The sequence below is a fragment of the Lepidothrix coronata genome, unplaced genomic scaffold (genome assembly GCF_001604755.1).
Source record: "Lepidothrix coronata isolate B3197 unplaced genomic scaffold, Lepidothrix_coronata-1.0 Scaffold123, whole genome shotgun sequence".
Lineage (NCBI taxonomy): Eukaryota > Metazoa > Chordata > Aves > Passeriformes > Pipridae > Lepidothrix > Lepidothrix coronata.
This window is the reverse complement of record NW_016690303.1, coordinates 1651481-1723569: the sequence shown is the minus strand read 5'-3', so window position 1 is coordinate 1723569 and position 72089 is coordinate 1651481. Positions and strand designations below refer to the sequence as shown.

General features: G+C 39.2%; 2 protein-coding genes across 2 annotated transcripts; one reads left to right on the top strand and one right to left on the bottom strand.

The window, feature by feature from the left end:
• Positions 1-224: 224 nt before the first annotated feature.
• On the bottom strand, positions 225-3810 carry LOC108502689 (gap junction epsilon-1 protein-like). Its single transcript, XM_017825849.1, has 3 exons — positions 3692-3810; positions 2923-3105; positions 225-2517 (listed from the first exon to the last, which is right to left on the bottom strand). Exons 1-3 carry the CDS (start codon positions 3728-3730, stop codon positions 2122-2124), a joined length of 618 nt encoding a protein of 205 aa, XP_017681338.1. The 5' UTR covers positions 3731-3810; the 3' UTR covers positions 225-2121.
• An 8424-nt stretch (positions 3811-12234) lies between these two features.
• On the top strand, positions 12235-31378 carry NMBR (neuromedin B receptor). The gene is made up of 3 exons (XM_017825856.1): positions 12235-12650; positions 26801-27149; positions 29505-31378. The coding sequence occupies exons 1-3, from the start codon at positions 12235-12237 to the stop codon at positions 29904-29906; spliced, it is 1167 nt and encodes a 388-aa protein (XP_017681345.1). The 3' UTR covers positions 29907-31378.
• The last annotated feature ends 40711 nt before the right edge of the window (positions 31379-72089 follow it).

The following is a 72089-nucleotide window of genomic DNA, read 5'->3' as shown; positions in this document are numbered from 1 at the left end:
CTAAGGGAAAGGGCATAGTGCTGGGTAATCCAGCTCCTAAAGCTCCCCTGGGGGTCCTCAGGCAGTCCCATGCTAGTACTTGTTCTTCAAGGCTCTTGGTGGTTAACAAGAACATCCCCTGAGGGCTTGGGGGTTTGGCACTCCTCTGACCTCTCTGAAGTGTTTGGAAATCTACACTACAGAAGAAGAACAGCAAGCAATGGAAATATTAAGCACCAGGGAAAATACTGACAAGGTCGTGATTAAGTTATTTTATTACTATACAAATATCTGATTGTGATTTGCATACCATTGATCACAACTGTACCTAGCACATGAAAGTAAATTCTTCTTTTTAGTAGTTCTATCTATTGTATTCCTTTATAAATAAAAAAAGGTTTTTTTACCTGAGATTACAAGTTTCAGTTGCAAAGAATAATTCCAGATGGATACTGACATATACAGTGAAAAATTAAACATGTATCAACTAAAGCATATGGCACATTATGCAAACAAGAAATTAGCACAGTGATTTTTATTCCATTTGTAATGGTTGCAAATATCAAATAACTTACAAGTAAGTTTAATATTGAACAATTCTGATGGTGTTGACTGGACATTTGCTTTAATATAGTGAATGCACTTAAATTTATCATCTTGTTTTTGATCAGCATATTAAAAAAATCACACATCTAATTGTCACCCACTTTGTTTTAAATGGCCCAGATTCAATCAAATCCAAGACACCTAAATCATGCAATTCCATTTAAGTAACGAGGACTACTATTGTGAGTAAGGATTACAACCTTGTTTGGGACTGCATAAGTAGCAGCTGGTGCTAAAACATTTGGTAATAATTTTTCCAGAATTTTCCAAATATTCCTGAAAGGATCCAAATGTCACTGGGACCTCAAGTTTTTCTGTTTGAAAAACAAACAGAAAATAGCTAATTGTTATGATTGCTATTCTTACATATTTTATACAGGAAACTACCTCCTCCTTTCTTTCCCGTTTTAAAATCTGTTTTATTCCCATTATCTCACTTCAGCAGAAGGAAACCACTTGTAAATTTGATATGTTTATTAGTCCCTAAGAAGAAACTGTTGCACACAAAAATATCTGATACCTGTATAAAGTTTGAAACCTAACCTAACCACATGCACTTATTGCATAGAACAATTTTAGTATGCAGACTTCTTTTTTAGCTGTTATTCTAGCAACTTTAGTCAGAGCAGGAAGTTAGGTGTGACACATACAGGAAAAAATTCTGTGGGCCCAATTCTGTAGTCATACACAAGCAAAACTCTCACTGAAATCAAGTCATTATTGGGTCTAGAGAAGGCTTATCTTCGATATTTTATTTTGACACTTTTAAGCCTCTTATGCAAAATTAAGTCTTCTTTCAAAACGGGATCATACTAAATTATTAAAAATCTTCTACATCTTAAGCCAAAACATAAGGAGGGTAAGGCATTCCAGTCAGCACAAAGAATACCATGTGACTCTCTCACTTATAAAAGGAGATTCCCAGCCAGCACGTGAAACTAGCTGGACCACTACAAAGCAAGCTAGTATTGATGGATATGTTGTCCCCACAGTCCTAACCAGGAGTCTCTGCCCTAGGGAGCTGAGATGCAGGTTGTAACAGTGGCACTGATTTGGAAGATGCTCAAATGCTTTCTGGTACTCAGAGATTATCCACCATTACCGCTTAATTCTCAAGCCATAAGAACATGTAAGAAATTTGGAATAGTTCTTCTTGGAAGGCCAATAACCTTATTAGCCCCCATCGCATGCATTCAGAAAACCTGTGAATGACAGAACATTTATAAATTACCTCCTCTTCACATACAGACATTCCTCTGGAGGCAAAACTATTGTTTGTGGCAGGTCATGAAAATATGTTACTCTTGTAAATCTTATTGTCTTTAGTCTTGACATGGAAACAAAGATTATTCACATAATGTGGTAGTTTTTAGATAAGGAGTAAATGTCAGATGACTATTCTGCAGCAGTAATCGTGAGTGTGGTTCTCTTCTGCAACACTACATAGAGGACAACAGATGTTTTTTGTTATGGCTTGAAATAATTTTGATAAAACTACAGGTGGACACGGTGGTAAATGAGTAGGAGTTGTTGACCTCACTGAGTTTTTAAGAAACCTAGCCTTCTACATGAGATCTCAAAAATTTCAGCAACACACAAGATCATTGTAATCACAGTAAATGTATACATTGCAATAAGAAAAATTGTCTTTTCAAAGTGCTCTGGCACCATGCACCGGGTAACGTTAAACTTTTTTTCAAGTGCTCCCACATCGCACATGTAGACTGCGTTCACTTTGAAACCAAAGAGCTGAATCTGAAGCCAAAAAGCAACAACTTCAAGGACAATCCTTAAGAAAACAGAGAAGATATAAAACCCCGTGTAGGATGACTTTTGGAGAATATCTTCCTGTTTGATGTTCTTACATGCAGCATAAAGGTGAAAAAAGGCTCCAGGTACGAGTACAATCACCAGCTGTAAAGCCCAGAATACCTAAAATGTAGCAGAAAGATAGCTGTCAGATCATTTACAACTGCATAGGGACAGTTAAAATGCACACATATTGGAACATTTTGCAAGTCTGTTTTTAACATGTATTAAATGTTTAAACACTTAGATGACAATAAAGGTAAAAATCACTGTTACGTTTTGATTTGAAATTTCAGTTGGTTTCTGAAACATTAGGATTGTTGTTATGAAGGACAGAAAGCACAAATACATATTTAGTCACAGATAAAGGGTTATTAAAAGGAATATACTAATGAAAAAAAGATAGGGATAATTAGTCCAGTCAGTTACTACTTCTTATATGGAACACTCATGTTTAAATTTTGCAGTTTATTTTCTTCATATTAGATTTTTGCAATTAAAAACAAACAAACAAACAAAGATAATTACCTGAGGAGTTATAGGCCTGAACTGGTTGTAACAGAAAAGATTAACCTCTCTCTTGTCTGGGTCACAGCTGAAATGCAAGGCCTCATTTCCATAAACAGCAAAGCCCAAAACGCCAAGGAAAAACATTCGAATTGAGCCAAAAAAAAGAGTGTGGAATTGGCCAATTACCGTTGGTGGCCTGAGCTGCAAATCACAGGGTTATTCACCATAAAAACAAAAATGAACACTGTTATTGTTGGAGGTCTACTTGCTCTTTCTCATTATCCAAAATATTTATTTTATTCTACTTGTTTTAAAAGGAGTTTGCCTATGAAGGCTGCAGTAGCTTTCTAACAAAATAACGGCTTACAACACTTCTATTGTTCCTACTAATTTTATATAAACGTTCATTTGTCTAGCAGTTGTCAGTTCATTTGTTTCACTGCCTTTATCTGTATTCCGCTGCTGCAGAACGCGCCAGACGGAGCTGAGCGCTTCGACCCAAAGTCTATTCGTTTTGCTGTTGACATGATGTCAGGTGATGGCAAAGCACGGACCGCCGTTCCACCATCAAACCCGACCATACTTATAACCATACTTATTCCTGCAAATTAAAGTTCAGGTCCCCACAGGGCCATTTACAGCCCCCCTCAAGCCGCCTTCAGCGTCCCGCCCGGGCAGCACCGCTGCCCTGTGCTCGGGGGCGGCGGGCGCGGCGCGGCCCCCGCGCGGTTTGGGGCCAGACCCCGGCTCCGGGCAGTGCCGTGGGGAGCCGCCCCCGGGTACTCACACATCCCTCCGAGAAGCTCCGGATGTAGTTGGGGGACATGTCTGGGAAAGGTACTCTGCGTGGGCGGCGGCGACCGGAGCCGGAGCCCTCCCTGGCCCCGGCCCCGGCCCCGGCCCCGGCTCGCTCCGCCCTTTGCCCCCGGGCGGGCCCCCGCGGTCGGGCCGGCAGGGGCGCATCAAAAGCGGGGTCAGTTGGCGCCGTACGATAATCCCGGGCCAGCACCGTCAGCAGCGCTGGCCGCCACCGCCGCCCCCCTGCCGGCTGCGCACCTGCCCCTGCCCCGCTGCCTTACGCCGGCCTTTCACCGCCGCTGTACCGAGCATCACCCCGGCCCGTCCCCGGTCCCGGTTAAGAACCCGGCGCATCGCTATCGGGGCTGCCGTCGGCTGGAGGACCCGGCACCCAGCGAGCCGGAACATCCAGAGTTTAATAGCTGCTTTTTAACTAAGTCCAATAAAAAAGAAAGGACACAACAAGACTTGGAATCCGTTGGTCCACGATTCTGAATTCAAAGAACTAGCAATTGAATTAAATATTATTAACCACTCTAAAATTGCTATTAATAACTTAATGGCTATATCTGCAATTGATAATTTGCCAGCTTACTCAGTATGTGCAGTTGAAAGATCTCTAGAAGAGCTAGGCATGTGAGCCCATATGGACGCTAGACACTCCTGCTGGTAAATAGCCTCAAGGATGTACCTCAACTCAGTGGTCTGAACCCAGTGGGAGTTTTCGAGAAGATGGAGAGAGGAAGAAGACAGGAAACCAGTAAGGGGCAAATGCTAACTTGTCAGTCACTGGAGTGCAATAGTTTATTTGGTATTTTGGGCACACAAGAAAGTGAAATCCAGATGACAAATCCAAAGAGGGGCATTTATTCTTTTCCCTCTATCATGAGAGAACCTCCCTTGTAACTGGTTGCAGTGTGACTTCAGGCTGATGTAACAAAAGGCATTGTTCCCTCTGTGATGAATGCTCAGAGGCATGGAAGCCTAGGCAGAAGGAGGGAAGAGATGGGAATCACGGTTCGTTTTATGTATGGATTTAGCTGTTGTGTGTGTACAAAGTACCTCGATGTGACTGCATTAATGACATCATTAAAATAACTGTAGTAAGACATCAGAACATCTTTTGTAAGGGGAATCTGCCCTGTGTCTGCTGAAGTAGCTCAATTGCAAAGAAGTTGAAAAATGCTTCAATAAGTACATGTTATTTACTACAATTTCTAGTTCAGGCAGTTAATGAAATGTCTGTTTATCTCACGGAGTACTGTAAAAGGTGCTGTATCAGTAACACCGAGACTGGGTTTCCAAACTTCTAATAATGCAATCTGCTGCTCTGCTCTGCTGCATAGAGTGAATGCTGAGGTTTGCGTATGTGGAATGAACTAAAAGCAATAATGCCTCATAGTGGTATGTAATCTACAATAAAGTACTGTGGTTCTCAGACTGTGTGACTAACCTTCACCAAAATGAAGTAATTGTGATTACAGTGAATTGTTTTTCAATACATAATATATCTGGAGCTTAATTATCATCCAAAAGTAATTTGAATGTTCCCACTATAGTATGCAATGACTAAATTAGCTCAGCACACTGTGCAGATGTTTAATGTCAGTAATATTTCAATAATTTCATTATTTAAAATGTGAATTGCTATTGAAAACCTGCTGCTGAATATACTTCAAAAAATACTTGTTTTAGTATTTATTATGATCTCTTTAAGCAGAAATGTTTATAAACGCAATAACAGGAAAACTGAAAATTTCCTAGTTTCTAAATGAAGATAGATCTTTCAATGCTTTTCATTATGCTTGGTATAGTAGTAATTATTTGCACGTTAATTGATGCACGTGAACACACAATAGTCATGAAGTTTGGTCAGCATTTGATTCCACTATAGACAGAAACAATATTTAAGAACACATTTTAGGTAAAAAAGCTGCACTATACAAATGCTACTTTGTATCTTGTTATTTTTAGGTGAGGATCATGTAATTACTTACCTGACTAGATCATCTAATCTAAGACAATCAAATCATTCTCTGTAGAACTTCAGAAACAGCATTATGGAAACTTGAATTTCTGTCCTGTGATAAAGATGCTAAAAGAAGAGTTATCTGGCAATGCCCTGATTTAGTTCTGAAAACACATAAGGAATACAGCTGCACTGAACTAAAAAAAAAAAAAATTCTGGAGAGGTCGTCAAATAAACCCAGTACAAACCCCTTGAGCGTCGGCACTGAAACCCCCCTGAGTGTGATAAATGTGCCCACAATAAAATTGTCACTTTCTTTGAAGTGGCTCAATACCTGCCATGTGAGATCAAGCACAGGAATCCCATTATCTTCACACTAGGAGAACCTAATAGCATTGTTTTTCTTTTGTCATGTGTGTTCAATAATGTGCTTTGCAACACCACATTAGGAGGATAACTTGAGATGGAAGTAGAGTAAGTTGGCATTGTGCAGTCCTTTTGAATGCAGTCTGCTGACAAAACTCAAGCCATTCCATGGGACTTTGTTGACAGAAAATCAGTATTTGTTTTGAATCTATAGAAGCAGCTGTCTGTTAATTGTCTATTACAAACAAATGGGATGGAAGATGTTGATATCACACTTGTTTCCAAGTCAGTCCTAAGCCTGTCTTTCAACTCAAGTTGGCAACTCAGCTATGTGCTCTTTAGCCTTTTAATGAGTTGGAGTCCTACTGAATAATCACAGTAAAACAAATGGAATCTAAATGCATGCATAAAGCTGCAGTTGTGCTTGGAGGGATGAGCTGTGTGTTTAACATTAAGCACCCAATTCATTGCTTTATAAATATATATCATGGCTAGGCTTCGCGAATGAAGATTTGGGAAGGCTCTATCCACATTTGTTACAGGCACGCTGGTGGCTTATGAGGCCAATACGAGACAGACATATCTGATTGCAAAAGGCACAGCAGAAAGACTCCTTAGATGGTATATTCTGCAAGACACGGTTCTTTCTGCGTTGTCTTTTCTCCTCAAGAGTGATCCTGCATGTGTTCTCAAAGGAGACAGCTGCGTTATAGATGGCGTGTCTCCAGGCCTCCCGATTTGAGGCCAGAGTAGACCAGTTAAGATGATCAATATGGCCAAGGCTGAGATGTTGTTTCAGGGAGTCCTTGTATCTTTTCTTCGGGGCTCCTCTCTTGCGGCAGCCAGAGGCAAGTTCACCATAAAGCAAGATCTTAGGGAGGCGGTGGTCCTTCATCCTGGAGACGAGCCCTGCCCATCGCAGCTGCGTTCTCAGTAACATGGCCTCTATACTTGTGATTGCTGCTTGTTCTAGAACAGATGTATTGGTCACAAAATCTGACCAGTGGATGTTTAGGATTTTGTACGGAGGCAGCGTTGATGGAAGCGTTCTAGGAGTCGCAGGTGGTGGCGGTAGATGACCCATGATTCGGAACCATACAATAGAGTAGACAGCACTATGGCTCTGTAAACACTGATTTTGGTACTTTTCTTCAAGTGTTTATTACGCCATACTCTTTTGTGGAGTTTTCCAAAAGCACTATATGCCTTTGCTAACCTGTTGTCTATCTCTCCGTCAATCCGTCAGCCTTACCATCCGACATTACTTTAATAGAATGGTTAAATGCAGTGGCCCCTTTTACCCTTGTACCATGAAAAAAACAGCACCGTGAAAATGGCACAAAAAATTGAATTGGTATCAATAAAATAAGTTTTTTTCTGCAAAAAGAGAGGTAGCATGTTAAATATTGGAGAACAGCTGCTTCTGACAGCTTTCTAGCTTTATCTAATGTTGGAAGCACCTGAATTTCCATTTTGCTTTGCAGAGTTCCCTGTGTTGAAGCTTAGGTCCAGTGGAGGCCTCTATCAGTTGCGGACTGGTGCCTGCACTTCAATTTGGACCTGAGATGGAGGTTGCTTCACCTTCTGCTAGTCCGGGAGTCTTAGGAGTCAGGTGACTCCCTCAGGTCCTCCTCACTGCCGATTTATGTGTGGCTCAAAAAATAGGAGGCAGGATGTACAGTCTGAGAGCTGAGAGGGGTGGACTAATGTCTAGGTTTATTGGACAGGGATATGGCTCAGCCATGCCACGCAATATGGGAAGATGTGTCATAAATACAGCTTCTTCTCCACTTTTTTTTTAAATTAATTCAAAGTCAATTTAATCTAAAAAAATTAAAAAATACACATGATGAATCACTAGTATTCTTTTCTACACATGGTTTGCCCAGCCATACAGACTTAACAGGAAGAATTTCTATATTGGTGTTTGTTGGAGCTTTCCAGGCTTGGGAGGCCACAAACTTCTGCTTGTAGCCCAGTGCTCCAGGGATATAGTACTGGTGTTAGACAGAGCCCAGCATTAACCACAGAATGTAGGTATTTCTTCTGTTCCCTGGAGTCTTGAAGAGGAAAGGACTACATGGCACATATCAGACTTATGTTAGTTAGCTTATCCCTGAGCAGCCATAGTTGAACTTAGTGTTTCTCTTTTAAACATATTTAGTTTTCTAGCTTATGCTATTTGTGACATTCTCCACACAAATCCACAATAATTCTTATCTTTAGAATAATTCTTCTCATATCAGCTTCTCCCAGGGAGTGCACTGGCAATGCCTATGAGATGTTTAACTTCCAGTGCTATTTTACTAGTAAAAGAATTGTAGAGGCTTGACGTTTGAATGTCTAACCTTAGAGTTTGAGGTCTGGCCTTAGAGATATGATCTTAGAAACTGAACAGTTGTCCTCCTTGACTCCAAACATGGAGTATTTCATACCAAGCTAGAGAGACCTTGTCTCTTTCCCTGCCTTTCTTCGACTCTGCCTACTCTTCCCAGCTGCTTCTTGGACCCACTTGTAGCTACCCACATAGGAACAGTTGCAAACCCTGTTATGTATTCTGAAACCTGGGGAAATGATCTATTTCAGTAGCCTCTTGTCCTTTAAATAGAGCCCCTAACTCAAGAAGCTGAAATGAAAATCTCTGCCAAAAAAACCCTCCATCAAAATAAGAAAGCCTCTATTGAGAAGTACCAAGAAAGAAAACAGGAGTTACTTAAGGTTATTGTACATTTGACTGTCTGGAAGAAGTCACTCTCTGTTACAATGCATGCCCACTTTTTCCAGCTGTGTCTGCTGGTCTAATGTGTGATACTACAAAATTTATTGAAAGGCTTGGTTCCCAATGCTCAGTGTTTAAAATCAAATACTATTTCTTCCTTGGTTGTTGCCATGTTTCTTTTTAATGTGTGACTGATGATCAGGCTTTCAAACGATCACTTCCAGGGCTGCATTTGAACCCAGTTTTCATTTAATGTGCAAGCACATATACTGAATAAAGTCTTCTTACTGCAGGTAGTTTTGGTGGCAGATATGCTTGAATTTTCATGGGACTACACAAAGCTTGTTGTGATGTGCAAAGCTGGAATTAGCCCTGGAATTATCAAGTGCCTTGAGCTGCACAAACGTGGGAAAGAAGTGTTTTTCTCTGTCAGAACAACTTCTCGGTAGAGGGCGTTTGTGAGGTGTGTGGAGTTCCTCATTCCTACATGAACTGATTATGAATCCCTACGTTTGGGAATTACTGATGAAGAGTATTTACCTCTCACATTTGTGGTTCCTGCCCTATGGTGTTGCATTCCCAGATACACTACATCTGTGCTGGCTGATTGTGCCTGTGCAGTTTCTTTCTCACTAAGGACACTTACCTGTGGCACTCTCTCCCTTGCTCTTGTGCCAAGTACTGTGTCACAGCTGCATGATGAGATTGTCTCAAGGCTGTAATCTGAAATAAGATCCAAAGATGCGGGTGTACTAATTTTGTTTGAAAAGAGAATGAAGAACAGTTTATGTGGAGATCTGAATTCCAACTGGTTTATGTCAGGGTCTGTGGATCTTCCCCTCAATAACTTTTTGCCTCTGTGGGAAATTATATTCATACTGTTTGAGTGTATTCCCTTGTCTTTACACAGACATCTGTTGAACAACACTAGAAGCATAATCTAAATTTTTGTTTTCTCTGAGCTGGAGTCACTCACTCTCTCCAAAGCTTATTTCCTTGCTGTTCAGAGTTCTGAAAAACATAGAGTAGATAAAATCAAGTACTGATAAAAATAAAGAACATAAATTCACACTGAAAATGTTTCTAATTCCTTAACCTTAGGAATTACTGTGGACTAAAGGACAGAAAAAATTTATTAGGATAGAAGAAATTCTCCTGGAAGGCAGCACTAGGAGTGGTAATATTGTGCAACAAAAAGCAAGGAGTCTCACTTCTCTCCACTCAAACTGCAATAAGCTTCTGCCAGTAGAAGCTTTTAAAGTGTTCTTCTGATGATATTCATGCGATAAGACTCAACTTCCTCTTGTCCCAAATAAATTAATATTAAATATATGTTGAATTTAAACTGTTCTCCCAATGGGAAGCATATTGATTGTTCATATATAAACCCATTTTCAAATAAATTAGCAAAAGGATCATACTCTCAGCATTAAAATTTAGCTCACAGTGTTAAAGACATATATTAGATCCCGCAATGGGAACCAAAAAGACTGATTCAGAGTGTTAGCAGAGACCTGAATATTGATGATCTTAGAAAATTTCATGTATGCTCAGCAAAGGAGAGGGTCACAGCAATTTAGATAAATATCTAAGCCATCAGTAAGGCTGCCTCGGAGGAACTGTAGATGCATTTAACACTGTGTGGAGGAAACTTGATCAGTAATAAGAATCACTTCCAGAGGAGCTCTGTGACAATTCCAATGAGCCGCCTAGTGGTAAAGGTGAAGTCTCTAGCCTGATCTTTTCTGAGGCGAAGCACTGGCTGGGTCTCTAACAAATTATTCAGCATTATATGAATCACTAATTTACACAACTTTAACACATTTATATCTTCAGGGATGTGAGAAGAATCACAGCGATCAATCAATTGATACAGAGAGGTGTAACTTTTAAGAAACATTAATGCTTTTTGTTTGATAATCTTAGTAAAAATTTATTTAAGAGAAATCTCTGATTTAATTCCTACACTAGATAGCATGCCATGGACAGACTATGTATCACTGCACATGGGACATGCTTTGCTTCTGATATTTGAGTGGACAGACTCTCCATACACATGTCATAAACTCACAGAGCTTCAAGAGAACTCTTAATAACATGAATAAGCAAGTTTGCTACAAGCTCATACATCCTCCTTTTGAGAAAAAGAAATAAATGAAAAAGTCTGCAGAGCATGTTAATGGCTAATGCTGTTATTCCTCTGTGTTAGTACTTTGTCTTGAAAACTTCAGTTCAGTAGGTCTGCCCGTCTTCCAGCATATGTACACGGCTATGTACATTCATGGCTTCTGCTGGAAACAGATGGAACTGTTTGGAAAGCCTACACACGTGCAGACACTAGGAAGTAAAAGACATTACCTCACTGAAAAGCGAGAAACACTAGGGACAAATGCTACTCTTCAAAGAGGCAAACATTCATTCTCCACTGTGTTATACCATTTGCATAGTAAGTCACGGATAAAAGACAACACCTGTCTCCCTTTCCATGTCGAGACCACTATGAAATGCAACTTCGCGAATCAAACCCTAGCACTTTAAACACAGCTGATGCCTTTGAGTAAAATCTATGCAGAACCCACAGCTGGATGTCAGGAATAAAATCGCTTTATTTCCAAGTCCCTCGCTCCCCGTCACCCTGCGTTTCAAAGTGCCGTGGTTTCACCTGGGTAAAATGCTGGAAGACTGGTTTCCGGAGGCGATCCCGCGTTCTGCCCGACGTGGCGGACAGTCCTCCAGTTTGTCGGAGAGCACCTCTCGGGGACTGCTTGCGGAGGGCAGCGGCGCGGGGTGAGGCTCCCCTCGCCCCTCCCGCTCCTCCCGTCGTCTCCATCGCGCTCAGGGGCTGGGACCCCGCGGGACGGCGTCGGCTCCGGGATCCGCCTCTCCCTTTCGCGCAAGATCCACCTCGGCAGCACGGGGCTGGGGGAGAGGGCACAGGCGCCTGCAGGAGGAGAGGCGGGGCGGCCCCTCCCGGTACCAGGTATAAACCGGGGCTGCGGAGTAAGGAGGGAGCTTGCTCTGCGCCTCGCCCCCGCCTCCGGCGCCGCCGCCCGCAGCTGCGGGCCGAGCAGCGCCGGCGCCGCTGGACAGCGCTGGCGGCCCCGGGGCCGCTGCGGGCGCGGGGAGGTGGCTGGACCGAGCATCCGAGGGCTCTCCCGGGGACGAGGGCAGGCAGCCGCTGTCCTGACGGCGTTCGCTGCCCGCAAGGCGCAGGATCTCTTGCCCACCTGCCCACTGGGACAGGCTTGTGCGAAAAGCTGAGGGGCAGAACATGGGAATTTTTATTCCCCTCCCCCGCCACTGCACCGTTGGACATTCTTCTGCATTTCTGAAGGGAAAAAACTCGTCAAAGAAGGGGAAGGAAGAAAGGCAGTAGGGAAGGGGGGAGAAAGTTGGTTGACTTGCAGAAAAGTAAAGCTTTCCAGTGGCTCCCACTGCACTTTGCGCTAGAGACCCTCAGTCCACCCGAAGCTGGAGGATGGAGCCAGAGCTCTCGCCCGAGCTCACAACAATGCCCCTTGGGGAGAATGGGAGTGCCCACCTGGTGCCCGACACAGCCCTGCTGCCCCCAGAGAAGGGCATGGCCATGTTCATCATCCGTTGTGTGATCCCATCGCTTTACCTCCTCATCATCACTGTCGGCTTGCTGGGCAACATCACACTTATGAAGATCTTCATTTCCAACAGTGCCATGAGAAGTGTGCCCAACATCTTCATCTCCAGCCTTGCAGCTGGTGATCTGCTGCTGCTAGTGACCTGTGTCCCCGTGGACGCCTCCCGGTATTTCTCTGAGGAGTGGCTCTTTGGGGAGCTGGGCTGCAAGCTCATCCCTGTCATACAGCTCACCTCCGTTGGTGTCTCCGTCTTCACTCTCACTGCCCTCAGTGCTGACAGGTAGGAAAGCTGAGCTGCCAGTTCTCAGCTCTCTGCAGCTTGGGCAAAGGCTGGCCGGAGCTAGCATGAAAGGTGAAGTGCCCCTCTGGATAAGGTGTCCCTGGTTTGCAGTCCCCTCATTCCAGCTTGTGAGGTGCCCGTGCTGCTTCCCTCACTGACGATGGCAAGTCTGGTATTAACTGGAGTTAAAAGGTATCTGGAAATGGGTGTGCCTGGGCCTTCAGCTTCCAGGGTGTCAGCTGCAAAAACTGGGTTTAGCCCTGTCTTCTGCACCTCTGGGATGGGCCTGTAACAGGCCATATACTGAAATCTTATTCTTTTGAGGAAGGTTTTAGATGCCAGATATGACCCTTGCCAAGTTACAGTGTTATGCTAACAGCCAGTGAGCAACTTAAACCAAGTCAAGCACAGAGGTACTTTTAATCAATTTGTTTCTTTCTGCTGAGAAAGTGTATGTACGTGTATCTGTGCCTTAGTAGAAGAGCAGGTTACCAGAGGTGACTGCCAGAACTAGCTTGGTTTCTGGGAATTCAGAGGATCCAAACTGTTCTGTTGTAATTGTCAGTCTTAAACTTTTGTTCAAACTATTCTTTTTGTCTTCTGAACTTTTAGAAAAGTGGAAAAAAAAGAAAATACCCCAAAACAAATAGAAAGTAACACTTTCATCTTCAGTACTTGTCAAATTAGGAAGAAACAAAGAGCTGGATCCCCAATTTTTCCTTCCAGTTACTGTGAATGGGTACTTAAGGAATTTATAACAACTGAGTGCCTGTTGGACTGTGCTTCAGGCTCTGAAAGACAAAATCTTGCAGTGTAATTGCAACCTTGAATTAAATGAAATTATCTTTCTTCTGTTATCTAAGCAGGGTTTTTTTAAGTCAGAAGTGAAAATATTTAAGTCCTTCTCCATAGAAATTATCCCATTTTATTTTGTTGGGTTTTAAACCGAGGCACTGCATTATATTGGTGCATAATGTGAAATCTTGAGTTTAGTGATATATCTTCACAATTACAGTAATGTTTCTTTAAATCTTTTAATCCTTTTTTAAATAGATTCTTGTAATTTTGGGGGTTTTTTTTGCTAATTCAGTAAATTGTTTGATTACACCTGAGGATAGTCTTCAGCAGACATAAATTTCAATTGTATTCGAATCAGGATTGAACACACTTGTCTATAAAGACTTCGTAACTTATGAAAATTGGTTATATTTTTTTAATAATAGCTTGCAAAACATACCTTAAAGTGAACACCTGTAACACTCTGATTAACTCAGTTAAAGACTATGTCAAAATCCATCCTTAAAAGCCAAGGAAACCCTGCAGTGCTCTTTCTGCTCTATTTCCACTGTTTAAAATTATGATTGTGGTATCTTATTTGAAAAGGGAAGAAGTTGCTTGTAGTGGAGGTCGTCTCCCAGTGAAATGTAATGTGAGAGAATGCCAGTGATTTAAGCATTCATTCATTTGCTTTTTATATGGATTTGGAGCACTCATTGTTTGATCCTTCCTTTAATATCAGTAAAGACTGAAGAAGTAATAATGCTGAATCTGTTTACACTGAAAGCATTTAGGATTGCACATACCAGAAAACAGCTTCAGTTTGTGTGCTGAGATCATATAAGCTCATAATAAATACATTCCTCTAGCATTTTGGAGTCTGCAGTATATACCAATGTCAGAAATTGTTTTTATTAGGAATTAAACAACTTTGTTTCTTTAAACTCTGCAATTTTATTTTTGGTTGCTGTGAAAAAAAGCATTTATTTTCCAGTCAGAAGATAAGCCACTGACTTCGGAGACCAGTCTCCTAGGGGCCCAAGATATCACTGAGTGAAGCTGGCTAAACTGTCGGTGGAGTTTGAGTTGGAATCACATCTACTTTTTTTTGTATGACACTTGTGTTGAACTAGAGGGTCCACTGGTGTGGAGGGGTTTGCGTCACACTAATTTGTAGCCTGATCCTAACATGTGTCGTCTTGACTAGGTCAGTTATGGGTAATTATGCAGGCAGATCAGGAGTGGTGGCAGCATCCTGCACCCAAGAGGTGCTGAGGAGGTGAGGCCTGACTGGGTGCAGTGTTTTCTCCAGATAAGTGAATCTAGCACAGAATGTTTGTAGTGATGTCACTACATGGGCTCCATTATAATCCAGTACATATTTGGTCTGATACACAATGTCTTCTCTGTCTCTTTCACAGATAATGCTCAAAGTACATTTTAATATATGATAATTAAAGCCTTTCCTGCTTTTTATTCCCTGTTGCCATGGGACTGTATGGAATGCCAGACATTGATTCCACTAAGGAACAGATTTAGGAATATTTAGAATTCTTTGCAACATGCCTGCGTGAATTAGGATAAGGAAGGTTGTCTTGGTTTCCACAGTGTAATTAGCACTTATTGCTTATATGGAAATTCTTCATGATGGTTTACATGTATGTTGATACATTTAACAAAAGCAGCTACAGAAGCTATAAACTCTGAATGACTGTTACCAACAAACTGAAGATTTAAGGAAGAAAAAATAGTACTAATTGCATATATATATATTTTCTAAAGTTGCTTTATTTCGTATGGATTTTTGTCACAGAAGTCCCTTTCAGCATCAGTAATGCTTTCTGTCTGACAAACATGCACCTTTTAACTGAAAGCTTCATTATCTTGTACTGAGATGGTTTGAGTTTTGTCTTGGGTTTGGGTTTTTTTTGTGTATGTGTACAAACACGATATGTAATTTTTAACAATTCTTCTCAGACTTCCCTAGAGCACACTTGGAAACTGAAATTAGCAGCACACAGCATAGGTTGCTGCCTACCCCCATCACAGGAATAGAAGCTGGTTCTTCCCATCCCTGAACTCCTGGTGGCCTGACTGACCAGGGAGTGGTGCCCAGATGCAGCCCCACACATGTTGGGGCAGAGAGGGATGGGAGGTCAGCAGCAGTGGTAGGGATGATGGTGGTAGAGATGATGCACTGGTGGTGCAGGGTGTTGGTGTGAGAGCAGGTTGCGATCTCCCTCTGCTATGGTGTGGGGAAGGCAGCATAGGAGCTGTGCTGCTGAGCCAGACATCCCTTCTCACTGCCATGCAGGAGATGTGTAGGGATAGCACCCGTGCCCCCCATGGCCACTTTTCTCTATTGTGGAGAAACCAGATCACATCTGGAAATGTTAATATTTCTCTGTTTTATAAAACCAAGGAAAAAAGAGAAGGTGGATTACAGAAAGAGAAAACCTAGTAATTACAGTGGATGACAAATGAAAGAAAAAAGAAGGGGACTGAAGGACAAAAATATACAAAATAACAAAATAAAAAGAACTAAGGGCACCATAGGGCAGAACACCCCCAATAGCACTCAACACACCCTGAAAGTGCCCACAGGGCTGATGTATGAAGGCCAGGGATGCACTTCCTAAAGATGTGATGGGACAAGGAATTAAAAGTGGGGTCTCTGATGAGCTTGTTTCTCCAGGGTTCATGGACTGCAGTTTTGACCAGATCTAAAGGATGTTACTGAGAAAGTCCTAGGACTTGGTGTGGTCTTTGATAAGGAGGATAAAAATAAGGAGTGAGAAGTGTTGCCAGAGGGACTGCATCATGACACACATGAAGAAAATGTGTGCCAGTATCTCCTCACTGCAAAAAAGGGTGGAAGCCACAGATGAATCTGACTTGGACCATCCCATGAACTTGTTCACTACTCCAAGGAGTGTCTTTCCAATTTATGTCCATGGTGGACCATGCAGTTAGCTCAGAATGCAAACTGGGCCCATGAGGTTCCTCACTCTCTTCTCAGAGTAAGGGGTCTTGCTGCTTTGTTCCTGGGAAGGAGTCTAGGTAGGGCAAGGACCTGTTCCTGATAAGGAATCCAGGTAGGGTAAAGACATAGACGGCAAGAACAGAAAGGTGTTTCTAAGGTGCTTTTCAGAGCTAGAGGTCTGAATGACACATAAACCTTGGTGTGGAGAGGTGGCTGGAAAAGCTCAGGAGGCAGTGAATTAAGAATGAGTAACAATGTGTGCCTTTGGCCATTACTGCATTATTGTGTGGTGCCCACAAAATGCCAAGACACTGGAGTAAACTTTGAAGGAATATATGTCAGTGTCTTCAAACAGCTCTAGATTTGTCCCACATAGTCTTTCCTTTTCTCCTTGGCTGTGGTTTATGCCTCATTTTTAATGTAATCTGTAACAATAGGATTAAATTTAATTCTGCTACTTTTCCTACATTGAATTTTCTTTCTAATGAAGGATTTAAATGTGTTAGCTCAAATGCAGTCCTGCTACACTCTAATGGAGACAGCAAAGCTGAACTCACCCTGCTGCAGTTAAAATAGCATCTTCTTTGCTTTCTTTCTAAAAAGTGTGACGTAAGGACACCTTTGATGAGACAAATACTTGATTAACCAGGTAAGAGTTTGAAAATTTAAAGTCATACTTAAATAACTAAAAACAGTACCTGAGATGTTTAAAATATATTCTATAGATTTGCATAGCTAAACTATTTGATACTTCTTTTGTTGGTTTTATTTCTTTGTTTATTTGCTTTAAATGTGTAAGATATTAATCTGTATTTTTAAAACTGTCAAAAAGGCTAAAAAATGGTTTTTGCAAGTTTACTATTTATGTGATGACTTCTGATGACAGTTGGTAGCAAAATCCATTTTGGCTCAGTTTGCATGTCTATTGTCTCCCTTTTTTGGGGGAACTAAGGAAGTGTTTTGAAGACACTCAGAAGTGTAAAAAGCTGCACTAATAACTCCTTTAGGTTTTTCATTAGTAATAGCACCTTAATAAAAATTTCTTTTTACTCTTTTCAGAACTTACTTACAGTTTCTTCTTTTGTTATGGAAGATGCTGATTCAGGCTGAAATACTGTGATTGGAGAAATGTGAAAACCTCATTTCTTATTACATGTGGTGGAGCAGGTGAAGCAGGAAAGTGGACATGATTTCCTTTTGAGCTCTAATAGCTGATATTCAGGGATTAAAGAGCCTTTACAAGGAAAGTAGTATTAAATGACATCTTGAAAATTAACTGAAGAATAAAGAAAAAAATCAAAGGTAAAATGAAAGATTAGCTGTATAAGAGAAAAACTGTATATAGTAGATGGGAAAAAAATTATATGGACCAAGTAGAAGTATAAATCTTCTTAGAAACACATACACTTGAGGTAAATGTATTGAATGAATGAGTCACTGAAGAACATTAAAATAAATCACAATCCAGATGTTTCTCTCACTGTAGGCTGTAGCAATACGGTTATAATTGCGCAATAACAGGCAAAGCAAAAGAAAAATAAGAGTAATTTGGCAAGCTTTGTCTGTCACATTTTTCAACTCGTATTTTAGTTTATGTGTGCCAACTTGATTTGCAAAATAAACCTTGCTAAAACACCTTTGTCAAGTTAAACAGTGAAGCCTGTTCTCACCTATCTCCACTCTAAAATGTTCTTATTGATTTATATTCATTTTATACAGATTGAAAGAATATGATGGCAAATATTTCAGAAGAAACAAAAGAGATGTCAGAAAACTCCCACAGAACACTGCAGAAAGAATTTTATGTCTGGAGTAGGTTAAAGAATTAACTATTCTAGGGTAATATTGTCCAAGCCAGGCAAGTCAAATCAGCCATTGGAGAAATTCCACTTGTGTCCGTCTTTACACAGCTGAAAATGATTCTTCAGTAAATAACATTTTCCTCCCAAGTTAGGCAACTGTTTCTCAAAATTCATGCAGACACCTACATCTGTTAAACTCCTGCCTTTGTGCCTGTGTCCTGTGTGTGCTCTTCAACTCATACAGAAGCGGCTTAGATAGAGGATGGCAAAGTGAGAAATGGCTGTGATGTTTATCCTGGTCAGTGATCAATGCAGTGGCTGTGTTGTGCTGGCAACAGCCAGCTTTGCTTTGACTAATGCAAATGCCAGTGTCCAGTAGCCTTTCACAGGCCACAACCTAAACCCTGAGAGGCAGTTTCAAAAGCATCCCTCTTGTTTCCTGCTTCTTTGATCAATTCAGTAAAAGCCTGTGCCGGGGACAGACGAAATAGCTGCTAAACGGCAAATCCAGCCCAATTCTTACCAAGCATGTAAATCTCCATTCATTTATTTTATCTGTTTGGTTCTTGCCATGACATGGTACACAACTACCTTGTATATTACATTGCAATGGGTTAATACAAATCGAACTGTTGGAATCCTCAAGTCTGCGTTTGTCATGTCCTTAGAAATTATGTCAAAGATCAAGTGTGCTTTCTTTAGGGAAAAGCTTTTACATGTTTACTGTGATGATAAATTTGTTAGAGAAAAAATAATAGATCTCTTTTCTATGTGTGCAGAGTGATGGAACTCTGAAATATTCTCCGGAAAAGGGATAGTTTAATTGAGTCCTCATTTTGAATAGTTTAATTATAGAAGAACTTCTGTATTTATTATATGAGTTTTGCTGCAGAACCATTCTTCCAGACTATATGTTCCTGGTGCTAAATTATTTTTATGTGTTTTTATATGTATTAATGAAACAATGTATATGCAGTCACAATCCCTAGGTCTAGACATGTATCTCCACTACGAAATTCTAAATCTATGCTGAGATTCAGCCAAGTTTGATAGTGTAATTACAAATGGCAAGTAAGTTATTACTAGTTCATGAAATTTGTGGAATGTATGAGGAAACCTCCTTTGGTGTCCATTACAGAGAAGTGTGTTTTGGCATTAACTTCACACAACTTGTCAGATATCAGAGAAAATAACCAGAGACAAACAACCCACATGAAGCTTGGTGTAATTACATCTGCTGCATACAGGTTTGTATATTTCCAGCTTTGTGTGAGCATATATACAAATAAAATTGTGGTGTGTGTACAAACATGAAAGAAATGGATTATTCAATATGTTGTCATTGTATCTTGTATGATTTTGTTTTTTCCCTCACATGACTATCCCAAATATGGTTTCATTTTTTTCCAACTGATTTTCACAGTATTTTTTTAAAAATAGTGTCATGTTTGTGTTTTGGCTCCATGTTTGTCTGATTGTTTGTATTTTAAGGATTGCTATATTAACTTTTTCCTCTGATTTTTTTAATCTTCCCTTTTTTCCATGGTATTTACTTGTTTTTTCCATCTACAGTGATTTCAGGGTAGACTAAGAATAGAAGTTGCAAATGAAACTGAACTGGAAACTTTTTTAAAAGTGGCAGAGTGGAGCCTTCTAGATGATAATACTGGAGCAAATAAATGAAGTTGCTGCTTTTTGAATTTAGAAATTAGAGATTTGGGGTCTAAATTCTCAAATAGTAAAATCTAAGTCTGTTCTAGATATATTAATAGAGATTTGGTTATTTAATTCTTCCTGGCTTGTAACATTTCTAAAAATCATCTGACCATGTGGTGTTCTCTGCAATAGTATGCTATCTGCCATGGCATGGACTATAACTGAGTTCCTCAAGGAAACGGGAGGAAATGTTTTGTAACAGCAGAACTTTTATAAAGGTAAACTGGCACTGAACATAGTTTACACTCAGGATTTCTGCTTCCAGGCACTTTAGTGTCTGTGACTGATAATTTTATTGACCTTCTGCTCCATCAGTGATGATTTTGTGAGATCTTCTTCATTCAAATATGTATAGATATTGTTGCTGGGAGACGTAGTAAGCATGCCGTGAATATGCAGATAAGCATGCATCTCTGTCTCATCAGTTGAAAGGTAGCAGTATCAATGGAATTTGGATCAAGCTCATTTGGAGATACGGGTTTCTCTTTTCTCAAAGTCCTTTGACCCTTGAAGTTTCAGAACATAAACTCTGGAAGGATAAAACAAGATTAGTTATTGTTTTCCAGGTGTTTTTTTTTTTAAATGGAGAGCAGAGAACGAGTGAACAAAGCCCATAGTAGGTAAGGTGTCCTAGCTCCACATTACAGTGCCTAGTGTCTAGCCTAGGTGCTGACTTTCCCCTCCGCCTCTCCACCCCTCCAGAGCAGAATCCAAAATCCAGAATCCCAAATTAGTGTTGGAATGAGGTAAATGCTCCAGAAAGGCAATAAAAGCCAAGAGAATACACATGCTAAACTGCCTTGTACTTTAAGAATAGGGTTCTCTCCTCACAAGTGAAATGTTAATTTTGAGCCACTGTCTAGCAGGCGTGATCAGTGACTCTCAGACACCCTGGCTGAATGAATGGCTCCATTTTGTTCTTGGAGAGGCAGGTACCAGAGCTGCCTTTGCCATGGCAGTTTTGTGAAGGTTAATGATTTTGGTGTGCTCCAGTCATTATTTAAACACAACTTTGAGATCAGGCTCCTCAGCTTTTCTGTGCTTAGCTACAGGATCCTAATGAAGCTCAGATGCCAACTAAGTAGGTACAATCCTGGCATGCACAGCAGAGGAAATACAACTGCTTGCTTAGTTTAGAAGTTAAGAAAGAATGTGCACAGCAGGTTGGAACGGGCCAACCATTGTGCGAGGCTTCTGGATAATGTTTTTGGGACCAGGCACCTGAAAGTGTGTGGGGTTTTTGCCATACACATAAATATGTTTGCATATATTTATGTTTTATATATATATATATATATATATATATATATACTTATATATATATATATATATACTCACAAACCCATATTCAACAGTACCAAAGCATAGGCCTGAGTGCTGGAAGTCAGCCATTTGTCAAACAGTTGTTAGAGCAGTTCATGGTGTGGTTTTCACCCGGGTCAATCAATATTCTCCTAAACAATTTCTAGGCATGATCCAGTATTAAACACAAGCTCAGAGGCCATTACCAATAGAAGTGTAAACTGCCTAATTTTGTTGGAAGTGGTGGTCTCATATTGGGATATTAAAGAATTGAACTAGTCATGGATGTCCAGCCAATGCCACTTGTCCTCCAGGCCTAAGAATAGACTCTAGCACTATTTAGTTTGCTCATATAAATGTAGCATAAGTCTTTATTAGATTACATTCATGTTTGCTTGTCTTATCTCGTCTCTCCTCTCTTATCTCTAAGTAGAAACTTAGAGAAACTGCAACTCTAATGAACACCTATTTGTCTAAGATATGTGAACATATGTTGATGAGTGACTTGGAATTATCAAACTTAAATATAAATTTACTGGGAATACTGAAATATATGAACTTTTCTGAATAATAGCCACTGAAACAATTTACTAATTTTTCTTTCTGGAGGAGAATTGAAGAAATTACTGATGGTACTTTTAACTATTGCAGTTATAAATAAATGGCTTTAGAGAATTAGAACTAAAAATCCAGATTGTGGGCAATGAGTTAGCATTGCAAGATTTGTACGAGCTTGTAAGAAGCATAGTTAGCTAATGTGAGGTGAATAGCAAGAGGAAGAAGTAGCAAGACAAGAAAAATGAAAGAAAACCAAAATTTCTTCTCTGATACACTGAGTGGACAGGACAGGTAATATATTTCATGAAGAAACACCCATCATCCTGGGAAACTTCTGTTTTGATTGTTTTTAGGGTGGAGAAATCATCAACCAAAAGTTTAAATCAGACTTTTTTGTTGAAGCATTATTGATAGCTTTTTGGTTCAACAAAGCATATTTCTGTAGTAGAAAACTTTTTTGCCTTGGGAAAATCTTGGGATTTTCCCCTTAAGAAACATGGAACACATGTCATTGACATTCACTTTAAGTGTGTTTACACATGGTCTGCTGGTCTTCATTTCAAATACTGTTCATTATATCGAGGGGTGCTCATTCCTGAGTGAATGCAATTCTCTGCCTTTAAGAGATAAGCACAGAATAAAAATATTGGGACTATCTGTGGAAAAAAACACATTAAGATATCTTTTTTGCATTGCAAGAATTTGTAAGAATAAAATAGAATAAATGCAAATTTCAGACAGTTTGTCTGTTGTGAAAGAAGTTCCCACAACACGAATGTGGGGCATCAAATGATCCCATATTGTTCTCGGCTAGATAAATTGTTCTCCTCTTAATTATTCAACTGGAGTTGAGTCAAATGAACTGCCATACAAGGAAAAGGACTTTGGTCCTATCCAAAATTTCATTCTACTGTAGTGGAATGGACACGGTATTTGTATTTTCAACAAATACTGACCATACAGCTGTATTTTCTATTCAGATATGTTTTATGTTGTTAGGTTTTTTGTGTTTGAAATCACCATGCAGTGACACAATAAAAGATTATCACATGAATGGTTTTGGTAAATGACTCTAGTTTTCAGGAATTGCACTACTATGGCACAGCAACATCACTTAAAAAACTTATTTATGAGAAGGCAAATTATACCAACCCCTCCAGCTTGAGGATTGAAATGAAAATTAAAGCCAGATAATATGGATTTGCCCTCCCTGAATTGTGTCTCTCCTTGCTTTATGACACTTCATTATTATATTTATTTTCATTGTGATGGCATGTAGAAAACTAGATTATAAATTAGAGTCCTATTTGTGATAGGTGCTATAAAAACAGGAACAAGAAGAAAGTCCTTGATCTGAAGGGTTTTTAAGAAATGACAACAGACAATCCAGAATCAAAAGGGCAAGGAGATATTGTGGCAATTCTGGTTGGAATTGTTGGCTGTTATATTAGTCCAGTTGCTGCCTAAGTGTTGTCTAGATGCTTCGTGTTGTTTTTTTTTTTTTTTTGTTTGTTTGTTTTTAAGGTCATCACAACTAAGTACTCTAGAAAAGGAAGCAGCAATGTAGTGGAAAGACAGCTTAGCTCTAACCATGAAGCAGCTTCTTTTAAAGTCAAGTGTGTGGGAGGGGAATAGCATTGTGGAAGCAGCAGAGACAGGAATAGAGCTTTCCATTCTAGTTTGAAGCTGATAAATACCTTTACAAATGGCTTTGAAAACAAAGGTTAGGAGAATAAGATAGATTGGTGTTTATAAGGTAGCAACATGTTATAATGCTGGAGGAAGATGATAGTCTTTTCATCAATTTTTTAGGGTTGTGTAGAAGGGAGGAGATTGCTTTCTATTGAAAAAACACTATACAAACAAAACCAATCTGCAGAATGGGCAAGTTTGTGCTTGTGTCTGTTGGCAGAAACCACAGCTCCAAAGAAAGGAAGTGTTTCCTAAGTTGGAGTTTCTTTGTCAGCAGTCATAATGATAAAGGATATAGGAAGACAGAATTTACATGAAGGTTTCTAATTAAAACCAAATGCGTATTTATGAATATTTCCTGAACTTCACATAAATCTATAATTTGCTTTTTTTCCATCAGTGAAGTAAAGGAAAAGATGGATTTATTTATTAATTTGACTGATTTGCACCTTTGCAAACACTTGAGAGTGTGATTTAACTGGTGTTTTTTAATTGATGGAAAATATGCTTTTTTAATTTGAATGGTTGGTGGTATGCTTTAACCTTACATTGGCTTTATACAAAGGAAGAGTTTGTGTATTCACTTTGGGAACACTTCTCATTTCATTCAGTTTACATTTGATTTTACCTGTAACCTGTCTCTTTCTACTCTATATCTTTGCAAAGATATGAACAAGATGATAAATTTTGTACAGCACTTAGTGTCTTTTTCTTCTTGTTGACACTGAGTACTGTGAAGAGCTGAGCCCTGGGAGGAAGAAGAAGGACACTTGTAGTCAGTAAAGTAGCAAGTAGAATAAAAGAAATTTTTTTGTACTAAACTCAGCTGTTTTGTGAAAAGGGGCACTTTGCTCCAATGCCTTCCATCTGGAGTCAGTCATAGCTCAAGGAAAAGCATGATATTTTGCTGAAACAGCCAAAGTAGAAATATATGCCACGTCTTTTTCTAATGTGAAGACTTCTGAAAAGGTCTTCCATTTAGAGATTAACGAATGCTAAAACAATTATTTGTGATACGGTCATTGTCTTGGGTCATAGGGCTGTGGTCAAAATAGTTTGAAGCAATGCAATGGGAAAGAAAAGCTAAAAGTAATCTGTAGTACAATATATTATTTTTGTCCAATGCCCTCCCCATGCCCCAAAGACCCCAAACCAGCTCTTCCCCAAGAATGTAAAGTTTTTTTAAAAATGAGCAGATGTAAGGACTTGACGTCACCTCAATTGAATGAAATGAAATAGAGGGTCTGTCTCTATGTAATGAAATCAAGGCGGACAGCAATAGGAAGCAGTTATTGAATAATAAGGTCACAGTTTGTGTTGGGTAGTATTCATGCGTTGTGAAGAAGCTTCTGTCCTTCTTATGGCAGTATAAAGGATTTCTTTACACCTTGGTGTCCAGGGAGTTTCTCATTGTGCGTTAGCAGAAATGGTAAACATAAATTAACAAAGGCAGTTTGCTGAGTTTCATTTTTTACTGCATGATATGGGTGAAGATACAGTAAAAATCTTTCTGAATTCAGAGAAGATATGCACATAAATAGCCATTATTTTCAATTATTTAGTGATAAAAAAATTATCACAATTCTGAGACAGAGGACTCCAGGGTACATTTTGACTCAAATATTCTCAGAAGAAAAGATACCAAGACAGTGCTCTGCTCCAGACATTTTCATGGCATAGCCAGCTGCAGTGCTGATTGCCAGCAAACTCAAAGTTGCTGCGTGGCGGTACAGCTTTAATCCAAAATTCATCAAATATCTGCTCATGGTGTTGAGAAGCTATGAACTACCTGTCAGGACCTGCAAATTAGCCATAAAGGATATCTGGGATCACAACTCCATTTCCCAGCAGTCCCTTCAGCAACTATGTTATATTTGGGTATAAACTAACCCTTGGTATGTATTTAGACCCCTGCTCATAGCCATACATATTTAAATGTCTATATGCATGTATGTGTATCTAGATGCTTGGATATGGAGTTTTATCACAAAGTGATGGGCATCTAAGTTAGAGTTCTCAGTCTAATCTCACTGTATAGCTAACAGAGAAAAATAAACACCTGAGAGTGTGATTTAATGCACCAGAAATCTGAATCACTCTTTGAAAGTATATCTCCACTGACTAGAAAGACCTGAAGATGGATGAAGTTATGTACCTGAAGTATGAATCTCTCCTGACTCCTTTCTTCTTATCAAATGTTCCTTTAGATATTAAAGAATATTTTTTCCAATTCTCAAAACTTTTGCTGTTTCAGAAAAAAACCCCAGCCATTTCAAATCACATTGAAAATAAAAAGAAAAGAATTGAGAAGGCTAAAAGAACTTATGAGACAAAGCAACCTTCCAAATTACCGCCCCTTAGACCAACTGAAATGTTCTGTTTAAGGTTTAGTTTTTAATAAAAACATTAAAGCATAACTTACTTACCAAAAAAAAATTAAAAAATCTAAGGAAAACATTAAGATATCCCCCATAAATTTTTTTCAAAGTATACTTGCCCTTTTAGCATGTACATTTTCTTGTGGAAAATTTCAATTTTTCTCCCTTCCTGCAATGATGTTGTTTAATAAAATAATTCCTGACCAGAGTCTACCTCTGTTTGTTTACTTTACTTTGCTGTAGAGTGATATTTCCATTCTCTGCAATTCTTCCTGTTTTCATTGTAAGGGCTATGAAATTATCAGTTCCACAAAGGTTTATATGTAATCATATATTATGAGACAGTTTTCCAAAATGCAGTGTAGAGCAGCAGCTTCCAACTATGGATGTGAAAATGTTTACTTTATGTAAGAATTTAATCGTTGCAGGCTGTTGGGAGTAATTTCTGCCTGACTTTATGGAGATGCATATATTCCTCTGAGGAGGACTGGGGCTATCCTAGAGTAGGAAAGCTATGGTGGCAGACAGGAAGGAGCCCTGGGCTTCAGGAGCTGAGGAAGGAAGGAAATGCTAAGTGTGCGTGTGCTGGTACAAGAGGGAGGTGGAAATACAGAGGTAGGATGCACATTTGGAGATTTGCTGGGGGGTATTTGGAGAAAGAAAGTACATAGTCATGGCTGATTCTGGGCTTTCACCACACTGGCTTGGAACGGGCACCTACAGCCACAGGTTATGGTGCCTCCATCTGCCACCTCTGATGAATATGTATACAAATAAAGGTAGAGATTTAGAGAACGCAAATTTAAGAAAGATTACAAGCCTCTTGACATTTCAAATAAGAGCAAAACACATTATTTTAATCAAAAGCATGAAGTGATCTTGTGCATCACATGTTGAATTTGAATACCTTTTAATTTGCATCTGCATTTTGATCAATTTCAGGTACAAAGCAATTGTAAATCCCATGGACATCCAGACCTCCAGTGCAGTGCTATGGACCTGTCTTAAAGCCGCTGCCATCTGGGTAATCTCCATGCTCCTAGCAGTTCCTGAAGCAGTGTTCTCCGAACTGGCTCACATCAATGACACAGATAATGCCACTTTCACAGCGTGCATACCATACCCCATGACAGATGACATGCACCCAAAGATCCATTCTGTGCTGCTTTTCCTTGTATATTTCCTTGTGCCTCTTGTGATTATTAGTATCTACTACTATCATATTGCAAAGAGTTTAATAAAAAGCGCTCACAACATCCCTGGAGAATACAGTGAGCATTCCAAAAGACAGGTAAGCAATTTGCTTTTTACATCCTGTTGAAAGATTTGTGTTTTGTATACACTTATAAATGAAAGTAAAGGAATTATAACACCCAAATAGTTTGGATTTTACAGAAGATGAGTTCAGTTTCCACATGAACTAAGACAAGGATTATCTGAAAAATCTCCTAGTTTTCACGATTACTCAGTATTAAGCCCAGTATGTAAATTAATATGAGCAAGGAAAAATATAAATTCAATGCCATCAATCCACATTCTTAATAGTAAATGACATTGGTACATGTGCTTGTATATGCTGTTAATTTAACCATTACTTGTGTTCTTACTAAAGAATGATGTTTTTTGTAGTTACTGTAGACAGGCTTCACCTGTCTCTATAGGCAGCCATTTTGGGAAAGAAATCTTTGAGAATTGTCCCTCTTTTATTTGTGCTTGGAAATGAGAAAACTGACATAAGCAGGGAAAATTTATGTAGGAAATTTAAGGTCTTCTCAGACCAAGGAGTGCTGAAAAGATGAACACAGAGCATTAACTGATTATTTTTTGACTTTCTTAGTAGATCTTCCTTGGATATAATCCTGAACTCTCACTTTTCTAATATCCTTTCTGTTATAGATGCTATAACACTCTTGGTATAGATTCTGTATACCTTTGAGACAAAGCTTTTTAAAATGCTAGACAAAGCCATCTTCCCTGTAAGGCACAGGAAGCAGTAAGATAGCAACATTAGCAGGAACACTTACGTGTACAAACACCAGTTTTGCAGTGAAAGTGCCTTGACCACTTTGCAAAAGCATTAGTAGTGATAGAGAAAAATACTTATGCCTATTAAAACAACTTTGAATGATTTTCTCTTCCAGTATTTTATAAAACTACTTCCATACTAACTGAAATCTCCTTGCATATATAGTATGTGCATATTCATTTAAAGGAAAGACTACATTCCCTCATGTCCTTTTTGAGCAGCATTTCATTTCTGCTCTGGTCTGTTTCTTGTCAAAAGTGCGTACATATTAGCACTTCAGGTATTATTTTATTTTCTTGTGAAATATAGAGAGCCTTTTGGCTGAACTCTCTAGATGGAAAAAAAATGTTTAATTTATATCACACTTCTGAACTCACATGTATTTTCAAAGTAAGAACATATTTTTTCATTCTACTTACTTTTTTTTTCTTTTTGTAATCTATGAGGCTCAGACGAATAGAAAATTCTGGTATACTTACATGTCTTCCAGGAAGAGGAAATAAATTCAGACTATTGCTATCAAATCATGTTTCTTTAGACCAAGTGTAAAATTCACTCTCTGCCTCTGCACCTTTTAGTTTGCTCTTGCAATATGAGTGCAAATGCTACCAAATTGAAATGTTAGAGTTTTCCCATCTTTTGGGAATTCCCCACTGGTTTTTTTTTTAGATAGAGACAAGAAAACTACTTAAAGATTAATTTCACAAATTTTGAAACCCTGTTAGAATAAATTTGCTTCATTTTTTTTTCCAGAAAATTGAGCAGAGCTAGAAAACTTTCCTGCATTTGCAAAATTTTCATACCTCATATACATAATAAATCTTTTAGGAAGAATATGAAGAAACTTTCTGCCTCTCTTTGGTGCCTTCTATCTGTCCAGTCTCTCTCTCACTTTGGATTCACTGTGTATGCTCATATCTTGCCAAATTTTCAGCCATTCTCGTAGCGTCACTGTAATCCATTATAACTTAGTGCTGAAATTAAGGTACATTTCATGTCATTATTGAAGATTTAATGGAACCTTTCACTTTACCCTGGAATTAAGATGCTTTATACTGTGTAATGCAGTTTTGGTGGTTTCTCTAGGAGAGAGGGGCAAGCTGAGGCACTTCAGGAAAAACAATGGGATATAAATATATATGTATATATATATAGAATGGCTAACACCCTAGTAATGTCTCTACATTTCATTCACAATGTCTCTAGATTTTAAAACCAACAGTTTCTAAATAACTTTCTAACTAAAACTTAAGTTTCAAGCCAAGCACTGAGATCTCATCAGAAAAGATTACGGTTCATGACATCCTTTGGAGCTTACTTTTAGGCTAAAAGCCAATATTTCCTTGGGTCATGAATCAGTCTTGCTGTGTATATTATATAGAAAGAGCAACCTTGCTGCAAACAGCTAGGATCTGTCAGTGAAAGTAAACTGAAAGTGGGAAAGGAAAGTAAATGAGACGGAACAAGTAATTCAACCCCTGAAGGAAGCAGTTTTACTGGCCTTACTTATGATAGTTGTTGAAGCTAATATAAAGCAAAATACTACATGTTTTAATTAAGTCTGTTATGTGGAGTAGTTCTATTCATTGTTGTTCATTTGGGTTCTCTTCGTCTTTTTAGATGGAAACTCGGAAACGTCTGGCAAAAATTGTTCTAGTTTTTGTTGGCTTCTTTGCTATCTGCTGGTTTCCTAACCATGTGCTATACATGTACCGATCTTTTCATTACAATAAGATTGATCCATCAACAGGACATATGGTTGTTACCTTAGTGGCCCGAGTGCTAAGCTTCTGCAATTCTTGTGTCAACCCATTTGCATTGTATTTTCTCAGTGAGAGTTTCAGAAGGCATTTCAACAACCAGCTTTGCTGCAGGAAGAAAGCTCAGCAAGAGAGATCTGCCAGCTACTTGCGCAACTCTTCTGCCATTCAAATGACTTCCCTGAAAAGCAATACCAGGAACACAGCAACTACCATGACACAACTGAATGGGCACAACTTGAAACAAGAAATGTCATTATGATTTAACATGTGTAATTTTTGACTGTGAAACAAATTTGAACATTTTATTTGAAGTTTGTAACTCACTTTTGGCTCTCGTGATTAGACTGTCTAAGTACTCAAAATAGAGGTTCTCTCAAAGCCTGACCAGTATCAGATTATCTCACACCTAGTCTGACTCTTAGATAGAAATGAGCAGTACATTTTATTGAGAAACCAAAACTGACTGGTGTTACACTGTACTTTAAAGGACATGCTAGTATGTGTTTAACATGAAGGAAAGCAGCAAATATAATATTGCTTTAAAAAGTTTAGATTTTCTGATTTGAAAAAATATGTATTTTCAACTGAATATTGATCCACGTTTATGTTTTACTCTAGTAGATTTTGCATTATTTTAGCTGTGTGGTATCTACAAACATTGCTCATTAAGACTGTTAGGCATTTTGGACTCAATTAAAGGGCCATTGCAACACATAAATTCTAGTTTCAGACAAAAAAGTATTCAAGTATCGAGTGCCAGATTTTTACCTCATTGAAATCCACCTTGTTTGTTCACTTTGGTAGACATACATGATGAGATTTTACTCTTTGAAGCTTCTGTTTGCTGCTGAGGTCAGAAGTTTATCTGCTAAAATTTCATTCTTTTCATGGTTAACATATCAAAAGAAAAATGTGTGCAACATGCAGGTTTTCTAGAACTCAGTGTCTGAAAGTTCATTTCTCTGACTGTTAAGACTGTGGCACCATTGGTTTAGAGTTTCTACATGCTATATATTTGCTGCTAACTGATGTTGTTGATATCAGTACACAGCTAAGAAGGATGCTAAGTGTACTGGGAGGGTTGAACATTCAAGAAGGTAAAATTCTGAGTGGCTGCTTCACAGGGATTCTGTGGCAAGTCTTCATACAGCTCAGCAAGATCTCAGAGTGCAGAACCCAGATTAATACCAGACAAAACCAATCTGAAGGATGCCATGCAGGAGCGCACTCAACATACTCTGATCGCTAAGGATCATCCAGACCATGAGCCAGACAAGTCCTAGTCTGAAACAACTCCCAACTAATGACACATGGGTGGCTGGCATGAGTAGCTGGCATTGGTTGCTCAGTACCAGCTGTTTGCTTTCTGTGTTTTAAGCACATGTCTTATGAGGAATTGCTGAATGAGCGGGAGTTATGTAGTCTGGAGAAAAGGAGGCTCTGGGGGACCTTATCAGTCTCTAAAACTCTGTGGAAGGAGGTTGAAGCCAGGTGGGGGTGAGTCTCTTCTTCCAAGTAATAACTGACAGGCCGAGAGGAAATAGCTTCAAGCTGTGTCAGGGAATGTTTAGATTAGATTTTAGGAAAAATGTTTTCACTCAAAGGGTGATCAGGCATATTAGAATAGGCTACCTAGGTAAGTGCTGGAGTCACCATCCCTGGAAATGTTCAAAAAGAGTGTGTATATATCAGTTGGGGATATGGTTTAGTGGTGAACATGGTGGTGCTAGGCTAATGGTTGAATGCGATGGTCTTAGAGGTCCTTTCCAATTTTAACTATCTTGTGATTCTATTCTATCTTCTAGATCTACTCCTAATGCACACACTGTTTACCAGTCTCAACAAGGCTCCAGTACTGTTGAAAATCTGACACTTTTGCTTTTCCTGAAGGCTCATGTACATAAATAGTCAATGCATTTCTGAAAATCCTGTCTGAGCTGCCTAAAAAAATGATTTTCTAATGTTTTTGTTAATCATTCCAGTGCCATGAGCAGCATACATCTTTGTCATTATTCCTATGAGGAGATTTTCAAGGTACATGGTCATTACAGACCTGGGATTAAAACAACTGGGAATGCTGTGTGAGGCTCTAGTACCAATTACCATCATGTCCAGAACAAATTTGCTAGGAGGATCTACTCCTCTTTTTTTCAGTTACAGATCTCTGCTAGGGATACCACATACAAAGCTTGCAAAACTGCCCTTCAGATCTCAAGAAAGCAAGAAGTTCAGCCCTAAAATAATATATTTTTTAAAAAATTTTTTAATCAGTTCACATGCCAACACAGGTAGTCAACTAGGCACAAAGACGGAAACATGTTTCTGCTGCTCGGGCAAGGCTGTTCATCTAAAAGCTTCTGGGGGGAGTCAGAGCTGATTCCCCCCTTACACAGCTGCACGGTGTCAGATGAATAATTATTCCCAAGCCAGGTGAGAGGCTAGCTGGGGCAGGGTTTGTTTTGTGTCTGAGCTTCAGAGAGAAAATGCTCACAGTGTCCTTCTTAGGAGAAGGGGCAGTAATGGCAGATAAGGGCACCTTGTGAAATTATTTTGTTATGGCCAGTTCATGAGCCAAATGTAATTTTAAATACCTTTTTCTTTGAAATTGGATGGAACTGCGCTAGCACAGATCTCTCTGTCACAACATTGTATCCTTGACTTCTGCAGTGACTTGTCTAAGGTGAATACTAGAAAGTACACCAGAAATTTAAATTGGATTTCAGAATTAGTTTCCAGCCTTATAATTTCAAAAGCTGAAGTGCTAATGCAGTGTAGCAACTCACTATTCCTTTTGTCCTTATTTATGCACTTGCATTTATTTAGTTCTGTTCGTAACTGTGGAACCATCGGAAGTTCAAAATTTCTTTCTCAATTCCCCTGTCTTCAAGACTAGTCATACCCCTACCCCAATTTTTAAAGCAGCAAGAAGTTAAACTGATGTAATGTGCATATGATTTAGCTAATTATCTGAGAAAAAATCCCCAGTTTTTACCACTCAACAGGGAAAGTAACAGACTGAAGTTCTTAATGTCAACCAGCATGGTCCAGTTGGATGTACCTATAGGGTGATGTAATGTAGTTAAAGTTGTGTGCAGCATTCAAATGAGAAAACTTATGAAGTTCAGTGTAGTTCAGCTCCAAACTACCTGCCCTAGCTGATTGCTGTTGCCCTGTGGCTTCAGTGGCTCCTTGCAAGGCTTTACACAAAGGAGCCAATTGATTCGAACTTGTAAATCTATGTGTAATGGTTTAGGAAATTGTCACCTGTCGTGGTGGTTTAGGAATGGTATTCCACAGTCTAGTGTTCTAAAGTTTTGGATTCTGCACTTCTGATCAGTCTCGAATCCTTTTTACTCACAAATATTTCACACCTGCAAAACGCAAAAGCTTAATCTTCCTTTGTCAATTCTTAGTGCTGATCATTGACTGCAATCAAGTTTCCCATTCATTTGTGCTGTTTTTATTCTGGTTCCCAGCTCCTGATTTTGTTTAGCAACTTTCTACACTGCATAGCATTTCGCAGGACTTCTAAATCCATTGTGTTCTTTATTTCCTAAATGCATTTGTCTGATGGGGACATTGCCAGATGATACAGGTGCCCTACCGGAAAAACAATAATCTAATTTGTAGTAGATTTGATGCTTGTGTTTGATTCATACTCTTCACTCAGCATGTTAAAGTGCTGTGTGTGTTATGGACAGCATGAGCCAGCTTTCTGGCAGAACTGCAAGCTACATTTCTTTTCGTTGCGAGGGGAAGGTGTTCTAGGCTATAACTCCTTCTTGTCAGGAAATCAGCACAATTTCGGTTCATTATTTCCCAGGCCTTATACTTCAAGTCTGTTTTGAGTCAGTAACCTTAACTATATATAGCTCCTCTCAAACTCTTGTAGCATGGCGTGCCGGAATTAGTTAATCTTTCTGGAGCTTTACTGGGTGTATTGCTAGCCCAATATGCACATTTTGGAAGTGTCTGTTACTGTGTTTCTGTACATATTGTATACAAGTACAGCTGTATGTATAAAGCTATTTTCAGAGAACACTGCTTGCTAACAATTAAATGATTGTAGAACACATTTTATGAAGTATTTTCTTCTAACTGTAATCAAAGAAACAAAGGAAATCCATAAATGAGATCACCTTTTCATATACTACATTTAGATCTATGCTAAAACAGTTAAAATACCACCTGATTATTTCTTTCTGTTATGAAAACTTTCTCATTTCAGAAACATCAGTTCTTTTCTGTCTTCCTCTCCTGAGACAGTGTCTTTCAAACATATTTTTGCAACAATTGAGGAAACTACCATCCCTTCTCAGTGTTTGAAAAATGAGGGAATAGAGGTAATTACTGTTTCCTCAGTGTAAGACTTCTCTTTTTTTCTCTAGACTAGAGCTAGTACAGAATAAGTCTGATAGCATCTCGTCACTCCACCCTGTCAGTCATAAAAACATTATATACACTGGTGAATTCTGAAATGTCAGTATGGTTAAATTCTTAACTGACCTGAGACACCACATTTAGTATTACACTGTGACATGATAATTATCTTCAACAAAACCACTTCAGTTACAATATGGAACAAATCTTTGCAACACATCTGCCCCATAAATATTTTTCTTAGCTCAGTCAGATAGGTTTACAGAAATTATGTCCCAGGAGTTAGTCAGGCTGTGAAGTCTATGCTCGAAGGGGGAAGGTGATAAGACCAGTGTCATAGTTTGAGACCCTTAAAATCCAATTCTCGAGTCCAAGCCCCCCTCCCACATCTCACCCCAGTGAGATGGGTTTTCCAGACACTACACAAGACTCAATATGGGGGGAAAGGGAATTATATTACAATCACTGTACAAATAAATATTACAATACATCATATACATAATCTTAACTATCTCTCCTATGATAAATCAGTATTTACAATAGATCAATTTCTTCTCCCTCCAATAAAAGTTCAGAAGGGAAGAAGGAAGAGATCCTTTCTACTCTCAGAACAACAGTGTCTCTCCTCTTCCATACAGCAGCTGTAGCTGGACTGTTGCAGCTGGATCTCCTTCCATTACACACAAGAGGGGTCTCCTCTCACCCCCTCTCTCTCCTGTGGACTGCAATATCAGGGACAAGCTCGCGTCACCACGTCATATCATGAAGCGCAGGGGGTCTTCGTGATGGTCCCTTTCCTCAGGGGATTCACCCCTGAGTCAGAACGTCTCGGGCAGCTTTCAGTTGAAAGCCTTTGCCTCAAGAGTTCTATCAGAGCTCCTGTGTTCTGTTTCAGCTGCTGCCAGCTTGGCAGCATTCCGTCTGGCCATCCCAGTCCAGCTCTGGGATGTCTTGAGCTTCTTAGATCCTCTCTCCGGTGCATGCTGCACTCCAAGACTCCTCTCAAATAGGAGTCCATCTCCTCCTCCTCTCTAGGAGGTCTCAGAGGGGTTTGGGGGGTTTGTTTCAGTTCTTACCCCAAACTCTCTCTCTCTGTAGAGCCCTGCTCTGTCTCTCTCCGTTAGAGATCTCTGTGTCTTCCTGCTTGGCTGCAAGCCATCTCTGCTGCATCCCATCTCTTTCTGTCTCTCTGCCACGTTTTTCTGTCCACTGCTGCTCTGCTGCCGCTTTTAGTGTCTCCTGCTGCCCACTCACAGTGGAGAAAGACTCTCAGCTTCTCAGTCACAGACTCTGGTCCAGTTTAATACTGTTTCTGAGTTTCTATGACTCCAGCTGGGGGCTGGGGGGTCGTGGCTCCCCAGAGGGGCTCTTGCCCCTTCTCCTCATGGCTTTACAACATGGCCACTTCCCAAAAACTACAACATCCTTCTTTTCCGGTCTGGTTGTGAAATGTTTATATTTTGCAGGAGCGCTGATTGGTTCAACCCCAAGGGACACCACCCCCTTGGGGGTTACCATTTTTTTAACTCCAGGGGGAAAACTTTTTTTCCCCCACCACACCCAGGCTCACTAAAGATGAGCCTAGGGGTGGCATACCTGGGATGGAGGCAAAACCATCAGCCCATTTGAAGTGCATCTACACCAATGCACTCAGTATGGCCAGCAAGCAGGAGGAGCTAGAAGCCACTGTACAGCAGGAAAGTTATGATGTAGTCACTATCACAGAAACATGGTGGGATGACTCTCACAACTAGAGTGCTACAATGGATAGCTATAAGCTCTTTAAATATTGTACAAGTGGCTGGCAAGAGTCTCATGCTTTCTGACCCTTGTACTCATGGGTGACTTCAACTTGCCAGTTGTCTGCTGGAAATACAGTGCAGCAGAGAGGAAGCAGTCTAGGAGGTTTCCAGAGTGTGGAAGAGAAACTCCTAAAAAAACTGGTAAATAAACTTTCCAGAGGAGGTGCTCTAGTAGACCTGTTTTTTCTGAACAATGAAAGACTGGTGGGTGATGTGGTGGTTGGTGGCCGTCTTGGACATAGTGACCAGGAAATGGTAGAGTTTTCAGTCCTGGGTGAAGTAAGGAAGAGAGCACCAGCAGAACTTCCACCTTGAACCTCCAGCAAGCAGACTTTGGCCTACTTAGGACATTGATTGACAAATTCCCTTGAGAGTCAGGGGACTTTCCTGAAGGGCAAACGACTCCAAGAGTGATGGGTGTGCTTTAAAAAGGAATTGTTAAATATTCAGGAGTAAGCTGTCCCCACGTGTGTAGAAAGACAAGTCATCAGGAAAAAAAGACTGGCCTGATTAAACAGAGAACTGTGCTGGAATTTGGGGAAAAAAAAGAGAATCTATCATCTCTGGAAGGAGGGTCAGGTAACTTGCGAGGACTACAAGGATGATGCAAGGTCATGTAGGGAGAAGATGAGAAGGGCCAAAGCCCAACTAGAACTTGATTTTGCTGCTACAGTTAAAGACAACAAAAAAAGTTTCTATAAATACATTGGCAGCAAAAGTAGGGTCAAATGCAGAGAGTAGTGCAGTGTCAGGGAATGGGGAAAAGGTAGAGGTACTTATTGCCTTCTTTGCCTCAATCTTCAATATTGAGACCAGTTTCCTCAGGATACCCAGCTCCTAGAGCTAGAAGTTGGTGATGGGGAGATGAGTGAAGCCCCCATAACCCAGGAGGAGATGGTTACTGACCTGCTATGCTAATTAGACACTCCCAAGTCTAAGGGCCCTTATGGTATCCACCCCGAGTAATGAGAAAACTGGTGAAAGAACTTGCCAAACCAGTATTTGACTGGAAATTAGCAAAGGTAATGCCCATCTACAAGAAAGGTCAGAAGGATGATCTGGGGAACTACAGGCCTGTTAGCCTAACCTTGGTTCTGGGAAAGGTTACAGAAGAGTTCATCCTGAGTGCCATTACACAGCACATGCAGGACAACCAGGGGATCAAGCCCAGCCCACATGGATTTATGAAAGGCAAGTCCTGTTTGACCAACTTTGTCCTTCTATGACAAAGTGACCCTCTTAGTAGATGAGGAAAAGACTGTGGATGTCATCTATCTAGACTTCAGTAAAGTGTTTGACACTGTCTCCAACAGTATCCTCCTAGAAAAACTGGCTGCTCATGGCTTGGATGGGTGGACTCTCCAATGGCTAAAAAACTGAGCCCAGAGAATTATGGTGAAAGGAGCTAAATCTAGTTGGCAGCCGGTTGCTAACGGTGTTCCCCAAAGCTCAGTTTTGGGGCTGGTTCTGTTTAACATTTTTATTGATGACGTAGACATGGGAATTGATTGCACCCTAAGTAAATTTGCAGATGACACTAAGTTGGGTGGGAGTGTTGATCTGCTTGATTGTTGGAAGGCTCTGCAGAAAGACTTGGACAGACTCTATTAAGGGCTTAGCACAACTGCATGAGGCGTAATAAGGCGAAGTGCTGGGTCCTGTAGTTGGGTTGCAGCAATCCCATGCAGCACTACAGGTGCTACAGTCACTGTAGGAGTGACCTGAGAACTGTTCAGGAGAAAGGGACCTGGGAGTTCTGGTTGACAGCCAGCTGAACATGAGCCAGCAGTGTGTACAGGTGACCAAAATGGCCAATGGCATCTTAGCCAATATCAAGAATAGTGTAGCCTGCAGGAAGTGATCATCCCAACCTGCATTTGGCATTGGTGAGGCCACACCTTGAGTGCTGCATTCAGTTTTGGGTCCCTCCCTTTAAAAAGGACATTGAGGTGCTGGAGTGTGTCTAGAGAAGGGCAATGTGGTGGTTTGATCTTGGCTTGACACTAGGTGCCCACCCAGACACTCTATCACTCCCCTTCCCAGCTGGATAGGGGAGAGAGTAAGATGGAAACAACCCCTGGGTTGGGATAAGGCAGTTTGTTAAAACCAAAGCAAAACAAAAGCTTGCGTGGGCAAAAACGAAGCAAAAGATAATAAGATTTATTCTCTACTTCCCATGGGCAGCAATGGTCGGCCACTCCCAAGAAGCAGGGCTTTGGTATGCATAATGGTTCCTCAGCAGGCAACCATTGCAGACAATGAATGCCTGCCTTCCTGCTCCTTGCCTTAGCTCTTATATCTGAGCTGATGTCATATGGTCTGGAATATGCCTTTGGTGAGTTTGGGTCAGTTGGCCTACTTGTGTCCCCTCCTAGGATCTTGCCCTCATTTGAGGAAGGAATGTTACAGTGCTGATGCTGTGCTCAGCAGTAGCCAAAACACCGGCGTGTTATCAACACCTTTCTAGCTACCAATACAAAGCACAGCACTGTGAGGGCTACTGTGGGGAAATGAACTCCAGCTCAGCTAGACCCAATAAAGGCAACAAGGTTCATGAAAGGTCTAGAAAATATATCTTACGAAGAATGGTTGAGGGAGGTGGGTTTGTTTAGTCTTAAGAAGAGGAAGCTCAGAGGGAACCTCATTACTCTCTACAACTACTTGAAAGGAGATTCTAGCGAGATAGAGACCAGTCTCTTCTACTGCACCTGCAGTGAGAGGACTAGGTGAAATGGCCTTAAACTGAGACAGGGGAGATTCAGATTAGATATTAGAAAAAACTTTTTTCACTGTTAAGATGGTCAGGCATTGGAATAGGTTGCCCAGGGTGAGTCATAATCTCTGGAGGTGTTTAAGAAGCTTCTGGATCTGGCACTGAGTGATATGTGTTAGTATTTTAGGTTACATTGGTAGTGCTGGGTGGACGGTTGGATCCAATGATCTTAAAGTCTCATCCAACCTTGATGTTTCTATGACTCTAAATACAAGCAAAGGGAGAGTCAATTTAGAAGTAGAAGAGAAAAATGATTTCTCATAATTTAAATGGCCTCATGTTAAGTTGAAAATTTCCAGTACATTTCTTTCTTCATTTATTTCTAAAATAAGAGCCTGTTGTACAATAGTCAGCCTTTCAATGACATCACAGATCAACCTCACAGAATCACTGGATGCTTTTGAAAATCTACCTGCATGTTTGTGGTACTTATAACACAGGATGCTCAGTGTTACCTGCTACCTTCTTCCCTCTTTGAGTCTTCTCGTTCCCCTGCCTGCTACTGGGGTCCCATCTGCTGTGCCAGAAATGGTTATAGAAGAAAGAAGAATGAGCAAAAGGATAGACTAAAAAGATATGTCTTCAAATGGTCTCTACTGACTCAGATTTCCAGCATGATGGTATTTCAGCAAACACAGTCTGAAAGCATAAAACTTCTAGTAGGCTAGAGGTCCCTTGGGATCTACAAGACATCTGAAATGTCTTCTGCATGCTATGGCTCAAGAGGTGTAGCTTTCCGAAGAGATGAAATGTTTTATATTTCAAGTTATGGAAATATAAAACAAACATAGAACTAAGTACAGTTCACAAGTGCATTCAAGCACTTCTGGGATTGGTCCTGGTCAGTGGAGTGAAGGGGCAAGTTTGACTGAAGAACTTGACTGCGTGCTTTACATTAAAGCACATTCTGCAGCTGCTTAACTGGCAGGTTGGCACGAAAAGTATATTGCTCAGACAGATCTGCTTTTGATTTCTGATTTGATTTAGACAAGTCTAATACACTTTTGACATGTTGCTTTTATTTCTAATTGTTTCTGACTTATTTCTGACTCCCTATTCTACTCTGTCTTGGTGGCTATCAAGAATGCAAAAAAATTCATTTTACTTTCAATGAATAAATGACTTTAATGGCCTAAGTCAATAGCAAAATGGCAATATACTGGAGCCAAAAATAATGTCGTTGCCTTTCTTGATACTATACACTTTTAGGAGGTATAGTTGAGGATGCTAGGTGTATAACGTAAATTAAGCTTGGATTTTATATTACAACATGATGCACACAGAAAATTTCTATAGCATTGATTTTGAACAGAAAAGGTATAATATATGGCCATTCTTAAGTAATCTGGTGAACTGTTTTTAATCTGTCAAGAGGTGGATTTTGTTACTTCATTCTTTAAATAAATGGAGTCATTTGTGAGTAAGAAGCCTTGCATCATTAGTGGCTCAGTGCTCTATTGATTCACCTTGCAGTGGATGTTTGACTCAGAAAAAATACTCTTGAGTGAACAAAAGGAGATATTAATGCTGTCTTTCTCGAGGGGAGGATGGTACCACATCTTAGCTGGTTTTAACTCTTCATGGTTCTCAGTGCTTCATGAACCATTCAGTATTACTGCTGCCCAGTGCCTATGGACTGCATTTCTTATGCATCTTCAACAGTCTACCTTGTTGCCGTGGGAGTTAGGTGCTGAAAAAATCTCCCGGAGCAGTTAATTAGGGGTGAGATAAGAAAGGGTTTGTTATGCCAAGGCAAAGATGTTACAAGACGCCCACCAGCCGTGCCTGAGATGTTACATTTTATAATACCATCCATCCAATCCCAGATGTGTCCACCCTGTGGCCTTTACTCTGGACTGCCCCGAGTCCACCCCCTGAAAATGGGTCTGGGGTGTGTTTCAGGACCCTCTGTTCATCCCATCTTTGTCTTCATCAGAGCACAAAGGGTACATAGTCACCCAATTCTTGACCGTATTCTGTGGTTTAGGCCCTGATATGCTGTTCTGCCAACAATCTAGGCCTTGCCTTGACAAAACACTAAACATTTCTACTGGATTCGGGGGTAGGAGTGATATAGGGAGCATAGAATGGAGTAAGAGCATTAAGGAATGTGTAAACAAGGGTGCTACAGGGAAAGGGATGCTGCTTTTAGAGTCTATTTCCACTACTTATAAAACTTACAAGTATTAGAAAAATAAAAACCCTTAGGGGCTTAAGGCATCAACCTCCAGCTGACTCACTGTGTAGAGTGTGAATGCAACTTGCTGCCTTAGCTTCCATAAAGCTGGAGGGTCCCATCTACATGGCATCTGAGACAAGATGTCTCTGCTGACATTAGCAATTTTGCAAGACCTTGCTCTATAGCAGACAGCCCCTCCTGCATTTGTACCATGTACTGCTTACCTGCCTGTCAAATAAGATCCTTCTAATTTCAGTCCTCTCAAATTCTTCTCATTGCAAGGCCAAGGCATGTAGCAGCCTCACAGTAGCTGGGAACTGGAAAAGCAGAGCAGGAATAGGATGAAAAGATGTTTCAGCTATATCCTATTCCTTCTTGTCCTGTCCCTATATGCATAATGGAAAAACAGCTCCACCACAGGTGAATACCTTTGGAAAGCTATCTGTGCTTGATCTGTGCTCCATCTGAACTATTAACAAAAACGTCATATATATTTTAGGCATAAAAGACAAGGGTAGAGCCCCTTGTGTCTTCTCTCCATGCATTGCGACTGTCGCTCTTGTTACTACAAACCCCAGGTGAAAACTCTAAGCACAACCCAAGATTTGTCTCCTTTTGCTGAAAGTCTTTGCAGCACCTAGCCTAGACAACTCATTGTTGCCTGTGTGCCATGACTGTTATGGTTGGAGCACCACTAATCCCAGCAACATGTACTGTCTCTTGGCCTTTTTACAATGCTCTGCAGAGCAGTGCATAGCCCTTTGCCCAGGCTGAGCTGAGATTTGAGTTCCACTCTGAAGTTATACATAGTTTTGAACTGTATGTATTTTAAGAATTGTGAAAGTCTGGAGTTAGAACTTAGGGTTCTAAGACAGTGAAACAGAATCAATATTATCTAAAACCACTGCTGGTTCTAAAATTGCAAAGTACCCTTACTTTTAAGCATCCCAGTGTCTGAAACCAAATGTTGCCAAGCCCTCACCAGCTTTGCTTGTTTGAGAGCAGAGTTACTTAATATCTGTAACAGCGCACAGAATCAGAAAAGCATAGCATAGCTTTTGGTAGGCTTGTGAATCTACATTAGTGTTTCCAATCTGATTCTGTGGCTGCGGAGAATGGAGCTGTCAGCAGCAGGGGAAGAAGTATCTATCTGGAGGGGAGAATGCCAGAACAGACAATATTACAGCTTTTACTGCACACAAGCCTCATTTAAGTGCTTCTCCCATGCCTAGACACTGTTTGCTTTCATTTCCTCTGCAGGCAAAAGCAGATATATTCAAGATGTTTCATTATTACCATTTTCCTACAGATTCATTGAAGAAAACCCAGGACCTGTAGTATATTTCCACTCAGTGAAGGAAAGGTAGTGTTCCAAACCACCTTTGTACCCCCAGGAGCTGTATGGGCTCCCATGCCTCAGTTTAGAACTTCTTAAGCCAGGTCATAGGCAGCCTTACCAGAGGGGATGCGTTACTGTGTCTGTTGGTCACCAGTGCAAGGGAGCTAATTGGGAACATCAAGTTTGGAGGCAGGCTGGGCTGCAGTGATCATGCATTGCAGTCCTGAGGGGTATGGGTGAAGTAAGGTGTAAGGTTAGATCCCTGAAACTTAGGAAAGCAGACTTTCAGCTCTTCAGGAAGATAGTCAGTAGAATCTTCAGGGACAAAGGGGTGGAACGGACCTGGCAGATTTTTAAGGAAGTCTTCCAGAGAGCACAAGGGTTAGCAATCCCCAGGAGCAAGAAATCAGGCAAGGAAGGCAAGAGATCAGCATGGTTGAGTAGGGAATTGCTAGTCAAACTAAAGGGAAAGCAGCAAATACACAGACAGTGGAAAAAAAGGACAGGTAACCCAGGAAGAGTATAGAGATGAAGTTAGCTTGTGAGGAAGTGAAGATGGAACTTTACCTGGAAAGGGATACAAAGAGTAACAGGAAAGGCTTCTACAAGTATGGTCAAAGAAGGTGTACCCCTGCTGATGAACAACACTGAAAAAACTGGTAACAATGGAAAAAACTGAAGCACTCAATAACTTTTTTTCTCAGTCTTCAATGGCAACCTCCTTGCCCACACATCTCAAGTGGATGGACAGAAGGACGGGGACTGGGGGAGCCAAGTATCTCCCATTTTAAGTAAAGATCAGGTTCAAGACCACTTGAGGAACCTTAATGTACCTAAGTCTATCAGACCCAATGAAATGCATCCCAGAGTTCACAGGGAATTGTCTAATGTAGTTGCCAAGCCACTTTCCATATTTGAAAAGTCCTGTCAGTCAGGTGAAGTCCCAGGTGACTGGAAAAAGAGGGCCTACAAGAAAGATGGAGAGGAAATATTTACAAGAGTATGTAGTGACTGGACAAGGGGGAATGGCTTCAAACTGAAAGAAAGTAGGTTTAGGTTGGATATTAGAAGAACTTCTTTACTGTGAGGGTGGTGAGGCACTGGAACAGGTTGCCCAGATATGTTGTGAATGTCCCATCCCTGGAATTGTTCAAGACCAGAATGGATGGATCTCTGAGAAACCTGGTCTAGTGAAAGGTGCCCTCCCTATGGCAGGGTGATTGGAACGAGATGATCTTTAACGTCCCTTCCATGACTGTATGATCTATAGCCAGGTTTTTCTAGTAACCTGGCTCAGCTGCTGGACCAGAGTGCTGACAAAGCAGAAAAAGCTAAAATCACTGGTGCATCTCTCTTGTCTTTTAAGTGAGACATCATTGGTATCATGACTTCTAGGACCACAAACCACTCCCATAGGATTTCTCTTTATGCATGGCACATGGAAGGAGCTAAAGATAGCAAGGATCACTGTAAATCCAGTATTTCGTAATTTTGGAGATCTTTCCTTTGTCACCTTAATGACCTTTTACTGTGGTTTTCTTGAATGTTCTGTGTGGTGCTTACACAGAAAAGTGGTTTTGTGGGTTTAGCCTTTATTGAAATGAAGTGTTTGCATCACACTGGCAGCTTGTATCACAAGAAGTCAGGCTGCATTTCCCAGCACACTGACCAGTACTAACAACAGCTCGAGAATACATTTCAATTAAACATCAAAGCTTCAAATCAGCTTATACCTGGACAGGATTTAGCAGTGCCTGACCAGAAAAGCAGCTAATAAAGATGTATTTCTGAATAATATTATTAAAAGCTGAGCAGATGCAAATTCCCAGTTTGGCTCTTTTGCCCACAAGTGCAATACAGGACAGAAACTACGTGCAGAGAGGAGGAAATGGTCTTTTACACAGTATGTACAGGAGGGCCAGTGTGCCTGTGAGATTCCCAAATGGGCAAGTACGTGCTAGGAAGATATCCATCTTCTCAGCTCCTTTTCAAAGATGAAAAGATGTTTTATGATTATTTTATAACGACAGTAGCAGGCTGGTTTGGGTTAAAAAAGGAGCACATTGCTAAGGAGTTTTCTGCCTTTCAGCAGAAAAGCATTGTAATAGAAGAAAGACATTGTAATCAAGCATTGAATAGAAGAAAGACATTGAGGTGCTGGTGTGTGTCCAGAGAAGGGCAATGGGGCTGTTGAAGGGTCTGGAGCACAAATCTTATGAGAGGTGGCTGAGGGAGCTGTGGCTGTTTCCCTCAGGGGGAAACTTATCACTCTCAACAACTACCTGAAAAGAGGTTGTAGCCAGGTGGGGGTCAGTCTCTTCTCTCTCGTAACAAGTGACAGGATGAGAGGAAATGACCTCAAGTTGTGCCAGGGAGAGTTTACACTGAATATTAGGGGAGAAAAAAATCAGAGAAGGGGCTGAAGCATTGAAACAGACTGCCCAGGAAAGTGGTGGGATTATCGTACCCGGAAGTGTTCAAAAAACCTGTGGCTGCCACACTTGAGGACGTGGTTTAATGGTGATCATGGTAGTGGTGCTACATTGACCGTTGGACTTGATGATCTTAGGTGTCTTTTCTAGCCTTAAAAATTCTATGATTCCATGATTGTATCCTGCAGATCAATGATTGTTTACATAGGAGTTCATAGAGTCCTTCCTCCTCTTTGGGAACGCTCATCAGCTTTGTGTGGCAGTGCTTGGATTGTAGATGTAAGTGTGATCTGAGAAGTTAGTGGTGATGTACAGTATCAGCATTTAGTGACATTCAGATGCCAACAAGCAGAGCTGTTGACAATTCCCATGACACTGTCAGGTCTGCAATCAGACTCTGTAACTGGAGAAAATAGACACAATATTTTTAAGGCTCTTGTATATAAGAGAATGAAAAGAAGTAAGAGGAGCTTTCCATTACAAAAAAAGAAAAGTTTTTCTAGGTCTTAACAAAACACTTACTTAGTATTTGGCATCTTACTGCCATTTAGCTAACCTGCCAAAGCTGATCATCATGCTGACCATTCAGAAAATTGTTTTTAAAATATAGGTTTCTCTCTTACAGAAGCCATTTTGAAAACCCAAAATGATTTTTGGAAAAAATAGCTTGAGCTTTACAAGTTAACCTAAGTCCACATCAAATTACCTTGTAGGAAATGCTAATCAGGTAAGCAACTAATGACCACCTAATCATTAAAATTTCCCATTAAATATTAAAAGATAAGGAATCACAGCTATTTTTCACTTGAAATTTGATCAAAACTTAGTAAAGAATGAGTCAAGAAGGGCCAATTCTTCAGGCCAACTGCTTTTGACCCTTCTGCCCTGCATTGTCTTGTACCTTATGTTGTGCCTTACATAGAGAGAGCATGAAAATACTTTCTGCTATAAGTTTTGGTCATGTAACTAGCAAGTAATCTCAGATACAAGCCCTTAAAAGTGTCAGGAATTCTCTGAAAGAAAAGTGATGGAGATAAGACAGTAGTCTGGATCTTTGGTTTTGGTCTTTTTTTAAAATTTTTTATGCTAATGGATTGACATATAGCTTAGAGATGTTTGTTAAGACCTCATTTTAAGTCTGGAATAACTAGAAATCATGAGTTCAGAAGCATTATTTTGGGCTTACATTGGTGTGAGTACAAAACAGGAAACCTTACTCTGTATTTTCTAAGAAGGTTTTTCTGTACTAAGGAATTAGGTGATACTGATATTTCAGATTCTCTTACTTTCTCTTTATCTTTCCAATAGAAACTCTCAAGCCCTGAAATTTAACACGAATTTATGCGTGTTTATTCTTGGTGGTGCAAAGCCATAGTAAATATATAGTAAAATATTCTTACACGACTTTAAATTTTTCTCAAATACATGCAAACCAGTCATAAAGTTCTTATTTATATCCATAGGAAATGCATATAAATATAGAGAGGACAATAGTTCCTCAAAGTGCTTGTGGGTTATAAATCAGACCATGTGGGACCAAATATCCATTGCACTACCTCAGCAGTTGCCTGAGTTGCAGAATAATTGGGTTCTAATTAAATTTTACTTTTGGAGAAAAGCTGCTAAAAATTAAATCTTAAGAGCTTTGTGTTTCAAGCTGAGAACATGTTGGCAAATGTTCCTTGTAATAAGCCTGTTAAAAATCCATTTATTCATCTCATTTAGCCTCTGTAATTCCCACAGAAGCACAAAACCAACAAAGAACAACTGAAAACTAAACTCAGGTGTCCCATGTGATGGTTTCCATTAGGATTGTTAGAAAAATTGAAATTCTTCCCAAGAAAAGAAATTATACAAAAAAATCTCAACAAGTTCCTCTTGAAAATGTCACATTTTAGGTGAAAAAAAAAAATTAAATCTCTTAAGAAAAATTACAGTACTACTTCAATCTAAGCAAAAATTAATGGTTTTGAGGAGAGGAACACAAACTGCCCAATTCAAACTCTGGCATAAATCTTAGATCTAGAGAACTGTTTGGCAGTCCCCATGAAGAAGTGATATACGCAAAAGGTCAAGTTTTAAAGGATCTGTCCTGTATACTGAGAATTTTTACCAGGGAATCACTTTTATATTAACTACATTACATGTGGCTTTTATTTAATGTGAAAGATATCATTATGAACAAGCACAACACAGTAATTTGATGGAAAGACAGAAGGTAAAAGTGGTTATTCCATCAGTCTGTCCACTGAAAATAAAGATGTCTTCTGACACAGTTTAATATCAGACACTGCACAAGTGAAGCCATGGCACATCAGAACACTTCAGTGTTTTCCGAGAGCTTGCACAATGGCAGAACCAAGAGAAAGTTTTAGTGCAAAAGCATTTTCTCTTTTTACTGCATACCCTGCAGGCAGAGCCCTTGGGTACACCCTTCAGTCATGTCAAATAGATTAAAACTTTCCTTTTTTGTAGCTGTCTTTCACAAAATCTTGTTGGATCAATGGTCGTGTGCAGTACTCATAAAGAATAAGAGAAAATGTCAAGTCTATGACTTTTTAGTTCTCCTGTGTTTTCTAAAATGTGGCAAATAAAGCCACATAACATATGACAAGTGAGTAGAAAATACTATAGGTCGTGTAATCAACTGAAGAATGCTGATTTTGCAGTGCATCTGTTTTGCACTTTCATTGCTAAGTGGCAAATAAATTTCAAAGGATACAAAAACCCCTCACAAACCATACATACATAGCAGGGAACCAGAATAAATCACATACCTGCTACTGCTGAGTAGACACTACCATAGGCCTGCTGAGGGCTTCCATACCCTTCAGAGAGTGTGTTGCCTTATGGCATTTGTCTAAAGTGGGGATGGCTAACAGCACAGCGCTCATCAAGAAAATGGACTTGATAAAACCCCACAAAACCAGACCACTATTAGTCTGTTGATAAATCAACTACGATATTATATTAATTTCATGTTAATGAAGCTAAAGTAAAAGTTAACATTGTGCTTCATCGCGCTGTAATCATTCATTCAAATATAGGCTAGACATCTAACACTGATGTGTAATTTACCTTCTACAGAGTGTGCTGCAGTGTATATGTCTATGCTCTCATCTAGAGTAATGCACAGCCTGAATGCCTGGATGTTTATACAGTCTTGCAACTAGAAGGAAGCTTTTTGCTATCCAGTCATAAACGAACCCACTCTGTTTTTCTGTACGCAGTCCTTCCTCATTGTAATCATCAGAACTGTTGCAAAGAAGGTGATCGAAATCCTTCCTGCTTTTCAGGACTCATTAACAGAAGAATGCCATTATCTGCAAAAATGGTGTTTGCCAGAAGAGAAAGGCATAACCTTTGTAAGACCAATGCTAAAAGCAGAAGTGGTTGAGTATCTCAGAGAACACTGTACCAGTACCATAGTGCATGCTTCACTGACTGCCCTAAAAAAACACCTCCCTTCCATGTCTGGAAAAGACGGCTTGATCAGTCCTGCAGACTTTCTTGTGCAACTGAATAGCTGCTCAGCATGCCCAACAAGTTGGACATTACACATGTTCTTATGAGAGCACTATGGTGGCATGCTCATCAAGGAGGAGGAATTCCTCTGACATCAGATGAGGAAATAATGAAAGAAGACAATAAGAAGGTAGCAGAGAAGAAGCTCCTAAGGTCTCCCAAAATAGGAGACATTACTCTGAAAATCTGACTTGGTTTCACCAAGTCCAGGGGGAAACATACTTCAGAGATTTCACTGTATTTTCTTAGGGTATGGGTGACTAGAACAAGTCAATGCCATAGATGTATCTGCACATCTTCCTCCTAGGGGAGCCCTTTCTAAAGGAAGATACATGGGTAAAGTGTCACATAAACAGAAAGGAAGAATTGGGTAATACATCCCTAATCAGTGATTTTGAACAGAGTTGGAGCTTCTTTTGCTTCCTTTCAGCAGGCATTTCTAATTGTGTACTGCAATGTAATGTACACACAAGGATTTTCCATTCTGTCAGGCATTCTGATTGTTCACACCATGAGAAACATCTGGACAATTTCATATGCTGCAGTTTGTGCTGTGGCAGTTAAGAGAGCTATTTTTTCTCTTCTTATTTAAATTTGGTGAGTTTTTCAACTCCACAAGGGAAAGAAAAAAACCCAAAGCTGGAAATGAATCTTTTATACAGTAATATCATTATAGAAATGTCTTAAAAAAAAAAAAGGAAGAATGTTATATTCTTAGTCTGTTTTTACACCCCCAGGCTACAGTGATAAATAACACTTTGCTTTTCCTCTCCTTCCCCATTCCTGTGGCAGTTAGTGTTGTTCTTTCTGAAAAAACTCCACGGTGTAAATAATAAGACAAACCCACTTTTGCTATGGTGGGAGTTGAAGACAGAACACTAACTTGAAAAATCAATGGTCCTCATAAGATTATAGTTTTATGGATGGGGAAACAAGACATCTGAGACCAGCCTTTAAGTCTTAGGAGGTAATATATGAGACTTCACAGACTATACAGAACTAACTTTACCTACAAGAAGTTTATGGTACTTAGGAAGGAAAATTACTTAAGATGTTTACAGATTAGTCTGTAATATGCTGGAGGATGTAGCAAGTCCCAAAGTCATGTGCTGATATGAAGCTGGGATAGAGGTAGGACAAGAAAATGCCTAAAAATACAGACATTCTTGCAGTACCAGTATGCCTTTCAGGAAGAAATAACACAATAACATTAAGGCTGGTCTCTAAAACTTACCACATATATGGAGTTCTAGTAAAAAGGAAACTTCTCTTTTTAGTGATTATCTTAAAAAAGAATGGTAGGTCATTGTGGTAGGACCCTTACTGTGATTTGGAGGAGCACTTTAATAGAGGTATGACAGAGAGAGTGGGAAGTAGCTGAAAAAGTAAGTAAAAGGACCATAAAACACCATTATTTATTTTTAAAAGTAAATCCCGACATCCTGTATTGACAGAAGAGGCCTTACATCTGTTTTAAAAGCCTTACTGAAACAGGACATTGCTACTTTACTCTGAGCAGATATTGGAAATTTCAAGGGCAGATCATGTCTGGAAAAATTCTCAAACTATTGTATAAAGCAAAAGCTATCTCAATACCTTCTTTCCAGTTTTTACATTCAAACACTGCCTGAGAAGCAGCAGACTTCTAGTGTGTGAATGTGCCTTTTGTGCTGACTGAGCCAGCTTGACCTTACTTCAAAAAAACAACCTTAGGAGCATTAGGAACCACAGTACATTCCCATCATGAACACCAGCTGAGCAGTCCAGCCATGAGGACAATTTGTACTCAGGGTACTCAGGCATGCAAGATATGAAGGCTGCAATGTGCTGGTGCTTTGGTCCCTCCTGGAACTGTGTGGGCAGGCAGAGTAGACCCTACACTCCCTACAAACCTCGTCTATAACTTCTCTTATGCACAGACTGGAACTGCTGATGGATATGCTACACCTCCACTAAATCCCTTATACATACACCTGATAGTCACAGGCTGTAACTCTGCATGAGTTACATTGCAGGAAAACAGAGTCATAGCCTGGACATATTTGGACAAGACTCCAAATACTCCCTCAACACACTGACACACACAAGTACTGATAAGAATTAATACTCAATGGATTGTCCTGGTGAAAATTATGAAGAGCTGCAAATCTAATCAGAACTGTTAATTTAAATATTTATGTGTTGGGTCTGTGTGCTTGTATAACTGCACTCTCTAGTCATATATACAGTCTCAGGCAGGTTTAGGTGTGTTATAGCGCACGTTGCTGCTGAGATGTTCCACTGGTCCAGCATGACGAACATGGACACGATAATTACAAAGCATTGTAGAATGGTTTGGGTTGGAAGGAACCTTAAACAGTTCCAATCCCTGCCATAGGCAGGGACCCTCTCACTAGATCAGGTTTCTCAGAACCCTGTCCAACCTGTTCTTGAACACCTCCAGGTATGGAGAGTACACAACCTCTCTGGGTAACCTGTTCTAGTGCCTTACCACTGACACAGTAAATAATTTCTCCGTAATATCTAATATAAACCTACCCTCCTTCAGTTTAAAGCCATTCCACCCTTAACCTATTGCTACATGCCCTTGTAGCAAGTCCCTCTCCAGCTCTCTTGTAGGTCCACTTTAGGTATTGGAAAGCTGCTATAAGGTGTCTCCAGAGCCTTCTCTTCTCCAGGCTGAAGAACTCCAACTCTCTCAACCTCCCTTCATAGGAGAAGTACTCCAGCCCTCTGGTCAACTTTGTGGCCCTCCTCTGGACTTGTTCCAGCAGGTCCACATCCTTAAGCTGGGGGACCCAGAGCTGGATGCCGTACTCCTGGGGGGATCCCACAAGAGCAGAATAGAGGAACAGAATTACCTTCCTCAACCTGCTGTCCATGGTTTTTTGATGTAGCCCAGGATGCTTTCTGTGCTGCCAGTGCACATTGCTGGCTCATGTCCAGCATCTCCTCCATCAGCCATCCCAAGCCCTTCTTGGCTGGGCTGCTCTTGATCAGTTCATCTGTATTAATACGGGGGATTGCCATGACCCAGGTGCATGTTTGCCTGGTTGAACTTCATGAGGTTTGCAGATGCCCACCTCCCAGGGTCCCTCTGGATTGCATCCTTTTCCTCCAGCATGTTGAGTACATGATGCAGCTGGGTGTTGTTGGCACATTTGCTGCGGGTGCACTCAAGCCCACTGTCCATGTTTTATACAAGGATGTTAAACAGCGCTGGAGTCGTCTTTTCCTGGCCATGATGTGTTTTAAGATGTGTCTTTCATTTATTTTCTTTTCTTTCTCTGACTTATCTATTTGTCTTGTAAATATGTGTGCATGCAGTACCTTTGAAGGTTCCTACTCTTTCTTGCTGTTTTAAGCATTAGCAGAATGGAACCAATGCTAAAAAAATAATGTCGTATTACCTATTTATGAAGTCTGAGTGTAAAGTTAGGCAAACATTTTCATTACATCCTACTCAAAGTATCTGCTTCATAACTCTTATTCTTTGTAAATGCTAAAACATAAATCATTTGCTTTTTGTATACTCTATGACCCTCAGTGATTTACCACTCAGGAAATAACAGTGCGAGGATTGAGAGCCTGAATTTTACTCATCTTACAGTTTATTTCTATAAGAACATTTTGTAAACTTAGATTTACTCTCTCCTATATTGAGCTAACAAGTAGATGTATCATTAAATTATATAAACATTTTTTAATGAAATATTTTAATTTTTTTTCCTTTTCTTGGCATGATAAATGCAATCTTACTTAGAACAAAAAAATGCTCTTCTGAACTACGCATCTTAGCTTTCAATTGAAAGTATCTTTGATAAACTGACAAAAAGTGTGTTCCTTGATTCTTCATTCCCTATCTGTAAAACTACTTCATAGTAAAACTATTTCATAGCTGTTAAGAAGGGTAAGAATGATATGCAGAAAGGTGGTTATTATGTAAAAAAAAAGGTGAAAAATCAAAAGCCTAATCCCAAGTTTGCATATATTAGCCTTAGTCCTCTCCCTTAATGACAATATTCATTACCTAGAACATGTAATACATAATATTTTCTCAGGTGGATCTTGTATTTCCAAAAACTCTCAGGAGTTCCCTTGTTCCCAGACTTCATGCTCATTCAGCTTTCGGCATATCTGTAATGACTGAAGAGGGTTGATTAGTACGTACTGTGGTACCTTTTCTAATTAAGGCTTTCTCTCCAAGGGTGTGAATTTCACATTTTGGTAGTAAGCCACAAAGGATTAAACTCTTTGTTGACACAGCTGAATGAGATTTGAGGTTACTTAATCCCCTAATGACTGGCCCTGCACATTTTTTGCCAGTTCACTTCCCCAGAATAGTATTTCATAATATTCAACCTCAAATACCTTTTTTTTTTTTTAATTTTTCAACATAGTACTTTTAAACAGAGTTGTTACTTTTTACTAGTTCTTGGCAGATATTCTGGCTCTGCAGAAAATGTAATCTGTTTTGACGCAGGATTTCCAAAATATTCCTGTACTCAGAAATGACCAAATATATATATTTCTCTCAAGTGATTAATCCTCTAGCTGTTTTCTTAAAGCCAATTCTTTTGTTATGCTTACGGTTTTTCATCAATATAAGCACAGGGAAGATTTTTCTTGGGAGGAAAATGAAGCTGAAGAGTCAACCCTGCAGAAAGAGAAATATTCTCTTCATTGGGCAGAGGAGTGCTCTTTTGGTGTGTCTACAACAATGTAATGGACCATAAGTAGCAGTGGCTCAGTCCATCACTTGTAAAGTGAAGTGGCTGCAACTCTCTAAGACATACAGAAGACTTTTATTTGAGAGGAATGTTCCCCAAATGCCATACTTGGGGTTTTAAAAGTCAGAAAATCATCACAGTAGGCACTAATGAGGTTAGTAGACAAGAAGTTGAAATGTATGCAGTGAGTTTCAACATCTAAATGTTATTCACTAATATACTCTACCAATCTACCACATTCTCTGGGGATCCACAATGAGTTTAAGACTCCTAATTCTCCAGTTAGCCTTGGGATTAACATGTTTCCATCCTGCCTTCCACCATTTGGTTTACCTTTTCTAAAATGTGTGTTCTACTAAACCTGTCAGGGAAGCCAATAATCCTAACAGAGCAGTTTTCACACACTGTACTGAATGCTGGAAAAAGAGGGCAATCTGCTTGTGGCCATCTTGGCTTTGGAGTAAATGACAAGAGCGAAAAGGATAGGAAGGAGAGAAGTGATTCCTTTGCTTGCCAGCATTACCTAGAATTAAGTAGGTGTTAGAAGATAAACCATCTGTGAAGAACAGGGAGGTGCCAAGAAGCTCTCCTAAAGTAACAGGGATGTGAGAGGACACACAGGAAAGGCTGGGGTAGGCAGATGAAATCAAGCAGTGACTTGGTTAGCCCGAAGATAAAGCAGCAGGGGGAACAGGCAGAAGTGACCTTGGAAGCAGGACACTGGTTTAGGGGAAGTTGAATCTACTCAGTACGTGTCAGTAAGCTGCTGTATGCCTTTTGGCCATGCAGAAGCTCTCATAGCCTCCAGGAAGGAAGCTGCACTAAGAGATAGTGGCTCTGTGATAAAACTGCAGTACCTGTGGGAGTTCTGGCAGCTGCTGTTAACAGCTTGATGTATTTTCAATTTACTGTATATTGTTTTCTGTGAAAAAGGTCTATCTGGGAAGCAAGGAGTAAGGTTGCTTATTTCTAGGTAATATTACTCAACTCTCACAGCACTCTCTGGAGGCTTCCTCTCCTGAAAGCAACTGGAAAGGGGGAAAACCTGCAGAGTGTGCCCAAATCACCTGATACCTTAATTACAAAAAAGTAATTGTGTTGATTGTGGGGTGGGGATGGTGGATATTGTGGGGATTGGATGAATACCAGACAGTCCAAATCCTCCAGGATCCATGTTCTAGGGAACAACCAGGTATTTTCTGCAACAGCTTCCATGACATAGAGAGAAAGTATGCCTAAGACTGCCTTTTGGAGAGGCAGACTCAAAAAACAAATTGGGACAGAAGCCTTGTGTGCCTTTGGCTGAAAACTCCAGATGCTGGTTCACTGGCAGCTGCTGACTATCACTGCAAGTTGCAAAGTCACTAATTATTGATTATTATTTGCAGAACAAATTGGTTGTCCTTCTACATATGTCTGCCTACAAACACCTGCCAGACAACTAGCTAATTGCTAGCCAGTGATCTTTGGACAGAGCGTTTCATGTTCTCGTCTACATTTCAGCTCATTGTTTTGAGGCAGTATAAATTAACAAAAGCTGCTTCAAGTGAAAAACTAGTTTAAAGCTGCTCTAGGTAATGTCCCTGTCACTGCCAGCTGCAGTGAAAGAAAGATCTGGCACAAAAAGGCAGTACAGTTGTGTTCTCCCAATTCTTATCTCGTATAGCCTTCATACTGACTCAGATCAGAGCACAGCATCAGGAAGCCATAAATGATACTTTATAGTTTCTAGATATCCTTCTCTGAATAAAAATTTTTTGTGTGCAAGAAGAAAAACTTGTGTTAAACATAAGCGCAAGACAGGATTATTACTAAAAAAATAACATCTACTAGCAATTACACAGCAACAGTTGTTTCCTGTTGCTTAAGCTAAGAGTATGATAAAGATAGAACTATTTTTAAGGTTCAGCAAAATTCAGTTGACTAACTAAATAACAGGTTATACAAATGATGATATAATACTGTGATAATGAAGTTTTCTGGCTACAAAGTTTCTAAGTGTCAACAGAAGACTTTTTTGTTCATCCAGTTTGTTGCAATCTTTCATTCTAAAGCTGGTGGTATCATCTGTGACCATGACAACCTTATAAAATCAATACATTGCTACAAAATTATCTAAAAACTTACCTTAATTGTCAATGTATTGATGCTGATAACTCATACTTCATTATTTGAGTTCTGAAATTTTCATACTTCAGACAAATGTTCAAATTAAAAATAAAACCATAGTATCAAATGTTATAGAACCAATCTGAAGAGAGGTAGCTGCTTGACATAATTCAGGCCACTTATTTACTTACCTGCAAGGTGTACTAATGATTTTGCAAGGAAAACTTTCTGCTTTCATGGGAGATGGACTTCATTTCTATGAACAGAAAAAACACATTTTGTTGCTCTATTTCACTCTAGATATTTTATTTATTTATATATTTATATATATATATATTTATTTATTTATTTATTTACCGTGGTGGACACTTAGTTGTGACCTAAGACAAAACCTCCTGTTGCTAATGATGGCCACTGAAAAGCACAGAATAACATAGATGTAACATGAGTAATTCTTACCAGGATATCAGCCCAGAGCATGTGCTTGGTTTCCCACCATTCTTTACCGCAGTCTGCTAACTCATATGACAGCTACAAGAATGTTCTTCCATTACTAGGATTACTTGATGGTTTTTAGGTGCCGCACAATGGAAATGCCTTTTTCAATGCCCAAGGAGCCAGAAACGCAAGGAAGAGAGCTTAGATGTTCTTTTCTAACCAAACTGCTTTCAAATGATGACAGGAAGATGAGCTAAGTAATTTTCAGTAATGAGATAAGACAGAGCTAAATTAATGGATATGCAGTTATAGAAAAGAGAGAATGCTTATAAATGAAACACTTTTCATTTAGGTCTGAATACATAGATCCACTTTCATGAGTTAACAAAATGTATTGCCTTTTCAGCACAACATTAGTTCTTAATAATATTAAAGGTATTTAATTTCTTTGACTGGGAAGAAAACCAGTCCTAGTCACAGCCATTGTAAATACCAATCCCTTTGTCTGTTTTATTTTCCACATGTAACACAGCAATATTTCTATTAATTTCTATGCATTGCTAACATGGGACAGGACAGTCTTCTAGAAGGTAATTATTTTATGCTCAAAGAAGGTTGCTGTAATCCCTTTCTTAATCACCTTATTCATCGTATGGACACTGTGGTTTTGGATAGTGTGAGTTACAACTATTGAATTATCATAGCAAAGAGTGGACAGAAAAAAAAAGAAAGAAAGGGGAGGAATAGCAGCAAAATGAAATAGAGAACCATCCTAGTGAAAGGAAAATAAAATCAGTTTTAAAATTCTGTTTTATCTATTCATCATGGGTCCTTCACAGATAACAGACTTGTATAATTTTATGGGAATTCAGGTATAACGTTAAATCACAAGGAAGAATGATTTGCTTAAACACATTTAATAAGCTTCTTTAACTTTCAGAATGATTTGTATTGTCAGGAAATCTCCAATGAAGACTTCTCTGAGGCTGAAACAATACTGCATCCCTCTTGGGGTGAAAGAAGAGATATACAGGTGAAGCCTGAAATAACATGAATTGAGAAGAACTTTAAAGGCTCTCTATAACAAGTTTAACAACTGATGTTTTGTCTCTGATAAAGAGATATGCGTTCTAGCTTGAAATAAATGGATAATTCCAGTCATTGTGATTTCATAATCTGCCTTACCAATGATTACCACTAACCTGGCCTATTTCTTCTGTATATTAACAGGACAGTAACTTATTTTGTTCTCTGAATTAACCAGAATAGCTGGTTCCTGTCCTAAAACACTGACTTACACGATCTTTTCCAGAATTGTCTTCCACTCATTTTTTCTCCCTAATAAAGCATCAAGTCAGAGAAATGTCATTAAAAACCCCCTCTGAACTCTTTTTCACTCCTTAGAAAATTACTGTCAACCTTATACTCATTACAGTGTTGGCTTAGACTCCTATCTTCTTGAATTTAACTGAAAAAAAAAGAAAATTAAAAAACATAATCATATCATGATACAGTTTGATTTTTATACTGGAAGATCCCAAAGTGGTTTTCACTTTGATTTTCTATAAGTCACTCTTAAGAGTACCTCCTAGGGCCATGATCTAAGGCACTAAACATTTTTACATGCCATGGACAATGTGCCATCCCGTGCCACTGCCTCAAGCAGGTCTCCCAGAGGAGATATACCTTAGCAAGTTAAAAAGGCTTTAAGCTGAAAACACCTTACTGCACTAAAAAGGAGTGTCCTGTTAAATTCCTCAGGGTTTCTTTCACTGTAATAGCAGATAGATCCTGTAAAACCTTATGTCCCCTTGTACAAATCTGCTATTGGCTATTTGCACAATTAATAATATAGCATGAAATGGGATTCTAAGGAGCTACATGTTCAGGAGAAAAGAATACTAAGGCACAAGAAGTTTTCTGAATTAACCATTATTTTCTATCTCTTGGACAGTAAAGGGAAGTCATCCTGCATTTAACAGTCGTTGTCATCTCACATTAAATATAAGCAATATCTGTGAGGATGCAACCAGTAACTGCACAGGGAAACACTGCATCCCGTGGTGTTCGTGACCAAGGCCAGCCAGTTTTCAGTTCTGCCTGATGCCACACATATAACACCCCCCAAACGAGGTGGAAAATTAAGGTCTTTATCTTTGTACTGAAATTATATTAAAATAAATTAAAAATTATATTAAAATAAATTTTAAATATTCCTGCCTGCTTGCCATAGGAAAGAGGGCAAATGATTTACCACATTTTTAAGGGATATGGCTTATCTTCTCTTGTTCTCAAGTTTTATTATCTTCTAAAAAGCAAACTTTGCTCCTATGACCATGTTAAATATGAAGAAAGAACAAATCATCTGGATGCTTTGCATCATTTCTACTCTGCTCTCAAAGACTATAACTTTCTGAGAAACTTATGCTAGAATATGACAGGGACACTGGAGAAAATAGAATTACACATAACTTTCCTTACTTCAATAGATTCAGCATTTGTGTCCCTATGAAAACAACTGGGTATTTTTGTCTCACTCAGAGTCAGCACCTCCAGCAGCAAAACACCTTCTAATATTTTTTAGAGAAGATGTTTGCATGGAGTTTGAGAAACTGAATAAGTGGAGCTTCCTACAAAATAAAACTCTAAATAATATCTAATGCTGACTCAGACTGAAAGTCTGAACACTGGATTACCCTTAATTACATTAATCAATGTATTCAATTACCATCTCCATTAATGACAAAATCTTGACTTATCTGCTTGAATAATTGCTAGCTGTGATCAGTCATCTGACCGAGCTTTTGAAGAAGAATGTCCTTTTACATGAAGCTAAAGTGCAAATTCTCTTATTTATGCTTGGTTAAGTTCAGCTCATGAACATGTGCTCTCTGATTTCTTTCTGAGAATTGGTCTTAGGCACAAACACTTTAGCAATGTTTTCTAATACTGTAGGGCTTGCAGGTGTTATGAGTCTAAGTCTAGCATTGGAAAATAATTCCAATACCTCTCATGGATGATTTAGTCATCAGCTTTTCTCATTTTGAGTTGAAGTTGTCACTATCTTCTGATGCCTAGGCCTGGAATAATAAGCAGCTTCACAAGCTACTTGGCAGATCCTATAAAGAAAGATTTTAAACATTTTGAACATTTTGGAATGCACTATTAGATCTCAAATTATGTTTAGATTTGGTTCATTTCTTCCTATTATGAAAAAGGTGCCATATAGTAAAACAGCCTTTCCTGAGAGGACAGGATCCTTGCAGCATCCTGTCTGCTTTCTTCTGCATCATGGCCTCTAAGAAATAACTTTCCCTTCTGACAAAACTTGTATCTATAAATGCTAGCATTATTACCTGCTAATACCAGGAAGAGTGCTAACGTTTTACCTTGGGAATACCTGGTCCTTACTTCACTAGCCCTAGGGAAGGAAGGAGGAGGGAAAAGGAGTGCCATGGAAGTGGTCTCCTGTCACTCCGAAGTCCATGTTTCATTAAGGCGGGGAATTTAAACTCTTCCTTTCTGCTTTGAAGAGCAAATAAATTGCCTTAAGTTACACTAGCAACAACACTCCAGTATGTGTGGCTACATGAAGAGAAAACGCAGAGTGTTCTATGGCCTCCAGTTCCGGATTTTGTCATGTCTCTGCCTGCTGAGAAGAGGAGCAAGTCATATATCCTCAAGATAAATAGATATCTTTGCATATTCACAAGGATCCTGGCAGTGAGCGTCATTTAGACTCTCATGGTGCAGTCTTTTCATTCTAGACTGATGTAGAGCTCTGTAGCAAAATTATATCCCTGTATTTCCAATAGCACGACAAACCACCACATTTTTGCAATTATAGTATCTGTAGGGTTGGGGTGTTTTTCTATAAACACAATCAGTTCAGGAGATGTAGACATTTTGCAAGTGTTATTTCCTAATCCATGATTTAAGCACTTTAGTTAGATTATATCAATATTAGGTACATCAGACAGTAACACAAAATGTTGGCTCATAGAAGCAATAGCTTATTTCTATTTTTTGCTCAATTTTAGGGTGAAAATCTAAAACATTAGAAGGTTTTCTTTGATATATGACTCATCTTCTTCTAGTATTGAAATATGAAAATAAAAGCAATTTAAAATTTTCTTTATTTCTTGCACATATTCAAATACCTTAATTCTTTTCTTCTGGTTTCTATCTTTAAAGAAAAAAAAAGAAGAAAACAAAGTCTGAGGTGTTCTTTTTGTTGCACCATTACAATAAATTATTGTTAAATACAGTGTCCTGAGTTCTGTTTGATTCTTCTTCTTGTTTTGTTAACTTGATCAAATAACCTTTGTTACATTTCAACACAGCATCTTGATAAAGAATAGTATTTGTTTTAAGAATAGCTACATGTGTTTTTTGTTATTGTCACCTCACATAAAGCCATGATTCTTTGCAATTTTAAGACAATGTTCTCAGCAAGAGACCGAAATATCACAAAGAATGATCTCCTGGTGAGAAGAAGCAAAAAACAGATTTCTCTCAGCAAAATGCAAATTCATTTCATGGGGTTTTGCTCAGCACAGCAAAGGGAACCATAGCAACATCAGCAAGCATATACATTCAAAAGCTGTTATTAACCGATACGGCTGAGACAAAAATTAAAGAGCAAAATCAATAGTGTTCAAAGTTTGCAAGCAAAGATGTGATGATCCTTCAAATTTTGCATTTGGATTCGGTGTTCATACAAAATCACGTATAAAGGTCACAGATACGTAAATTTTAAATCTCTTGGTTGCATTTCTACTGATATAACAAACCCTAGTAACTGCAAGGGTGCCTTGTGAACTGCAAAGCTTTGTGCAGCATGTAGGGTGTTTAGTGCTAACTTTCCCAGTTCCTAGAGGTTCAACGAATTAGAAAGATAATCTACCGTGCTGGCTGCTAATGCATATATTACACTGATTAACAGTCTTGATCTTTTCCTCCAGACAGTCTGTCATGACACCAGCATCAAATGCTGTTTTACTTCTCCTGCAGATCGGACATTATTTTGCTTGGAGAGTCACAGTCTACTTAAGAATAATAACAGAAAAAGTCAGACTGGATTCAATCCATAAAGAAGTGATGGGAGAGAATATTATTAATGGCAGCATTGTAGCAAAAAACCCCAGAAACCAAAAAAATCCCCCAGAGTATATCTGTTTTACAATATATAACATAAATTTGAATTGAGATAATGAGTTTGGTTGATAAAGACTCTGTAAAACACAAAGCCTTTGAGTAAGCAGTTTGATTTATACTTTATGACCTTCAGATTGAAATCTGGCATTTATGCACAAGATAATTAGATGAGAGATGACCCAAAGCTCTCAAACCTTGTCATTGATAAGAAATAACAGGTGAATGGAGTATCTAGAATAGTAATTTTCATTGAAGATTTTCAAGGAGCAGCTTTCAGTGCAGCATGACTTGATATACTCATCAGTAATCAAGAATCAGATTAAAAAAAATAATAATACCTATGTACACATTAGACAAAGACAACACTGAGTCACAAGTAATGAAGGCTAGATAGTCGTACTTACAAGTTTTGTTAAATAATTAAAAAAAAGAAGATGTATGAATGTTACCAGATCCAAGTACAGAAGTTGCTACCACACCCCTCTTGGCAAAAAGCATTTTCCAAACTTAACTAAGAATAGAATCACAATGTTATGTTGTAGTAAAAAGGTCTGGTGTTATCCTTACTTATAGAGGAAACGAATTAGCAAATACATGGCTTTACCTCTGTAAATGGCTTTTTTTCCTACAGAAGGAACACACTGAACCCCATGGCTATCCACATTTTTAGAAGGATGGTGGAAAATTGCACATAGGGAGGTGCTAAGACTGGAAGTGATGAAAGGTCTGTAATACATGGCTTTTTTAAAAGAATAGAAGGGTTCACTTTGTTTAGTATACTGAAGGGAAGTGTGAGAGGCAAAGTGATTCTGTTGTAAAAGTATCTTCAGGAAGAGAAAATACTAGGTTTAATAAAATTTTTCCAGCTCACTAAAAAAATTAAAATGTGATGAAGCTAAATGTTCTGGACTTAAAGCTGAATAATTTCTATGAGAAATTAAGTGCACTTTTACAAAAGCCATAATTATTCCATTATCGAAATTACCAAGATAAGCAGTAAATATTAACAAAACCAGTATTTTTACTATCACACTTATTATTAGGATCTTCAAATGAAGTTTGAATTATTTCTGGGAATACGTGTTGGCCAAATTCAAATTACTGAGGTTGATTTGAGAGTAAATGAGAGAAAATCAAGATAGGTTAGAAGTCGAAGAAATTGCTAGTTCTTCCTAGCTTTCAGCATTTTCATCAGCATTTCCAGATGTACCTTTTTAAACCAGGATTTTGTGTATATAGTAGCAAGATATGGAACAGACCTAAGGGATGTGTGTGTAAATTAGTAGAAGTGGAAAGAGGAAATATGTTTCTGCACATCTCCTGCAATACTTTCCTCTCTCCTTTCGTCTCTTCCTCCAAACCATCATGGTCATTTCCTAACGATAAGCTTACATAGAGAAGTATTTGTCTTAGAAGGCTAAGAAAGCTTGATGGAGGTAGTGCTTGGCAAAATGCTTTTATGTCTGAACTGCCAATAGCAGTAGTTCAACTGCTCTTCAGTGCAGTTCAACCAAAAAATCGATAAAGCATATTGAAGGAGATGGGGCAAGGCTCTTTCACATATCCAATCACAAACAGCTGTCATATCTAATATAATCTGGAGAGTGGTAATACACCCCACTGTTCTTAATTTCTGCTCCAGAATGCAGTAAAATGTGATTTCTACTGCCAAAACCTGAGCAGATGGATAGTCAGAACAGCACTGTGGCTGACATCAGGACTTTACTTATAGCACTGGTATTCTGTGACTGTGGCTTGCTAAGCAAAATATTTGCAATGCAGAGTTAGCCTTTATGCTCTCATGCTTTTAGATCAGCCTTCGTAAGTCTTTAAAAAAAACCAACAAAACAACAAACCAAACCAAAGTAAAATTGCAGTATTCTAAGCTTCTGATTTTCAAAATAACAGCCCAAGACTAGAAAACAGTCCTAATCAAGCAAATACTTCTTCATGCAGAAGGTTATCTAATTCCTTCAATTACTGAATGTTTTGTACAAAGACAAAGGTAGTCATTTTGCAATGAGCAAATCTCAGGAGACTGGGAGTAGCCAAGAATACCTGGAATGTTTGTGTGGTTGTGATGAAACCTCCTTATTAATTTAACATATTCAGAAGCAGCAGATACTGTGGAATATTAATGCTCAGGATGGCTGAGGGCATGCTTGCAGTACAAATGGAGAGCAAAGCAGAGAGTCCCTAATTTGTCATTGGACACAAGCTCACATAGTGTGACAGAAGCGCCTGACAGGTGTGGGAGGTCAGACCCACAGCAAAAGGTGCTTTCTTGAGGCAAGGCATGGTAGTTCAGAGGCTGTCTTGGGTGAACACAGCTTCCAGGGTCAGCTTTGGTGGATTGAGTTAATGGTAGCAATAGTCTGAGAGGTCTCTTGGCATGAAACTCTTCTGGGAAATTCTACTTCAGGAGTGTACTACATATTGAAGCATTAGCTTCAGCAATATACCATTTGCAATCTTGATAATTATGCTAAAATTTCCCTCCTAAATGCCTGTGCATGTAAAACGGATTGTGACCCAGCTTTTACATGAGAATGCCTTGTTATCACATGCTATATAATACATGCTTTCTTTTTAGATCAGTACCAACAGTATTTTTTTGCAAGCTACTTTTCCTTGCTCACCTTATTTTTCTTCCTGGTTTACCCATAACAGAGCTATTCCCAAGCTGTTTGAAGTCAGCAGAAACACTACTACAGACTTCAAAGGAACCTGGATGTGTTTTCAAGAACAGATCAGAACGTGCCTTCTGTGCTGAAGGATCAATTAACCCAGTGGATGGGAAGCGCAAGCAGAGACAGCATTAGGCTCCACCTACCCCATAGGAAAGCACAGCTCTTCCAAGCAGAGAATATCATTGGTGCAGATTACCTGCCATGTTTGAGGATGTGTACTTAGGATGATACTGAGTGGTCTAAAAAGACAGAAACCATTTTAATTTTTGAAGAGTTTACAAAATCGGAAATGCTATATGTCTTGTTCCTAACACATCTTTGCACTGAAAATGTACCCTGAATTAAATCTGATTTGGTCTGATTTCAGTCAATCTGCTAGTGTTAGTGTTCCTATTCCAGAGTCCCACACTTCCCCCCATACAGCCTGATTGATTTTAAAGCAGATGTAATGCATTTCTCTTTCTCACTCTCCCTGACCCATTTCGTAAGCCAACTTGACCTAGTCGTGATGTCTCAAACAACACAAAATTTTTACTAAGCAGAGGTTCTGATTGCTGCATCTGAATGGGAGGAATCATTGCCAAAGCAGTTTTCTTTTTTCTTTTTTTTTTTTAATTACTGTACAAAGAATGATGGCCACTTATATCTATGTGTTTTATGATTTGCTGAGTATCCAGATACATCAACTGTTTTTTTCTTGTGCAAGGAAAAATGCTCCATCAGTCTCTTTTGCAAAAGACATCCAGATTAATTGTCCCTGCAAGGCTAAAATTCATAAACTAGTGGCTTTGGTAGATTGTCAACAAAATCAACTACAAGTATTCACATTTTTCTGTGCTTATTGTCTTATCAATTATAAGTTATATAATTGGCTTTGTGCTTTTTGCATTCCAACTGCCTTATCACTTGCCATTTATCCCGCCTTAAGCAGTAGAATACATTTGCTGCTTAGATTTACGAATGGTTATTAAGCAATATCCCATTAAATCTGTGTACCTAGTGGTTTCCACTTTCATTCTTGTAATGCCTCCATTTCATGATGAAAAAGCACAGACACTGCTGGTGGAATGACTGTTCAAATTACAGGTACCTGAAGATAAATAAAATCTTTTTCTTTATCTACAAGGGAGAAAATTCCCCCTTTTAAGTATGCATAGGAACTTCTGAAAGGATGACTTAGGCCAAGTTAGTGATTATTTATGCTGTGAACAGAATTATGATCTAAATAATACATACAGAAGCCCAACAATTTACTTGAGCAATTAGCCTGAGGCTAATGTGCTTCCTTGACTGGTGATGTGACTCTGTGAGCTCTGTGTTTTAAATAATATTATCCATATAATTAATATAGATTGAGGAGATGTTCAGAATTATAATGAATATGGTAACTCTTCAGCTAAACAGATAATTATATCAGGAGGAAAGAATTAGCCCAATTGTGTTGGGTTTTGGCAGACACTAACATTGGATAACTATATTCAGCTTCATTTGTCCCCAGTTGATACAGGCAATCCAGTCTCCAGAGAAAACAGATGTACATGATTCAGTCTGTCACCTGGTTCACCATCTTCTCATGTGTTGTGTTCTTTTAATAGCAACAAGCTGCTACTGGTAGAAATTTGGCACAGAGACTCATGAGCAAAGCATATATGCATTTATCTGAACATACAACAAAGATTTGGAATTATTGCAATATTTTTGAAAGTTCCTTTTTTCCCCCTTATGTTATGTGCATTTTAATAAACCAAAGCTCTCTGAAGCCAAAGCATTACGTTTCAGTGGAAACTCGTTATTCTGGATTCAGCTACTAGAGTTTTAGCCTCTTGGAAACAGATTACTATAAGTGTTCTTAATTTTGAAACATTTTGATGTCAATAGTCTGCCTGATGTCTCTCACTTTGGTCTTGGCAGTTTCAAAGTTCACTGCACAGTGATTTAGTCCTTGCTTGTGTGTCAAGTTACTAAATACCAGTGATAATGTTAATAAAAATTATTATCTAAAACTATGCCAAAAATATTCTTCATTTGGCAAAGAGAATGTGCATACATGTTATGAAAATATAAAGGTCTCTCCGAACATTAAAAATCCCTCAAAACAGGGATTTTATAGGTGCAAATGCCTATGTGTGTATAACCACATTTGTATGTCATATGTGGACTCTCACTCCAGAGACTTGCTTTTTTTGGTGGATTCATTGCACTCATTTCAGTAGTGCCTAACCAAAAAGTATAGAGACACTATGACTGAAAATAAAAACAAAATCAAAATAATTTTGTATTTCGTGTGTGCAAAGAATCATTCACCCTTGGCAGCTGTTAATAACAATTGTATAATATAGACGTAAGCATGAGCCCCTTTTATGGCATCCTTTGTTTATCAGGCTTCTATCAGAGTGATGTATATTTACTTTTTGAAGGATAAACAATGTGAAATCTATTTTTTCTTGAAGAGTCTTCATCTTATTAAAATTATGCAAATTGAAAAAAGAGTTTGAAATTTTTTCATACTCAAGGAATATTAGGCAGGAATATAATTCAGAACAATAAATAGATTTCTATTAAACTTTTTTACAATTAAAATCAAGTTATCAAAACTTTCTGTATTTATCACACAATCATAGAAACATGAATGTTGGAAAAGACCTCTGAGAAGGTTGAGTCCAACCTTTGACCAAACACTACCATGGCAAATGGACCGCAGCACTAAGTGCCATGTCTGTTTGTTTCTCGTACGTTTCTAGGGATGGTGACTCACAACCTCCTTGGGCAGCCTTTTCCAATGCTTAACCATCCTTTCAGTGAAACAATTCGTCCTTATGTCCAACCTGAACCTTTTCTGGCACAACTTGAGTCTATGTCATCTTTTCCTGTTGCTAGTTGCCTGGGAGAAGAGGCTGATCCCCACCTTGCTACAGCTTCCTTTGAGGTAGTTGTAAAGAGTGATAAGGTCTCCCCTGAGCCTCCTTTTCTCCAGACTAAACAACCCCAGCTCCCTCAGATGCTTCTCACAGGACTTACTTTCCAGACCCTTCACAAGCTCTGTTCCCTTTTCCGGACACACTCCAGCACCTCGATGTCTTTCTTGTAGTGAAGGTTCCAGAACTGAACACAATACTTAAGATGTGGCCTCACCAGCATTGAGTACAGAGGGACAATCACTTCCTTTGTCCTGCTGGCCGCACCATTTTTGATACAGGTCAGGGTGCCATTGGCCTCTTTTGCTACCTGGGCACACTGCTGGCTTGTGTTCAGCTGCTGTCAAACAGCATACCCAGGTCCTTTTCCACTTTGCCCCCAGCCTGTAGTGCTGCATAGGGTTGTTGTGACCCCTGGGCAGGGACCAGATCTCTGCCTTGTTGAACTTCATACCACTGGCCTTGGCATATTGTTCCAGTCTGTCCAGATTCCTCTGCAGAGCCTTTCTGCCCTCCAGCAGATCAACACTCCTGCCCAACTTGGTGCTGCCTGCAAACTGACTGAGGCTGCACTTGATCTCCACATCCAAATCGGTGATAAAGATATTAAACAGGACTCATCACAGTAATAAGCCTACTGACCACCTGTCAGCTGGATGTAACTCTATCCACCACCACTCTCTGGGCCCAGCCATCCAGACAGTTGATTGACCCTGTCAGAGATCAGAAGATTTGTAACACTTATGTTTCTCTTAGTGGGTTTTATGTCCCTAAACCTGAACATATTTGGACCAAAGACTAGCTCTAGTCTCTTTGAGCAGCTGATGGCGTGGTGGGGTTCGCAACAATTACTGCCTTTTGACTTCTCTCCTGTATGGCACTAACTCTCCCATTGAACAGAGGAGCTGAGGACTTCAAACAACTGAACATATTTGGTAGTTTGGTATTCAAATTCATTTAACCTTCATACTGTCAGTTGTCTGGAGTTTTTTACTGTTTTTTTACTGACCTTACTATTGTAATGTCTTAAACCATGAGATCCATGAAAAATTTCTACTGATTTTAATGACCTTTGAATCAAACACCCAGCATTCTACTGGCTTTTAATTTGATTGATTACCATTGTTTCAGAACATTTTCAGCAAACAAAACCAAAACCACAAACACACAGGAAAGTCCCAGTAAAGTTCTCCAATAGGACATGAAATTTATGTATAGTCTACTAGTTTAACTACTCCATGACTCAGGGAATGACATGCATGATGAGTTTATGAAATTAAACTTGTCACAAAGAGGCCAAATGGGAGGTTTAATTAGTAAGCCAAATAATTGTAATCCCTACCCATTGCTCTGTTTGTGCAAAGTATTTGTGTCATCTTTCCATTACATAATTATATTAAAGAGAATTATTAGCTTAATGAACCCCTGAATTATCTCATTGACTTCCAAAGGCTTCCACCACTGATGTTATCCAAACACCCTCCGAGCTGAATGTTAAATAAATAATGCAAGAACCTAGAAAATTTTTGCTATTGCATCAGTAAAAACCTTTAGTAACTAAGGTATTCTACAGAAAAACACTAAGGCTTGTTATTGAAGTAAACTCAGACAGCTGCTGGGACTGACCTGCAGTCTAGCTCAAAATCCACAATATTGTTTTGGACTGATTGTATGGCCCTTCATACACGTTAAGAGTGAAGTACCCTAGACAGGAAGAGTTTAGGGCCAACACAACCTTTGAAGATGAAGGCTCAATGTAATATATATATTTATTTATGTGTTTTTTATTCCTTTTTATTCTTTTTAAACTGAAATTATTTTCAATTTGTTTTAAAAAAGTTAATCCACAATAGACAAAAATTCAGTATTATGTCAATCTACGATTTGTAACTAAGTAGAAAAATTTCAGTGCCTCCCCTTCTTTTCTCGCATGTATATTGCAATCGCATCACATCCTTCCCTCATTTTCATGTCAAAATAGTAGGGTAAATGAAGCAAAAGAAACTCATCATGTCTTGCTTGTCAAGCATGACTAGTAGGACGTTCTACAGTCTATATGAATTATCTGTCATTTTGCTCTGGCCAGGAAATTAATTTGCAACTGTTTTTAAAATCTGTAGTGATCATCAAAGTAAGTTAACGTTCAGAACTATTGAAGTACAATGCATAGAAAAAGCAACCCTACACTTCTTATTCTCTTATGCACTAGTTGCAGTCTTATCTCTGGTAGTCCTAGAAAGAAGGAAAAATAATGACTTTAGTTCATACTGACTGAGTGCTTAGGTTTTGAATAACAAACTTGGAACATCTTTTGTCAGTCTTTCAGTAGCACTAGAGAATAAAAATCTGAAACCTGAAAGAATTGTCTGCCTTGAGTCTCTGTCCCACTGACCTGAGTCTCTGTCCATTACACTGTGCTAATATCAGACTCATTAGCCCGTGCTTGGCTCAGCTGCTCCCAAAGCTGAGAATTTGTACTGCTTGGCAACCTTTAGATGCCAAAATTGCATTGCTATTCATGTGACTTGGCCCTGGAGTGGGAACTCTTCTGGAGTTGCTCACAAACTGCAGGAGATCAAAGGCCACAGACAGTTGTCTTACACCACATCACTCACTGTCCCTAAGTCATATCTACATCTACTTAGTGACTGTTAATGGGAAAAGTGAGTGTTTCATCTCAAACCCTCACTTGATGTAAATCAGTGCCACCAATGTGAGAAGAGTGATAGCATTGTAGGCCGCCCATGCTGTGTTCTGCTCCTTGGAGTGTATTTTTCTCTACATTAAATGTTAGAGAAATGCACCAAAAGTATTACTATACTCTACATTACCAAAAGCATGTTTTATTCATGTGTTAATGATGCCCCAGATAATTTAATTTAATGTATCCTTAACTTGCTATTTAATACAAATAACATAACTATCATAAAGAAGCAGACAAAATTTTATGCAAAGAGCATTCTAGCTGTCTATTCCTAGTATCCACATGAAAAGCAGTTACTATGATATATCTTCTCGGCTAAATATTGTTATACGTTTAAGACACACTTGATTGTATTAAAAAAACCCAAGGAAATATATTTGCTAAATTTAGCCTAATCACAAAGCTTTTTTGCAAAATGGTTGCTTTCAGAATATACAGAGAATTTGGGCTGTTTAGCATTTCAAGAAGAAAGAATAGTCTCTAGAAATTTTTTCTCCCTTTGTTGTTTTCATTTGTAAGCCTATTGTTTATCTTGAAAACATTATTCTGGTTGTACAGGAAATTATTAATTTCCTCTGTCTGTTTCCACTTCTCATATGCTTCTCTGTGACTTTCAGACTCTGTTGCTTCCTTTCAGTTGCTCTACCATTTGCAGGGGAGAGGGGAAAAATGCTGCCCCTTTTTATTATATTCTCCTCTTCCATTCTCCTTGCTGTGTTACATTTGAGCAACTCCTGTCTCACCTCTTTCATGATATTTCCTCTCAGAATTTCGCTGATATGAATTTCAAGAATATTTTCAATATTTTTTCTTAAAAAAGATTTATTACAATTTTATAATTCTACTAGTGAAAAAAACAGATTTAACAAACAGGATCCAATCTTCAAACATATTTTCTAATGAAAGGATTAGACTGAGGGCAACATTCTCTGAGGAAAGCCTGTAACATTATCCTGCACTTGCATATTACTACCAATACTATCGCAAAAGAAAGGGAAAGCAAGAGATAGTTTGATATATTTCCACTTCCACATTCCCAGTTTCTGCCATAGAGATGTTAAGGAGCTGATCTTCAGAAAACTGATGGGAATGGGGGATAAATTATGTCAGGAATCCTAAATGAAGGCACCAATGTGCAGAGCACTGGGTGAAACTGAGCAGACATGGAAAGGCCTCTGGTTGGATTTTAAATGACTACACATGAGAAAATTTGTCAAGACATCAAGGATGATGTCAGAGTATCTGTTTTCAGTTCAATCGTGTCAACAGTCTTTCATAATGTGCCTGTGAGTAGTTTGTGTATTGCTCTATACTGCAGTTATCTGAACTACAACTCTTTCTTTATCAAGAAACCTTTTCAAGAAGCAGAAAGAAATTACCTTTCACTTTGTATCTGTTGGCAGAGAAAAAGCAATAAGTACACATGGGAAGCTTTGCTTTTCTGGATATTGCAAGGCAGGAGGCATATTAGGGATATGGGCTGAAAGGAGTCAACCCCAAAAGATCCACATTCCAAGGAAAAGCAAGAATCTGTTTCAGAGAAATTCAAAAGGACATGTCAATATCGATAATTAGGGCAAATGTGTTAACACTCATAAAAGGGAGTAAAGAGGGAATAAATATGTGACATTTGCAAATGTTATAGTCTAAAACTTGAGGAAATTAAAAAAATTCCCTCAAAATCTGTTCCAACTCTACTTTCAAAGTTCAGAAATCACAAATGAAATGTAATTTCTCTAAGTTTTCTAAATGCCGTTGAGATCAGTCTTGGGCGTGGGCAATGTCAGAAGTGTTGCTCTTAATTTGGGTATATGGAGGTGCCCCCTCACAAAGAGCTTTATACCCCTTGGTCACCTTTCTAAATGTTTCCCTCCTGGTCCTGCTATGCCTCAGCCTCACTATATACTGAAATATGTTCCAGCTCTGAGATTTTTTTCTTGTCATGCTTGGACTCTCTGGGGAATGATATTAATGTTCATCAAAGGCATCATAAAACATAGTGAGAATTATGAAACTTTGGTAGCTACGAGAAATAGTAATGTATCATAAACCATCATAAGATAGCATAAAGTGTCCAAGCTAGCCAAAAATTAGTCCTTCAACAAAAGCTGGTATTTAATTTATGTACTACTTATGAAATATTTATTAGTTTGTGTGTATGTCTGTTTGTTTTTAATATTTCTACTGCTCTACCATCCTTTTTTTTTTTTCAATGGCCCTGAGGGAAAGTCTATGTTACACCTTTGCCTTTTTTTTTTTCCTGCAGGACATGCTGTTCTGTTATGATGCGATACAAACCTTCTCATCTGTAGTGATATCAGCTTATATTGTAAGGATGTAGGCTCACATTCAAGGCTGGTTTGTAACAAAAGATAGTTAAATTGTTGTGGTCACCCAAAGCACCCCTGCTGTGTCTGTTTCCCTTAAAACAGTCTCTTGGGGAAAAATAACTATGAGTTTGAGCAGAGGTTTGATGGCAAAGTGAAAAAATAAAGCAAACCCAAAACCAAAACTCAGAAAATTTCAGTTTACAACTCATAAAAAACCCCCCAACTTTAATGCCCAATCTTGAGAAGGGCAGAGCTATTTCTGAATGGTCTGCTTACTGTATTGCCAGTCACAGACAGTGCTGCTCCACATCAGCGTAATAGTCTTACTGCAGCACTTTGCCACAGCAGCTATCAGTACTCCAATAGATGGAAATATTGAGTCATCTTGCTATTTTCCTAATGCATTTCTAGAACTGTCAGGTTGGTCAAACCTGATGAGTATGATTGCTTTCTTCCAATGGGTCCCCTGTCACGTCTTATGACACCTATGCTTCCATGGTGCCAGAGAATAGCGAGTATCAGGAGCAAGATACTTCCATCTTCTTGTACCAAGGCTGACATTTTCTTATCCTGTCCTGTATGTGTGGAGCTGGAAGAATGCAGAAACTTATAGATCTCCTTGTCTTTCAGTCAAAATGTTTTTTAAATCCATTTGTAACTCGCACATTTACCTTGGCTTCCTTGTAATTGCTGTGAAATGGAGTTTCAGATTATTATTTACCTTGTGTGTTACAATTAGCATATTTCTAGTAGCTTCAAAATGGGAAAGTAAAGCTGAACAGCTGAGCCTAATTAACTGTTCATTTCGCACATTATAGGAACTGATACTTGTTGCTTTTGGAAGAGTTAAGAGCCAATAGAATAACATTCATAATGGTTATATTAGGGTGCCAAACTTGTAAGTGTAATTAGTAAAAAATCATTGTCATTTGACTTCTG

What these genes read in the sequence shown, in the direction of transcription:
- LOC108502689 (XM_017825849.1), bottom strand. Translation starts at nt 3,730, where the DNA reads ATGTCCCCCAACTACATCCGGAGCTTCTCGGAGGGATGT. An exon ending in GGAGCTTCTCGGAGGGATGT is followed by an intron (nt 3,106 to 3,691) that starts GTGAGTACCCGG and finishes TGTGATTTGCAG; the next exon opens with CTCAGGCCACCAACGGTAAT. An exon ending in TCAGGCCTATAACTCCTCAG is followed by an intron (nt 2,518 to 2,922) that starts GTAATTATCTTT and finishes GCTACATTTTAG; the next exon opens with GTATTCTGGGCTTTACAGCT.
- NMBR (XM_017825856.1), top strand. Translation starts at nt 12,235, where the DNA reads ATGGAGCCAGAGCTCTCGCCCGAGCTCACAACAATGCCCCTTGGGGAG. An exon ending in ACTGCCCTCAGTGCTGACAG is followed by an intron (nt 12,651 to 26,800) that starts GTAGGAAAGCTG and finishes GATCAATTTCAG; the next exon opens with GTACAAAGCAATTGTAAATC. An exon ending in GTGAGCATTCCAAAAGACAG is followed by an intron (nt 27,150 to 29,504) that starts GTAAGCAATTTG and finishes TCGTCTTTTTAG; the next exon opens with ATGGAAACTCGGAAACGTCT.